This window comes from Balaenoptera acutorostrata, unplaced genomic scaffold, assembly GCF_949987535.1.
Source record: "Balaenoptera acutorostrata unplaced genomic scaffold, mBalAcu1.1 scaffold_132, whole genome shotgun sequence".
Classification (NCBI taxonomy): domain Eukaryota; kingdom Metazoa; phylum Chordata; class Mammalia; order Artiodactyla; family Balaenopteridae; genus Balaenoptera; species Balaenoptera acutorostrata.
The window spans coordinates 573,786-645,125 of NW_026646529.1; positions in this window are offsets into that span (position 1 = coordinate 573,786).

The following is a 71,340-nucleotide window of genomic DNA, read 5'->3' on the forward strand; positions in this document are numbered from 1 at the left end:
CTACAGAGTCATACCTTAAGACCCCATACTTACAGGAGAAAGGCGGCTTGCGTTCCTGCTTGTACCAAAGCACAGTTCTTCCTCTTACACTGAAGGGTTTTACAAGAGGCTAAGCCCCGATAGCGTACCTCGAGCGCTCCTTGGGGGAGGCCGTTGGCTACACGCAGAACTCCGTGCGAAACAACTTTATTCAAGGAAGGGACCCGTGTGTAGCTAGAGTGTGTATTTACCTGGTAGAAATCACAAGGAGGTAGGCTGCGTGTTCGCTGGAAACGGGGCCTGATGGCACAGGCCTTGCTTTCCCATTTTGAAAGCTCCATTCCTGCTGCCTTGAAACTCCCTAAATAACAGTTTTAGGACGGGTCTCTAGTCACTGTAGGCAGGACTCTGGGAAGGGAACGAGTGTTCTCTACATCAACAGGGTCCTTTCATAGCCTGGGTGGGCGCTCCTCCTGAGACGCTCTAGAGCTAAAAGGAAACTTGACGTGCGTCCTTTCCTCAAGGTAAAGCCTTGAATAGCCTGCCGAAGCGGAAGCTTGGAGCAGAGTCCTTGAGGCCTTCCTTTAGGTCTGCTTTCTTTTAAAGTTAGTAAGCTTTTCAGGTCACCAGGACCTCTTGTGGGCACCCTATTCCCTGCAAGAACATCGAGTACCGGCAGGCTGCCCTGGGCTGCTAAGAAACATCCAGGCCCGGAAACCTTTCCCAGTCACTCTGTGTATGCTGAGGGTAGGGCAACATGCTGCACTCTTCCTTGGGAGACCTAGGTTTCCTCAGCACTCCAACAGCTCCAGGAAAACTGTTCTCTTACATCCTACATGTTTTGCAAATCTGCCTCATTGCCCTAGGCGGAGCCTGCCGCAGCGGAAGCTTGGAGCAGAGTCCTTGAGGCCTTCCTTTAGGTCTGCTTTCTTTTAACGTTAGTAAGCTTTTCAGGTCACCAGGACCTCGCGTGGGCACCCTATTCCCTGCAAGAACACCGAGTACCGGCAGGCTGCCCTGGGCTGCTAAGAAACATCCAGGCCCGGAAACCTTTGCCAGTCACTCTGTGTATGCTGAGGGTAGGGCAACACGCTGCACTCTTCCTTGGGAGACCTAGGTTTCCTCAGCACTCCAACAGCTCCAGGAAATCTGTTCTCTTACATCCTACATGTTTTGCAAATCTGCCTCATTGCCCTAGGCTGAGCGGCACTGAGAAACCAAAGCTGCTTCCCATTCCTTCTACAGAGTCATACCTTAAGACCCCATACTTACAGGAGAAAGGCGGCTTGCGTTCCTGCTTGTACCAAAGCACAGTTCTTCCTCTTACACTGAAGGGTTTTACAAGAGGCTAAGCCCCGATAGCGTACCTCGAGCGCTCCTTGGGGGAGGCCGTTGGCTACACGCAGAACTCCGTGCGAAACAACTTTATTCAAGGAAGGGACCCGTGTGTAGCTAGAGTGTATATTTACCTGGTAGAAATCACAAGGAGGTAGGCTGCGTGTTCGCAGGAAACGGGGCCTAATGGCACAGGCCTTGCTTTCCCATTTTGAAAGCTCCATTCCTGTTGCCTTGAAACTCCCTAAATAACAGTTTTAGGACGGGTCTCTAGTCACTGTAGGCAGGGCTGTGGGAAGGGAACGAGTGTTCTCTACATCAACAGGGTCCTTTCATAGCCTGGGTGGGAGCTCCTCCTGAGACGCTCTAGAGCTAAAAGGAAACTTGACGTGCGTCCTTTCCTCAAGGTAAAGCCTTGAATAGCCTGCCGAAGCGGAAGCTTGGAGCAGAGTCCTTGAGGCCTTCCTTTAGGTCTGCTTTCTTTTAACGTTAGTAAGCTTTTCAGGTCACCAGGACCTCGCGTGGGCACCCTATTCCCTGCAAGAACACCGAGTACCGGCAGGCTGCCCTGGGCTGCTAAGAAACATCCAGGCCCGGAAACCTTTCCCAGTCACTCTGTGTATGCTGAGGGTAGGGCAACACGCTGCACTCTTCCTTGGGAGACCTAGGTTTCCTCAGCACTCCAACAGCTCCAGGAAAACTGTTCTCTTACATCCTACATGTTTTGCAAATCTGCCTCATTGCCCTAGGCGGAGCCTGCCGAAGCGGAAGCTTGGAGCAGAGTCCTTGAGGCCTTCCTTTAGGTCTGCTTTCTTTTAACGTTAGTAAGCTTTTCAGGTCACCAGGACCTCGCGTGGGCACCCTATTCCCTGCAAGAACACCGAGTACCGGCAGGCTGCCCTGGGCTGCTAAGAAACATCCAGGCCCGGAAACCTTTGCCAGTCACTCTGTGTATGCTGAGGGTAGGGCAACACGCTGCACTCTTCCTTGGGAGACCTAGGTTTCCTCAGCACTCCAACAGCTCCAGGAAATCTGTTCTCTTATATCCTACATGTTTTGCAAATCTGCCTCATTGCCCTAGGCGGAGCGGCACTGAGAAACCAAAGCTGCTTCCCATTCCTTCTACAGAGTCATACCTTAAGACCCCATACTTACAGGAGAATGGCGGCTTGCGTTCCTGCTTGTACCAAAGCACAGTTCTTCCTCTTACACTGATGGGTTTTACAAGAGGCTAAGCCCCGATAGCGTACCTCGAGCGCTCCTTGGGGTAGGCCGTTGGGCACACGCAGAACTCCGTGCCAAAAACTTTATTCAAGGAAGGGACCCGTGTGTAGCTAGAGTGTATATTTACCTGGTAGAAATCACAAGGAGGTAGGCTGCGTGTTCGCTGGAAACGGGGCCTGATGGCACAGGCCTTGCTTTCCCATTTTGAAAGCTCCATTCCTGCTGCCTTGAAACTCCCTAAATAACAGTTTTAGGACGGGTCTCTAGTCACTGTAGGCAGGGCTGTGGGAAGGGAACGAGTGTTCTCTACATCAACAGGGTGCTTTCATAGCCTTGGTGGGAGCTCCTCCTGAGACGCTCTAGAGCTAAAAGGAAACTTGACGTGAGTCCTTTCCTCAAGGTAAAGCCTTGAATAGCCTACCGAAGCGGAAACTTGGAGCAGAGTCCCTGAGGCCTACCTTTAGGTCTGCTTTCTTTTAACGTTAGTAAGCTTTTAGGTCACCAGGACCTCGCGTGGGCACCCTATTCCCTGCAAGAACACCGAGTACCGGCAGGCTGCCCTGGGCTGCTAAGAAACATCCAGGCCCGGAAACCTTTGCCAGTCACTCTGTGTATGCTGAGGGTAGGGCAACACGCTGCACTCTTCCTTGGGAGACCTAGGTTTCCTCAGCACTCCAACAGCTCCAGGAAAACTGTTCTCTTACATCCTACATGTTTTGCAAATCTGCCTCATTGCCCTAGGCGGAGCCTACCGAAGCGGAAGCTTGGAGCAGAGTCCTTGAGGCCTTCCTTTAGGTCTGCTTTCTTTTAACGTTAGTAAGCTTTTCAGGTCACCAGGACCTCGCGTGGGCACCCTATTCCCTGCAAGAACACCGAGTACCGGCAGGCTGCCCTGGGCTGCTAAGAAACATCCAGGCCCGGAAACCTTTGCCAGTCACTCTGTGTATGCTGAGGGTAGGGCAACACGCTGCACTCTTCCTTGGGAGACCTAGGTTTCCTCAGCACTCCAACAGCTCCAGGAAATCTGTTCTCTTACATCCTACATGTTTTGCAAATCTGCCTCATTGCCCTAGGCTGAGCGGCACTGAGAAACCAAAGCTGCTTCCCATTCCTTCTACAGAGTCATACCTTAAGACCCCATACTTACAGGAGAAAGGCGGCTTGCGTTCCTGCTTGTACCAAAGCACAGTTCTTCCTCTTACACTGAAGGGTTTTACAAGAGGCTAAGCCCCGATAGCGTACCTCGAGCGCTCCTTGGGGGAGGCCGTTGGCTACACGCAGAACTCCGTGCGAAACAACTTTATTCAAGGAAGGGACCCGTGTGTAGCTAGAGTGTATATTTACCTGGTAGAAATCACAAGGAGGTAGGCTGCGTGTTCGCTGGAAACGGGGCCTGATGGCACAGGCCTTGCTTTCCCATTTTGAAAGCTCCATTCCTGCTGCCTTGAAACTCCCTAAATAACAGTTTTAGGACGGGTCTCTAGTCACTGTAGGCAGGGCTGTGGGAAGGGAACGAGTGTTCTCTACATCAACAGGGTGCTTTCATAGCCTGGGTGGGAGCTCCTCCTGAGACGCTCTAGAGCTAAAAGGAAACTTGACGTGAGTCCTTTCCTCAAGGTAAAGCCTTGAATAGCCTACCGAAGCGGAAACTTGGAGCAGAGTCCCTGAGGCCTACCTTTAGGTCTGCTTTCTTTTAACGTTAGTAAGCTTTTAGGTCACCAGGACCTCGCGTGGGCACCCTATTCCCTGCAAGAACACCGAGTACCGGCAGGCTGCCCTGGGCTGCTAAGAAACATCCAGGCCCGGAAACCTTTCCCAGTCACTCTGTGTATGCTGAGGGTAGGGCAACACGCTGCACTCTTCCTTGGGAGACCTAGGTTTCCTCAGCACTCCAACAGCTCCAGGAAATCTGTTCTCTTACATCCTACATGTTTTGCAAATCTGCCTCATTGCCCTAGGCGGAGCGGCACTGAACAACCAAATTCCTTCACATTCCTTCTACAGAGTCATAGCTTAAGACCCCATACTTACAGGAGAAAGGCGGCTTGCGTTCCTGCTGGTACCAAAGCACAGTTCTTCCCCTTACACTGAAAGGTTTTACAAGAGGCTAAGCCCCGATAGCGTACCTCGAGCGCTCCTTGGGGGAGGCCGTTGGCTACACGCAGAACTCCGTGCGAAACAACTTTATTCAAGGAAGGGACCCGTGTGTAGCTAGAGTGTATATTTACCTGGTAGAAATCACAAGGAGGTAGGCTGCGTGTTCGCTGGAAACGGGGCCTGATGGCACAGGCCTTGCTTTCCCATTTTGAAAGCTCCATTCCTGCTGCCTTGAAACTCCCTAAATAACAGTTTTAGGACGGGTCTCTAGTCACTGTAGGCAGGACTCTGGGAAGGGAACGAGTGTTCTCTACATCAACAGGGTCCTTTCATAGCCTGGGTGGGCGCTCCTCCTGAGACGCTCTAGAGCTAAAAGGAAACTTGACGTGCGTCCTTTCCTCAAGGTAAAGCCTTGAATAGCCTGCCGAAGCGGAAGCTTGGAGCAGAGTCCTTGAGGCCTTCCTTTAGGTCTGCTTTCTTTTAACGTTAGTAAGCTTTTCAGGTCACCAGGACCTCTTGTGGGCACCCTATTCCCTGCAAGAACATCGAGTACCGGCAGGCTGCCCTGGGCTGCTAAGAAACATCCAGGCCCGGAAACCTTTCCCAGTCACTCTGTGTATGCTGAGGGTAGGGCAACACGCTGCACTCTTCCTTGGGAGACCTAGGTTTCCTCAGCACTCCAACAGCTCCAGGAAAACTGTTCTCTTACATCCTACATGTTTTGCAAATCTGCCTCATTGCCCTAGGCGGAGCCTGCCGCAGCGGAAGCTTGGAGCAGAGTCCTTGAGGCCTTCCTTTAGGTCTGCTTTCTTTTAACGTTAGTAAGCTTTTCAGGTCACCAGGACCTCGCGTGGGCACCCTATTCCCTGCAAGAACACCGAGTACCGGCAGGCTGCCCTGGGCTGCTAAGAAACATCCAGGCCCGGAAACCTTAGCCAGTCACTCTGTGTATGCTGAGGGTAGGGCAACACGCTGCACTCTTCCTTGGGAGACCTAGGTTTCCTCAGCACTCCAACAGCTCCAGGAAATCTGTTCTCTTACATCCTACATGTTTTGCAAATCTGCCTCATTGCCCTAGGCTGAGCGGCACTGAGAAACCAAAGCTGCTTCCCATTCCTTCTACAGAGTCATACCTTAAGACCCCATACTTACAGGAGAATGGCGGCTTGCGTTCCTGCTTGTACCAAAGCACAGTTCTTCCTCTTACACTGAAGGGTTTTACAAGAGGCTAAGCCCCGATAGCGTACCTCGAGCGCTCCTTGGGGGAGGCCGTTGGCTACACGCAGAACTCCGTGCGAAACAACTTTATTCAAGGAAGGGACCCGTGTGTAGCTAGAGTGTATATTTACCTGGTAGAAATCACAAGGAGGTAGGCTGCGTGTTCGCAGGAAACGGGGCCTAATGGCACAGGCCTTGCTTTCCCATTTTGAAAGCTCCATTCCTGCTGCCTTGAAACTCCCTAAATAACAGTTTTAGGACGGGTCTCTAGTCACTGTAGGCAGGACTCTGGGAAGGGAACGAGTGTTCTCTACATCAACAGGGTCCTTTCATAGCCTGGTTGGGCGCTCCTCCTGAGACGCTCTAGAGCTAAAAGGAAACTTGACGTGCGTCCTTTCCTCAAGGTAAAGCCTTGAATAGCCTGCCGAAGCGGAAGCTTGGAGCAGAGTCCTTGAGGCCTTCCTTTAGGTCTGCTTTCTTTTAACGTTAGTAAGCTTTTCAGGTCACCAGGACCTCTTGTGGGCACCCTATTCCCTGCAAGAACATCGAGTACCGGCAGGCTGCCCTGGGCTGCTAAGAAACATCCAGGCCCGGAAACCTTTCCCAGTCTCTCTGTGTATGCTGAGGGTAGGGCAACACGCTGCACTGTTCCTTGGGAGACCTAGGTTTCCTCAGCACTCCAACAGCTCCAGGAAATCTGTTCTCTTACATCCTACATGTTTTGCAAATCTGCCTCATTGCCCTAGGCGGAGCGGCACTGAGAAACCAAAGCTGCTTCCCATTCCTTCTACAGAGTCATACCTTAAGACCCCATACTTACAGGAGAAAGGCGGCTTGCGTTCCTGCTTGTACCAAAGCACAGTTCTTCCTCTTACACTGAAGGGTTTTACAAGAGGCTAAGCCCCGATAGCGTACCTCGAGCGCTCCTTGGGGGAGGCCGTTGGCTACACGCAGAACTCCGTGCCAACAACTTTAATCAAGGAAGGGACCCGTGTGTAGCTAGAGTGTATATTTACCTGGTAGAAATCACAAGGAGGTAGGCTGCGTGTTCGCTGGAAACGGGGCCTGATGGCACAGGCCTTGCTTTCCCATTTTGAAAGCTCCATTCCTGCTGCCTTGAAACTCCCTAAATAACAGTTTTAGGACGGGTCTCTAGTCACTGTAGGCAGGGCTGTGGGAAGGGAACGAGTGTTCTCTACATCAACAGGGTGCTTTCATAGCCTTGGTGGGAGCTCCTCCTGAGACGCTCTAGAGCTAAAAGGAAACTTGACGTGAGTCCTTTCCTCAAGGTAAAGCCTTGAATAGCCTACCGAAGCGGAAACTTGGAGCAGAGTCCCTGAGGCCTACCTTTAGGTCTGCTTTCTTTTAACGTTAGTAAGCTTTTAGGTCACCAGGACCTCGCGTGGGCACCCTATTCCCTGCAAGAACACCGAGTACCGGCAGGCTGCCCTGGGCTGCTAAGAAACATCCAGGCCCGGAAACCTTTCCCAGTCACTCTGTGTATGCTGAGGGTAGGGCAACACGCTGCACTCTTCCTTGGGAGACCTAGGTTTCCTCAGCACTCCAACAGCTCCAGGAAAACTGTTCTCTTACATCCTACATGTTTTGCAAATCTGCCTCATTGCCCTAGGCGGAGCCTGCCGAAGCGGAAGCTTGGAGCAGAGTCCTTGAGGCCTTCCTTTAGGTCTGCTTTCTTTTAACGTTAGTAAGCTTTTCAGGTCACCAGGACCTCGCGTGGGCACCCTATTCCCTGCAAGAACACCGAGTACCGGCAGGCTGCCCTGGGCTGCTAAGAAACATCCAGGCCCGGAAACCTTTGCCAGTCACTCTGTGTATGCTGAGGGTAGGGCAACACGCTGCACTCTTCCTTGGGAGACCTAGGTTTCCTCAGCACTCCAACAGCTCCAGGAAATCTGTTCTCTTATATCCTACATGTTTTGCAAATCTGCCTCATTGCCCTAGGCGGAGCGGCACTGAGAAACCAAAGCTGCTTCCCATTCCTTCTACAGAGTCATACCTTAAGACCCCATACTTACAGGAGAATGGCGGCTTGCGTTCCTGCTTGTACCAAAGCACAGTTCTTCCTCTTACACTGAAGGGTTTTACAAGAGGCTAAGCCCCGATAGCGTACCTCGAGCGCTCCTTGGGGTAGGCCGTTGGGCACACGCAGAACTCCGTGCCAAAAACTTTATTCAAGGAAGGGACCCGTGTGTAGCTAGAGTGTATATTTACCTGGTAGAAATCACAAGGAGGTAGGCTGCGTGTTCGCTGGAAACGGGGCCTGATGGCACAGGCCTTGCTTTCCCATTTTGAAAGCTCCATTCCTGCTGCCTTGAAACTCCCTAAATAACAGTTTTAGGACGGGTCTCTAGTCACTGTAGGCAGGGCTGTGGGAAGGGAACGAGTGTTCTCTACATCAACAGGGTGCTTTCATAGCCTTGGTGGGAGCTCCTCCTGAGACGCTCTAGAGCTAAAAGGAAACTTGACGTGAGTCCTTTCCTCAAGGTAAAGCCTTGAATAGCCTACCGAAGCGGAAACTTGGAGCAGAGTCCCTGAGGCCTACCTTTAGGTCTGCTTTCTTTTAACGTTAGTAAGCTTTTAGGTCACCAGGACCTCGCGTGGGCACCCTATTCCCTGCAAGAACACCGAGTACCGGCAGGCTGCCCTGGGCTGCTAAGAAACATCCAGGCCCGGAAACCTTTGCCAGTCACTCTGTGTATGCTGAGGGTAGGGCAACACGCTGCACTCTTCCTTGGGAGACCTAGGTTTCCTCAGCACTCCAACAGCTCCAGGAAAACTGTTCTCTTACATCCTACATGTTTTGCAAATCTGCCTCATTGCCCTAGGCGGAGCCTACCGAAGCGGAAGCTTGGAGCAGAGTCCTTGAGGCCTTCCTTTAGGTCTGCTTTCTTTTAACGTTAGTAAGCTTTTCAGGTCACCAGGACCTCGCGTGGGCACCCTATTCCCTGCAAGAACACCGAGTACCGGCAGGCTGCCCTGGGCTGCTAAGAAACATCCAGGCCCGGAAACCTTTGCCAGTCACTCTGTGTATGCTGAGGGTAGGGCAACACGCTGCACTCTTCCTTGGGAGACCTAGGTTTCCTCAGCACTCCAACAGCTCCAGGAAATCTGTTCTCTTACATCCTACATGTTTTGCAAATCTGCCTCATTGCCCTAGGCTGAGCGGCACTGAGAAACCAAAGCTGCTTCCCATTCCTTCTACAGAGTCATACCTTAAGACCCCATACTTACAGGAGAAAGGCGGCTTGCGTTCCTGCTTGTACCAAAGCACAGTTCTTCCTCTTACACTGAAGGGTTTTACAAGAGGCTAAGCCCCGATAGCGTACCTCGAGCGCTCCTTGGGGGAGGCCGTTGGGTACACGCAGAACTCCGTGCCAAAAACTTTATTCAAGGAAGGGACCCGTGTGTAGCTAGAGTGTATATTTACCTGGTAGAAATCACAAGGAGGTAGGCTGCGTGTTCGCAGGAAACGGGGCCTAATGGCACAGGCCTTGCTTTCCCATTTGAAAGCTCCATTCCTGTTGCCTTGAAACTCCCTAAATAACAGTTTTAGGACGGGTCTCTAGTCACTGTAGGCAGGGCTGTGGGAAGGGAACGAGTGTTCTCTACATCAACAGGGTGCTTTCATAGCCTGGGTGGGAGCTCCTCCTGAGACGCTCTAGAGCTAAAAGGAAACTTGACGTGAGTCCTTTCCTCAAGGTAAAGCCTTGAATAGCCTACCGAAGCGGAAACTTGGAGCAGAGTCCCTGAGGCCTACCTTTAGGTCTGCTTTCTTTTAACGTTAGTAAGCTTTTAGGTCACCAGGACCTCGCGTGGGCACCCTATTCCCTGCAAGAACACCGAGTACCGGCAGGCTGCCCTGGGCTGCTAAGAAACATCCAGGCCCGGAAACCTTTGCCAGTCACTCTGTGTATGCTGAGGGTAGGGCAACACGCTGCACTCTTCCTTGGGAGACCTAGGTTTCCTCAGCACTCCAACAGCTCCAGGAAATCTGTTCTCTTACATCCTACATGTTTTGCAAATCTGCCTCATTGCCCTAGGCGGAGCGGCACTGAACAACCAAATTCCTTCACATTCCTTCTACAGAGTCATAGCTTAAGACCCCATACTTACAGGAGAAAGGCGGCTTGCGTTCCTGCTGGTACCAAAGCACAGTTCTTCCCCTTACACTGAAGGGTTTTACAAGAGGCTAAGCCCCGATAGCGTACCTCGAGCGCTCCTTGGGGGAGGCCGTTGGCTACACGCAGAACTCCGTGCCAAACAACTTTATTCAAGGAAGGGACCCGTGTGTAGCTAGAGTGTATATTTACCTGGTAGAAATCACAAGGAGGTAGGCTGCGTGTTCGCAGGAAACGGGGCCTAATGGCAGAGGCCTTGCTTTCCCATTTTGAAAGCTCCATTCCTGCTGCCTTGAAACTCCCTAAATAGTTTTAGGACGGGTCTCTAGTCACTGTAGGCAGGGCTGTGGGAAGGGAACGAGTGTTCTCTACATAAACAGGGTGCTTTCATAGCCTTGGTGGGAGCTCCTCCTGAGACGCTCTAGAGCTAAAAGGAAACTTGACGTGAGTCCTTTCCTCAAGGTAAAGCCTTGAATAGCCTACCGAAGCGGAAACTTGGAGCAGAGTCCCTGAGGCCTACCTTTAGGTCTGCTTTCTTTTAACGTTAGTAAGCTTTTAGGTCACCAGGACCTCGCGTGGGCACCCTATTCCCTGCAAGAACACCGAGTACCGGCAGGCTGCCCTGGGCTGCTAAGAAACATCCAGGCCCGGAAACCTTTGCCAGTCACTCTGTGTATGCTGAGGGTAGGGCAACACGCTGCACTCTTCCTTGGGAGACCTAGGTTTCCTCAGCACTCCAACAGCTCCAGGAAATCTGTTCTCTTACATCCTACATGTTTTGCAAATCTGCCTCATTGCCCTAGGCGGAGCGGCACTGAGAAACCAAAACTGCTTCGCATTCCTTCTACAGAGTCATACCTTAAGACCCCATACTTACAGGAGAAAGGCGGCTTGCGTTCCTGCTTGTACCAAAGCACAGTTCTTCCTCTTACACTGAAGGGTTTTACAAGAGGCTAAGCCCCGATAGCGTACCTCGAGCGCTCCTTGGGGGAGGCCGTTGGCTACACGCAGAACTCCGTGCGAAACAACTTTATTCAAGGAAGGGACCCGTGTGTAGCTAGAGTGTATATTTACCTGGTAGAAATCACAAGGAGGTAGGCTGCGTGTTCGCTGGAAACGGGGCCTGATGGCACAGGCCTTGCTTTCCCATTTTGAAAGCTCCATTCCTGCTGCCTTGAAACTCCCTAAATAACAGTTTTAGGACGGGTCTCTAGTCACTGTAGGCAGGACTCTGGGAAGGGAACGAGTGTTCTCTACATCAACAGGGTCCTTTCATAGCCTGGGTGGGCGCTCCTCCTGAGACGCTCTAGAGCTAAAAGGAAACTTGACGTGCGTCCTTTCCTCAAGGTAAAGCCTTGAATAGCCTGCCGAAGCGGAAGCTTGGAGCAGAGTCCTTGAGGCCTTCCTTTAGGTCTGCTTTCTTTTAACGTTAGTAAGCTTTTCAGGTCACCAGGACCTCTTGTGGGCACCCTATTCCCTGCAAGAACATCGAGTACCGGCAGGCTGCCCTGGGCTGCTAAGAAACATCCAGGCCCGGAAACCTTTCCCAGTCACTCTGTGTATGCTGAGGGTAGGGCAACACGCTGCACTGTTCCTTGGGAGACCTAGGTTTCCTCAGCACTCCAACAGCTCCAGGAAAACTGTTCTCTTACATCCTACATGTTTTGCAAATCTGCCTCATTGCCCTAGGCGGAGCCTGCCGCAGCAGAAGCTTGGAGCAGAGTCCTTGAGGCCTTCCTTTAGGTCTGCTTTCTTTTAACGTTAGTAAGCTTTTCAGGTCACCAGGACCTCGCGTGGGCACCCTATTCCCTGCAAGAACACCGAGTACCGGCAGGCTGCCCTGGGCTGCTAAGAAACATCCAGGCCCGGAAACCTTTGCCAGTCACTCTGTGTATGCTGAGGGTAGGGCAACACGCTGCACTCTTCCTTGGGAGACCTAGGTTTCCTCAGCACTCCAACAGCTCCAGGAAATCTGTTCTCTTACATCCTACATGTTTTGCAAATCTGCCTCATTGCCCTAGGCTGAGCGGCACTGAGAAACCAAAGCTGCTTCCCATTCCTTCTACAGAGTCATACCTTAAGACCCCATACTTACAGGAGAATGGCGGCTTGCGTTCCTGCTTGTACCAAAGCACAGTTCTTCCTCTTACACTGAAGGGTTTTACAAGAGGCTAAGCCCCGATAGCGTACCTCGAGCGCTCCTTGGGGGAGGCCGTTGGCTACACGCAGAACTCCGTGCGAAACAACTTTATTCAAGGAAGGGACCCGTGTGTAGCTAGAGTGTATATTTACCTGGTAGAAATCACAAGGAGGTAGGCTGCGTGTTCGCAGGAAACGGGGCCTAATGGCACAGGCCTTGCTTTCCCATTTTGAAAGCTCCATTCCTGCTGCCTTGAAACTCCCTAAATAACAGTTTTAGGACGGGTCTCTAGTCACTGTAGGCAGGACTCTGGGAAGGGAACGAGTGTTCTCTACATCAACAGGGTCCTTTCATAGCCTGGTTGGGCGCTCCTCCTGAGACGCTCTAGAGCTAAAAGGAAACTTGACGTGCGTCCTTTCCTCAAGGTAAAGCCTTGAATAGCCTGCCGAAGCGGAAGCTTGGAGCAGAGTCCTTGAGGCCTTCCTTTAGGTCTGCTTTCTTTTAACGTTAGTAAGCTTTTCAGGTCACCAGGACCTCTTGTGGGCACCCTATTCCCTGCAAGAACATCGAGTACCGGCAGGCTGCCCTGGGCTGCTAAGAAACATCCAGGCCCGGAAACCTTTGCCAGTCTCTCTGTGTATGCTGAGGGTAGGGCAACACGCTGCACTGTTCCTTGGGAGACCTAGGTTTCCTCAGCACTCCAACAGCTCCAGGAAATCTGTTCTCTTACATCCTACATGTTTTGCAAATCTGCCTCATTGCCCTAGGCGGAGCGGCACTGAGAAACCAAAGCTGCTTCCCATTCCTTCTACAGAGTCATACCTTAAGACCCCATACTTACAGGAGAAAGGCGGCTTGCGTTCCTGCTTGTACCAAAGCACAGTTCTTCCTCTTACACTGAAGGGTTTTACAAGAGGCTAAGCCCCGATAGCGTACCTCGAGCGCTCCTTGGGGGAGGCCGTTGGCTACACGCAGAACTCCGTGCCAACAACTTTAATCAAGGAAGGGACCCGTGTGTAGCTAGAGTGTATATTTACCTGGTAGAAATCACAAGGAGGTAGGCTGCGTGTTCGCTGGAAACGGGGCCTGATGGCACAGGCCTTGCTTTCCCATTTTGAAAGCTCCATTCCTGCTGCCTTGAAACTCCCTAAATAACAGTTTTAGGACGGGTCTCTAGTCACTGTAGGCAGGGCTGTGGGAAGGGAACGAGTGTTCTCTACATCAACAGGGTGCTTTCATAGCCTGGGTGGGAGCTCCTCCTGAGACGCTCTAGAGCTAAAAGGAAACTTGACGTGAGTCCTTTCCTCAAGGTAACGCTTTGAATAGCCTACCGAAGCGGAAACTTGGAGCAGAGTCCCTGAGGCCTACCTTTAGGTCTGCTTTCTTTTAACGTTAGTAAGCTTTTAGGTCACCAGGACCTCGCGTGGGCACCCTATTCCCTGCAAGAACACCGAGTACCGGCAGGCTGCCCTGGGCTGCTAAGAAACATCCAGTCCCGGAAACCTTTCCCAGTCACTCTGTGTATGCTGAGGGTAGGGCAACACGCTGCACTCTTCCTTGGGAGACCTAGGTTTCCTCAGCACTCCAACAGCTCCAGGAAATCTGTTCTCTTACATCCTACATGTTTTGCAAATCTGCCTCATTGCCCTAGGCTGAGCGGCACTGAGAAACCAAAGCTGCTTCCCATTCCTTCTACAGAGTCATACCTTAAGACCCCATACTTACAGGAGAAAGGCGGCTTGCGTTCCTGCTTGTACCAAAGCACAGTTCTTCCTCTTACACTGAAGGGTTTTACAAGAGGCTAAGCCCCGATAGCGTACCTCGAGCGCTCTTTGGGGGAGGCCGTTGGCTACACGCAGAACTCCGTGCGAAACAACTTTATTCAAGGAAGGGACCCGTGTGTAGCTAGAGTGTATATTTACCTGGTAGAAATCACAAGGAGGTAGGCTGCGTGTTCGCAGGAAACGGGGCCTAATGGCACAGGCCTTGCTTTCCCATTTTGAAAGCTCCATTCCTGTTGCCTTGAAACTCCCTAAATAACAGTTTTAGGACGGGTCTCTAGTCACTGTAGGCAGGGCTGTGGGAAGGGAACGAGTGTTCTCTACATCAACAGGGTCCTTTCATAGCCTGGGTGGGAGCTCCTCCTGAGACGCTCTAGAGCTAAAAGGAAACTTGACGTGCGTCCTTTCCTCAAGGTAAAGCCTTGAATAGCCTGCCGAAGCGGAAGCTTGGAGCAGAGTCCTTGAGGCCTTCCTTTAGGTCTGCTTTCTTTTAACGTTAGTAAGCTTTTCAGGTCACCAGGACCTCTTGTGGGCACCCTATTCCCTGCAAGAACACCGAGTACCGGCAGGCTGCCCTGGGCTGCTAAGAAACATCCAGGCCCGGAAACCTTTCCCAGTCACTCTGTGTATGCTGAGGGTAGGGCAACACGCTGCACTCTTCCTTGGGAGACCTAGGTTTCCTCAGCACTCCAACAGCTCCAGGAAAACTGTTCTCTTACATCCTACATGTTTTGCAAATCTGCCTCATTGCCCTAGGCGGAGCCTGCCGCAGCAGAAGCTTGGAGCAGAGTCCTTGAGGCCTTCCTTTAGGTCTGCTTTCTTTTAACGTTAGTAAGCTTTTCAGGTCACCAGGACCTCGCGTGGGCACCCTATTCCCTGCAAGAACACCGAGTACCGGCAGGCTGCCCTGGGCTGCTAAGAAACATCCAGGCCCGGAAACCTTTGCCAGTCACTCTGTGTATGCTGAGGGTAGGGCAACACGCTGCACTCTTCCTTGGGAGACCTAGGTTTCCTCAGCACTCCAACAGCTCCAGGAAATCTGTTCTCTTACATCCTACATGTTTTGCAAATCTGCCTCATTGCCCTAGGCTGAGCGGCACTGAGAAACCAAAGCTGCTTCCCATTCCTTCTACAGAGTCATACCTTAAGACCCCATACTTACAGGAGAATGGCGGCTTGCGTTCCTGCTTGTACCAAAGCACAGTTCTTCCTCTTACACTGAAGGGTTTTACAAGAGGCTAAGCCCCGATAGCGTACCTCGAGCGCTCCTTGGGGGAGGCCGTTGGCTACACGCAGAACTCCGTGCGAAACAACTTTATTCAAGGAAGGGACCCGTGTGTAGCTAGAGTGTATATTTACCTGGTAGAAATCACAAGGAGGTAGGCTGCGTGTTCGCAGGAAACGGGGCCTAATGGCACAGGCCTTGCTTTCCCATTTTGAAAGCTCCATTCCTGCTGCCTTGAAACTCCCTAAATAACAGTTTTAGGACGGGTCTCTAGTCACTGTAGGCAGGACTCTGGGAAGGGAACGAGTGTTCTCTACATCAACAGGGTCCTTTCATAGCCTGGTTGGGCGCTCCTCCTGAGACGCTCTAGAGCTAAAAGGAAACTTGACGTGCGTCCTTTCCTCAAGGTAAAGCCTTGAATAGCCTGCCGAAGCGGAAGCTTGGAGCAGAGTCCTTGAGGCCTTCCTTTAGGTCTGCTTTCTTTTAACGTTAGTAAGCTTTTCAGGTCACCAGGACCTCGCGTGGGCACCCTATTCCCTGCAAGAACACCGAGTACCGGCAGGCTGCCCTGGGCTGCTAAGAAACATCCAGGCCCGGAAACCTTTGCCAGTCACTCTGTGTATGCTGAGGGTAGGGCAACACGCTGCACTCTTCCTTGGGAGACCTAGGTTTCCTCAGCACTCCAACAGCTCCAGGAAATCTGTTCTCTTATATCCTACATGTTTTGCAAATCTGCCTCATTGCCCTAGGCGGAGCGGCACTGAGAAACCAAAGCTGCTTCCCATTCCTTCTACAGAGTCATACCTTAAGACCCCATACTTACAGGAGAATGGCGGCTTGCGTTCCTGCTTGTACCAAAGCACAGTTCTTCCTCTTACACTGAAGGGTTTTACAAGAGGCTAAGCCCCGATAGCGTACCTCGAGCGCTCCTTGGGGTAGGCCGTTGGGCACACGCAGAACTCCGTGCCAAAAACTTTATTCAAGGAAGGGACCCGTGTGTAGCTAGAGTGTATATTTACCTGGTAGAAATCACAAGGAGGTAGGCTGCGTGTTCGCTGGAAACGGGGCCTGATGGCACAGGCCTTGCTTTCCCATTTTGAAAGCTCCATTCCTGCTGCCTTGAAACTCCCTAAATAACAGTTTTAGGACGGGTCTCTAGTCACTGTAGGCAGGGCTGTGGGAAGGGAACGAGTGTTCTCTACATCAACAGGGTGCTTTCATAGCCTTGGTGGGAGCTCCTCCTGAGACGCTCTAGAGCTAAAAGGAAACTTGACGTGAGTCCTTTCCTCAAGGTAAAGCCTTGAATAGCCTACCGAAGCGGAAACTTGGAGCAGAGTCCCTGAGGCCTACCTTTAGGTCTGCTTTCTTTTAACGTTAGTAAGCTTTTAGGTCACCAGGACCTCGCGTGGGCACCCTATTCCCTGCAAGAACACCGAGTACCGGCAGGCTTCCCTGGGCTGCTAAGAAACATCCAGGCCCGGAAACCTCTGCCAGTCACTCTGTGTATGCTGAGGGTAGGGCAACACGCTGCACTCTTCCTTGGGAGACCTAGGTTTCCTCAGCACTCCAACAGCTCCAGGAAAACTGTTCTCTTACATCCTACATGTTTTGCAAATCTGCCTCATTGCCCTAGGCGGAGCCTACCGAAGCGGAAGCTTGGAGCAGAGTCCTTGAGGCCTTCCTTTAGGTCTGCTTTCTTTTAACGTTAGTAAGCTTTTCAGGTCACCAGGACCTCGCGTGGGCACCCTATTCCCTGCAAGAACACCGAGTACCGGCAGGCTGCCCTGGGCTGCTAAGAAACATCCAGGCCCGGAAACCTTTGCCAGTCACTCTGTGTATGCTGAGGGTAGGGCAACACGCTGCACTCTTCCTTGGGAGACCTAGGTTTCCTCAGCACTCCAACAGCTCCAGGAAATCTGTTCTCTTACATCCTACATGTTTTGCAAATCTGCCTCATTGCCCTAGGCTGAGCGGCACTGAGAAACCAAAGCTGCTTCGCATTCCTTCTACAGAGTCATACCTTAAGACCCCATACTTACAGGAGAAAGGCGGCTTGCGTTCCTGCTTGTACCAAAGCACAGTTCTTCCTCTTACACTGAAGGGTTTTACAAGAGGCTAAGCCCCGATAGCGTACCTCGAGCGCTCCTTGGGGGAGGCCGTTGGGTACACGCAGAACTCCGTGCCAAAAACTTTATTCAAGGAAGGGACCCGTGTGTAGCTAGAGTGTATATTTACCTGGTAGAAATCACAAGGAGGTAGGCTGCGTGTTCGCTGGAAACGGGGCCTGATGGCACAGGCCTTGCTTTCCCATTTTGAAAGCTCCATTCCTGCTGCCTTGAAACTCCCTAAATAACAGTTTTAGGACGGGTCTCTAGTCACTGTAGGCAGGGCTGTGGGAAGGGAACGAGTGTTCTCTACATCAACAGGGTGCTTTCATAGCCTGGGTGGGAGCTCCTCCTGAGACGCTCTAGAGCTAAAAGGAAACTTGACGTGAGTCCTTTCCTCAAGGTAAAGCCTTGAATAGCCTACCGAAGCGGAAACTTGGAGCAGAGTCCCTGAGGCCTACCTTTAGGTCTGCTTTCTTTTAACGTTAGTAAGCTTTTAGGTCACCAGGACCTCGCGTGGGCACCCTATTCCCTGCAAGAACACCGAGTACCGGCAGGCTGCCCTGGGCTGCTAAGAAACATCCAGTCCCGGAAACCTTTGCCAGTCACTCTGTGTATGCTGAGGGTAGGGCAACACGCTGCACTCTTCCTTGGGAGACCTAGGTTTCCTCAGCACTCCAACAGCTCCAGGAAATCTGTTCTCTTACATCCTACATGTTTTGCAAATCTGCCTCATTGCCCTAGGCGGAGCGGCACTGAACAACCAAATTCCTTCACATTCCTTCTACAGAGTCATAGCTTAAGACCCCATACTTACAGGAGAAAGGCGGCTTGCGTTCCTGCTGGTACCAAAGCACAGTTCTTCCCCTTACACTGAATGGTTTTACAAGAGGCTAAGCCCCGATAGCGTACCTCGAGCGCTCCTTGGGGGAGGCCGTTGGCTACACGCAGAACTCCGTGCCAAACAACTTTATTCAAGGAAGGGACCCGTGTGTAGCTAGAGTGTATATTTACCTGGTAGAAATCACAAGGAGGTAGGCTGCGTGTTCGCAGGAAACGGGGCCTAATGGCAGAGGCCTTGCTTTCCCATTTTGAAAGCTCCATTCCTGCTGCCTTGAAACTCCCTAAATAGTTTTAGGACGGGTCTCTAGTCACTGTAGGCAGGGCTGTGGGAAGGGAACGAGTGTTCTCTACATCAACAGGGTGCTTTCATAGCCTGGGTGGGAGCTCCTCCTGAGACGCTCTAGAGCTAAAAGGAAACTTGACGTGAGTCCTTTCCTCAAGGCAACGCCTTGAATAGCCTGCCGAAGCGGAAACTTGGAGCAGAGTCCCTGAGGCCTACCTTTAGGTCTGCTTTCTTTTAACGTTAGTAAGCTTTTAGGTCACCAGGACCTCGCGTGGGCACCCTATTCCCTGCAAGAACACCGAGTACCGGCAGGCTGCCCTGGGCTGCTAAGAAACATCCAGGCCCGGAAACCTTTGCCAGTCACTCTGTGTATGCTGAGGGTAGGGCAACACGCTGCACTCTTCCTTGGGAGACCTAGGTTTCCTCAGCACTCCAACAGCTCCAGGAAATCTGTTCTCTTACATCCTACATGTTTTGCAAATCTGCCTCATTGCCCTAGGCGGAGCGGCACTGAGAAACCAAAGCTGCTTCCCATTCCTTCTACAGAGTCATAGCTTAAGACCCCATACTTACAGTAGAAAGGCGGCTTGCGTTCCTGCTGGTACCAAAGCACTGTTCTTCCTCTTACACTGCAGGGTTTTAGAAGCGGCTAAGCCCCGATAGCGTACCTCGAGCGCTCCTTAGGGGAGGCCGTTGTCTACACGCAGAACTCCGTGGCAAACAACTTTATTCAAGGAATAGCAGAATTGCCTTTCCGATGTCATGTGTGTTACTAGCAAATTAAGTTGGAGGTTGCAATTCTTTGGTACGTGCTCGTCCTTCAGTAATCTTCAGTGAATTGGCTAACCCGTTTGACCACTAGCATCAAGCTAACATTGTTTTGTATCATGCCACAGGTTGGCATGCAGCAGAATCCATGTAGCTTTGTTCAAGTTGGTTCCTGAGCTCCAGAAACCATTCGAGGACTCTTAATACCTGCGGGTCTGCATTGGGATGAGAAACATACAAGAAGGACTGCCTGTGTGTTTTGGATGTTATGAGCAGTTCAGTGTTGGGAAAAGGTAGTTGCCGAGTCATGGGAGGTGAAGGGCTTCTTTTGTTAAACCTGTAGAATGTGGTAACTTGAAACAACTCAGGTATCTCCCTTCTAAAGCACCTTGGTGGTACGAAATAGAGAAAGAAACAGCAGGGTCAATGCTCTGTGATCCGTTTTGTAAATAAGGCTTGAAGGGAAACTTTATTTTCTTCATGGTTTTTAGAGAGATGCGGGCTCAATTTCCCTGACATACCCTGTAGTTGCACATGTTCTCTTCATACCACAATTGCCTTTGTGATGACAAGTGAATTTATATACAAGGAAATTGGAAGGTGCCATTCTTTGTTAGGTGCTCGTCCTTCAGTGAATTGGTGAACGCATTTGACGACTAGCCTCAAGCTAACGTTGTTTTGTATCATGCCTCAGGTTGGCATGCAGCAGAATCCATGTAGCGTTACTCAGTGTGGTTCTTGAGCTCTAGGAAGCATTCCAGGTCTCTTAGAAGTGCCGGGTCTGCACTAGGATGAGAAAATTAGAAGAAAGATGGCCTGGGTGTTTGGGCCTTTGTGAGCAATGCAGAGTTGGGAACAGCTAGATGCTGAGTCAGGGGTAGTGAAGGGCTTCTTTGGGTAAACCTCTAGATTGTGGCAAGTTGAAACAACTGAAGTATCTCCTTTCTAAAGCACCCCTGAGTTACAAACTATAGAAAGAAATAGCAGGGTCCAGTCTCTGTGGACCCTTTTGAAAATAAGGCTTGAAGGGAAACTTTATTTTCCTCCTTGGGATTTAGAGTGTTGCATGCTCAATTCTCCCTGAGAAACACTGTAGCTGCACACGTTCTCTTCACGGCACAATTGCCTTTGTGATGACAAGTGAGTTTCTAGGAAAGAAACTTGGAGGTTGAAAATCTTTGGTAGGTGCTCATCCTTCAGTAAACTTCATTCAATTGGCGACCCCATTTAACTCTAGCCTCAAGCTAACGTGCCTCTTGTATCATGCCACCAGTTGGCATGCAGCAGAATCCATGTAGCCTTATTCAGTGTGGTTCTTGAGCTCTAGGAAGCATTCCAGGTCTCTTAGTACTGGCGGATATGCACTAGGATGAGAAATGTACAAGGAGGACGGCCTGTGTGTTTGGGGAGTTGTGAACAGTGCAGCTTTGGGAACAGCTAGATAGTGAGTCATGGGAGATGAAGGGCTTCTTTTTTTAAACCTCTAGAATGTGGTAAGTTGAAACAACTCAAGGATCTCCCTTCTAAAGCACTTTGGAAATACTAAATAGAGAAAGAAACAGCAGGGTCAGTCCTCTGCAGGCACTGTTGAAAATAAGGCTTGAAGGGAAACTTTGTTTTCCTCTTTGGGATTTAGGGAGATGCGGGCTCAATTCCTCCTGAGAAACACTGTAGTTGCACATGTTCTCTTCATAGCACAATTGCCTTTCCGATGTCATCTGTGTTACTAGCAAGGAAAGTTGGAAGTTGCAATTCTTTGGTACGTGCTCGTCCTTCAGTAATCTTCAGTGAATTGGCTAACCCGTTTGACCCCTAGCATCAAGCTAACATTGTTTTGTATCATGCCACAGGTTGGCATGCAGCAGAATCCATGTAGCTTTGTTCAAGTTGGTTTCTGAGCTCCAGAAACCATTCCAGGACTCTTAATACTGGCGGGTCTGCATTGGGATGAGACACATACAAGAAGGACTGCCTGTGTGTTTTGGATGTTATGAGCAGTTCAGTGTTGGGAAAAGGTAGTTGCCGAGTCATGGGAGGTGAAGGGCTTCTTTTGTTAAACCTCTAGAATGTGGTAACTTGAAACAACTCAGGGATCTCCCTTCTAAAGCACCTTGGTGGTACGAAATAAAGAAAGAAACAGCAGGGTTAATTCTCTGTGTGCGCTTTTGTAAATAACGCTTGAAGGGAAACTTTATTTTCTTCATGGTTTTTCAGAGTTGCGGACTCAATTTCCCTGACATACCCTGTAGTTGCACATGTTCTCTTCATACCACAATTGCCTTTGTGATGACAAGTGAGTTTCTAGGAAAAAAAGTTGGAAGTTGCCATTCTTTGGTAGGTGCTCGTCCTTCAGTAACCTTCAGTGAATTGGTAAACGCATTTGACATCTAGTCTCAAGATAATGTTGTTTTGTATCATGCCACATGTTGGCATGCAGCAGAATCCATGTAGCGTTATTCAGTGTGGTTCCTGAGCTCTAGGAAGCATTCCAGGTCTCTTAGAAGTGCCGGGTCTGCACTAGGATGAGAAAATTAGAAGAAAGACGGCCTTGGTGTTTGGGCCTTTGTGAGCAATGCAGAGTTGGGAACAGCTAGATGCCGAATCAGGGGTAGGGAAGGGCTTCTTTGGGTAAACCTCTAGATTGTGGCAAGTTGAAACAACTGAAGTATCTCCCTTCTAAAGCACCCTTGACTTACAAAGTATAGAAAGAAGTAGCAGGGTCCAGTCCCTGTGGACCCTTTTGAAAATAAAGCTTGAAGGGAAACTTTATTTTCCTCATTGGGATTTAGAGAGTTGCATGCTCAGTTCTCCCTGAGAAACACTGTAGCTGCACACGTTCTCTTCACGGCACAATTGCCTTTGTGATGACAAGTGAGTTTCTAGGAAAGAAACTTGGAGGTTGCCATTGTTTGCTGTTGCTCATCCTTCGGTAATCTTCAGTGAATAGGCGAACCCATTTGACCACTAGCCTCAAGCTAAAGTTCCTCTTGTATCATTCCACAGGTTGGCATGCAGCAGAATCCATGTAGGCTTATTCAGTGTGGTTATAAACTCTAGGAATCATTCCAGGTCTCTTAGTACTGGCGGATCTGCACTATGATGAGCAAAGTACAAGAAGGACGGCCTGTGTGTTTTGGATGTTATGAGCAGTTCAGTGTTGGGAAAAGGTAGTTGCCCAGTCATGGGAGGTGAAGGGGTTCTTTTCTTAAACCTCTAGAATGTGGTAACTTGAAACAACTTAGGTATCTCCCTTCTAAAGCACCTTGGTTGTACGAAGTAGAGAAAGAAACAGCAGGGTTAATTCTCTGTGGGCTCTTTTGTAAATAACGCTTGAAGGGAAACTTTATTTTCTTCATGGTTTTTACAGAGTTGCGGACTCAATTTCCCTGACATACCCTGTAGTTGCACATGTTCTCTTCATACCACAATTGCCTTTGTGATGACAAGTGAGTTTCTAAGCAAGGAAATTGGAAGGTGCCATTCTTTGGTAGGTGCTCGTCCTTCAGTAATTTTCAGTGAATTTTTTAACGCCTTTGAGGACTAGCCTCAAGCTAACGTTGTTTTGTATCATGCCATAGGTTGGCATGCAGCAGAATCCATGTAGCCTCATTCAGTGTGCTTTCAGAGCTCTAGGAAGCATTCCAGGTCTGTTAGTACTGGCGGATCTGCAGTAGGATGACAAACGTACAAGGAGGATGGCCTGTGTGTTTGAGGAGTTGTTAACAGTGCAGCTTTGGGATCAGCTGGATACTGAGTCATGGGAGATGAAGGGCTTCTTTTGTTAAACCTCTACAATGTGGTAAGTTGAAACAACTCAAGGATCTCCCTCCTATAGCACCTTTGAAATACAAAATAGGGAAAGAAACAGCAGGGTCAGTGCTCTGCAGGCACTGTTGAAAATAAGGCTTGAAGGGAAACTTTGTTTTCCTCATTGGGATTTAGAGAGTTGAGGGCTCAATTCTCCCTGAGAAACACTGTAGTTGCACATGTTCTCTTCATAGCACAATTGCCTTTCCAATGTCATGTGTGTTTCTAAGAAAAAAGTTGGAGGTTACAAATCTTTGGTACATGCTCGTCCTTCAGTAATCTTCAGTGAATTGGCTAACCCGTTTGACCCCTAGCATCAAGCTAACGTTGTTTTGTATCATGCCACAGGTTGGCATGCAGCAAAATGCATGTAGCGTTATTCAGTGTGGTTCCTGAGCTCTAGGAAGCATTCCAGGTCTCTTAGTACTGGCGGATCTGCACTATGATGAGAAAAGTACAAGAAGGACGGCCTGTGTGTCTGGGGAGTTGTGAGCAATGTAGCTTTGGGAACAGCTAGATGCCGAGTCATGGGAGGTAAAGGGCTATTTGTTTTAAACCTGTAGAATGTGGTAACTTGAAACAACTCAAGTATCTCCCTTCTAAAGCACTTTGTTGGCACAAAATAGAGAAAAAAACTGCAGGGTCAATGCTCTGTGGTCCCTTTTGTAAATAAGGCCTGAAGGGAAACTTTATTTTCTTCATTGGTTTTTAGAGAGTTGCGGGCTCAATTTTCCCTGACATACCCTGTAGTTGCACATATTCTCTTCATATAACAATTGCCTTTGTGATGACAAGTGAGTTTCTATGCAAGGAAATTGGAAGGTGCCATTCTTTGCTAGGTGCTCGTCCTTCAGTTAATTGGTGAACACAAATGACGACTAGCCTCAAGCTAACGTTGTTTTGTATCATGCCACAGGTTGGCATGCAGCAGAATCCGTGTAGCGTTATTCAGTGTGGTTCTTGAGCTCTAGGAAGCATTCCAGGTCTCTTAGAAGTGCCGGGTCTGCACTAGGATGAGAAAATTAGAAGAAAGATGGCCTGGGTGTTTGGGCCATTGTGAGCAATGCAGAGATGGGAACAGCTTGATGCCGAGTCAGGGGTAGGGAAGGGCTTCTTTGGGTAAACCTCTAGATTGTGGCAAGTTGAAACAACTGAAGTATCTCCTTTCTAAAGCATCCTTGAGTTACAAAGTACAGAAAGAAATAGCAGGGTCCACTCTCTGTGGACCCTTTTGAAAATAAGGCTTGAAGGGAAACTTTATTTTCCTCCTTGGGATTTAGAGAGTTGCATGCTCAATTCTCCCTGAGAAACACTGTAGCTGCACACGTTCTCTTCACGGCACAATTGCCTTTGTGATGACAAGTGAGTTTCTAGGAAAGAAACTTGGAGGTTGCCATTCTTTGCTGGTGCTCATCCTTCGGTAATCTTCAGTGAATAGGCGAACCCGTTTGACCACTAGCCTCAAGCTAAAGTTCCTCTTGTATCATTCCACAGGTTGGCATGCAGCAGAATCCATGTAGGCTTATTCAGTGTGGTTATAAACTCTAGGAATCATTCCAGGTCTCTTAGTACTGGCAGATCTGTAGTATGATGAGAAAAGTAAAATAAGGACGGCCTGTGTGTCTGGGGAGTTGAGAGCAGTGTAGCGTTGGGAACAGCTAGATGCCGAGTCATGAGAGGTGAAGGGCTATTTCTATTAAACCTGTAGAATGTGGTAACTTGAAACAACTCAAGTTTCTCCCTTCTAAAGCACCTTGGTGGTACAAAATAGAGAATGAAACAGCAGGGTCATTGCTCTGTGGGACCTTTTGTAAATAAGGCTTGAAGGGAAACTTTATTTTCTTCATTGGTCTTTATAGAGTTGCGGGCTGAATCCTCCCTGAGAAACACTTTAGCGGCACATGTTCTGTTCTTAGCACAATTGCCTTTGTGATGACAAATGAGTTTCTAGGAAAGAAACTTGGAGGTTGAAAATCTTTGGTAGGTGCTCATCCTTCAGTAATCTTCAGTGAATTGGCGACCTCATTTAACAGTAGCCTCAAGCTAACGTGCCTCTTGTATCATGCCACCGGTTGGCATACAGCAGAATCCATGTAGCCTCATTCAGTGTGCTTCCAGAGCTCTAGGAAGCATTCCAGGTCTGTTAGTACTGGCGGATCTGCAGCAGGATGAGAAACGTACAAGGAGGATGGCCTGTGTGTTTGAGGAGTTGTGAACAGTGCAGCTTTGGGATTAGCTGGATACTGAGTCACGGGAGATGAAGGGTTTCTTTTGTTAAACCTCTACAATGTGGTAAGTTGAAACAACTCAAGGATCTCCCTCCTAAAGCACGTTGGAAATACAAAATAGAGAAAGAAACAGCAGGGTCAGTGCTCTGCAGGCACTGTTGAAAATAAGGCTTGAAGGGAAACTTTGTTTTCCTCATTGGGATTTAGAGAGTTGAGGGCTCAATTCTCCCTGAGAAACACTGTAGTTGCACATGTTCTCTTCATAGCACACTTGCCTTTCCAATGTCATGTGTGTTTCTCGGAAAGAAAGTTGGAGGTTACAATTCTTTGGTACGTGCTCGTCCTTCAGTAATCTTCAGTGAATTGGCTAACCCGTTTGACCCCTAGCATCAAGCTAATGTTGTTTTGTATCATGCCACAGGTTGGCAGGCAGCAAAATGCATGTAGCATTATTCAGTGTGGTTCCTGAGCTGTAGGAATCATTCCAGGTCTCTTACTCCTGGCGGATCTGTACTATGATGAGAAAAGTAAAATAAGGACGGCCTGTGTGTCTGGGGAGTTGAGAGCAGTGTAGCGTTGGGAACAGCTAGATGCCGAGTCATGAGAGGTGAAGGGCTATTTTTATTAAACCTGTACAATGTGGTAACTTGAAACAACTCAAGTATCTCCCTTCTAAAGCACCTTGGTGGTACAAAATAGAGAATGAAACAGCAGGGTCATTGCTCTGAGGGCCCTTTTGTAAATAAGGCTTGAAGGGAACCTTTATTTTCTTCATTGGTCTTTAGAGAGTTGCGGGCTGAATCCTCCCTGAGAAACACTTTAGCGGCACATGTTCTGTTCTTAGCACAATTGCCTTTGTGATGACAAGTGAGTTTCTAGGAAAGAAACTTGGAGGTTGAAAATCTGTGGTAGGTGCTCATCCTTCAGTAAACTTCAGTGAATTGGCGACCCCATTTAACTCTAGCCTCAAGCTGATGTCGCTCTTGTATCTTGCCACCAGTTGGCATGCAGCAGAATCCATGTAGCCTTATTCAGTGTGGTTCTTGAGCTCTAGGAAGCATTCCAGGTCTGTTAGTACTGGCGGATCTGCAGTAGGATGAGAAATGTACAAGGAGCACGGCCTGTGTGTTTGGGAAGTTGTGAACAGTGCAGCTTTGGCACAGCTAGATAGTGAGTCATGGGAGATGAAGGGCTTCTTTTGTTAAACCTCTAGAAAGTGATAAGTTGAAACAACTCAAGGATCTCCCTCCTAAATCACCTTGGAAATAGAAAATAGAGAAAGAAACAGCAGGGTCAGTGCTCTGGAGGCACTGTTGAAAATAAGGCTTGAAGGGAAACTTTGTTTTCCTCATTGGGATTTAGAGAGATGCGGGCTCAATTCTCCCTGAGAAACACTGTAGTTGCACATGTTCTCTTCATAGCACAATTGCCTTTCCGATGTCATGTGTGTTACTAGCAAAGAAAGTTGGAGGTTGCAATTCTTTGGTATGTGCTCGTCCTTCAGTAATCTTCAGTGAATTGGCTAACCCGTTTGACCCCTAGCATCAAGCTAACATTGTTTTGTATCATGCCACAGGTTGGCATGCAGCAGAATCCATGTAGATTTGTTCAAGTTGGTTCCTGAGCTCCAGAAACCATTCCAGGACTCTTAATACTGGCGTGTCTGCATTGGGATGAGACACATACAAGAAGGACTGCCTGTGTGTTTTGGATGTTATGAGCAGTTCAGTGTTGGGAAAAGGTAGTTGCCGAGTCATTGGAGGTGAAGGGCTTCTTTTGTTAAACCTCTAGAAAGTGGTAACTTGAAACAACTCAGGTATCACCCTTCTAAAGCACCTTGGTGGTACGAAATAGAGAAAGAAACAGCAGGGTTAATTCTCTGTGGGCTCTTTTGTAAATAAGGCTTGAAGGGAAACTATTTTCTTCATGGTTTTTAGAGAGATGCGGCCTCAATTTCCCTGACATACCCTGTAGTTGCACATGTTCTCTTCATACCACAATTGCCTTTGTGATGACAAGTGAGTTTCTATGCAAGGAAATTGGAAGGTGCCATTCTTTGCTAGGTGCTCGTCCTTCAGTTAATTGGTGAACACAAATGACGACTAGCCTCAAGCTAACGTTGTTTTGTATCATGCCACAGGTTGGCATGCAGCAGAATCCATGTAGCGTTATTCAGTGTGGTTCTTGAGCTCTAGGAAGCATTCCAGGTCTCTTAGAAGTGCCGGGTCTGCACTAGGATGAGAAAATTAGAAGAAAGATGGCCTGGGTGTTTGGGCCATTGTGAGCAATGCAGAGCTGGGAACAGCTTGATGCCGAGTCAGGGGTAGGGAAGGGCTTCTTTGGGTAAACCTCTAGATTGTGGCAAGTTGAAACAACTGAAGTATCTCCTTTCTAAAGCATCCTTGAGTTACAAAGTACAGAAAGAAATAGCAGGGTCCACTCTCTGTGGACCCTTTTGAAAATAAGGCTTGAAGGGAAACTTTATTTTCCTCATTGGGATTTAGAGAGTTGCATGCTCAATTCTCCCTGAGAAACACTGTAGCTGCACACGTTCTCTTCACGGCACAATTGCCTTTGTGATGACAAGTGAGTTTCTAGGAAAGAAACTTGGAGGTTGCCATTCTTTGCTGGTGCTCATCCTTCGGTAATCTTCAGTGAATAGGCGAACCCGTTTGACCACTAGCCTCAAGCTAAAGTTCCTCTTGTATCATTCCACAGGTTGGCATGCAGCAGAATCCATGTAGGCTTATTCAGTGTGGTTATAAACTCTAGGAATCATTCCAGGTCTCTTAGTACTGGCAGATTTGCACTATGATGAGAAAAGTAAAATAAGGACGGCCTGTGTGTCTGGGGAGTTGAGAGCAGTGTAGCGTTGGGAACAGCTAGATGCCGAGTCATGAGAGGTGAAGGGCTATTTCTATTAAACCTGTAGAATGTGGTAACTTGAAACAACTCAAATATCTCCCTTCTAAAGCACCTTGGTGGTACAGAATAGAGAATGAAACAGCAGGGTCATTGCTCTGCGGGACCTTTTGTAAATAAGGCTTGAAGGGAAACTTTATTTTCTTCATTGGTCTTTAGAGAGTTGCGGGCTGAATCCTCCCTGAGAAACACTTTAGCGGCACATGTTCTGTTCTTAGCACAATTGCCTTTGTGATGACAAATGAGTTTCTAGGAAAGAAACTTGGAGGTTGAAAATCTTTGGTAGGTGCTCATCCTTCAGTAATCTTCAGTGAATTGGCGACCTCATTTAACAGTAGCCTCAAGCTAACGTGCCTCTTGTATCATGCCACCGGTTGGCCTGCAGCAGAATCCATGTAGCCTCATTCAGTGTGCTTCCAGAGCTCTAGGAAGCATTCCAGGTCTGTTAGTACTGGCGGATCTGCAGTAGGATGAGAAACGTACAAGGAGGATGGCCTGTGTGTTTGAGGAGTTGTGAACAGTGCAGCTTTGGGATTAGCTGGATACTGAGTCACGGGAGATGAAGGGTTTCTTTTGTTAAACCTCTACAATGTGGTAAGTTGAAACAACTCAAGGATCTCCCTCCTAAAGCACGTTGGAAATACAAAATAGAGAAAGAAACAGCAGGGTCAGTGCTCTGCAGGCACTGTTGAAAATAAGGCTTGAAGGGAAACTTTGTTTTCCTCATTGGGATTTAGAGAGTTGAGGGCTCAATTCTCCCTGAGAAACACTGTAGTTGCACATGTTCTCTTCATAGCACACTTGCCTTTCCAATGTCATGTGTGTTTCTCGGAAAGAAAGTTGGAGGTTACAATTCTTTGGTACGTGCTCGTCCTTCAGTAATCTTCAGTGAATTGGCTAACCCGTTTGACCCCTAGCATCAAGCTAATGTTGTTTTGTATCATGCCACAGGTTGGCAGGCAGCAAAATGCATGTAGCATTATTCAGTGTGGTTCCTGAGCTGTAGGAATCATTCCAGGTCTCTTACTCCTGGCGGATCTGTACTATGATGAGAAAAGTAAAATAAGGACGGCCTGTGTGTCTGGGGAGTTGAGAGCAGTGTAGCGTTGGGAACAGCTAGATGCCGAGTCATGAGAGGTGAAGGGCTATTTTTATTTTATTTTATTTTTTTTATTTTTTATTTTTTTAAAGATTTATTTTTTTATTGATTAATTGATTGATTGCTATGTTGGGTCTTCGTTTCTGTGCTAGGGCCTTCTCTAGTTGTGGCAAGCGGGGGCCACTCCTCATCACGGTGCGCGGCCCTCTCACCATCGCGGCCCCTCCTGTTGCGGAGCACAGCTCCAGACGCGCAGGCTCAGTAATTGTGGCTCACGGGCCCAGCCGCTCCGCGGCATGTGGGATCTTCCCAGACCAGGGCTCGAACCCGCGTCCCCTGCATTAGCAGGCAGACTCCCAACCACTGCGCCACCAGGGAAGCCCGAAGGGCTATTTTTATTAAACCTGTACAATGTGGTAACTTGAAACAACTCAAGTATCTCCCTTCTAAAGCACCTTGGTGGTACAAAAGAGAGAATGAAACAGCAGGGTCATTGCTCTGAGGGCCCTTTTGTAAATAAGGCTTGAAGGGAACCTTTATTTTCTTCATTGGTCTTTAGAGAGTTGCGGGCTGAATCCTCCCTGAGAAACACTTTAGCGGCACATGTTCTGTTCTTAGCACAATTGCCTTTGTGATGACAAGTGAGTTTCTAGGAAAGAAACTTGGAGGTTGAAAATCTGTGGTAGGTGCTCATCCTTCAGTAAACTTCAGTGAATTGGCGACCCCATTTAACTCTAGCCTCAAGCTGATGTCGCTCTTGTATCTTGCCACCAGTTGGCATGCAACAGAATCCATGTAGCCTTATTCAGTGTGGTTCTTGAGCTCTAGGAAGCATTCCAGGTCTGTTAGTACTGGCGGATCTGCAGTAGGATGAGAAATGTACAAGGAGCACGGCCTGTGTGTTTGGGAAGTTGTGAACAGTGCAGCTTTGGCACAGCTAGATAGTGAGTCATGGGAGATGAAGGGCTTCTTTTGTTAAACCTCTAGAAAGTGATAAGTTGAAACAACTCAAGGATCTCCCTCCTAAATCACCTTGGAAATAGAAAATAGAGAAAGAAACAGCAGGGTCAGTGCTCTGGAGGCACTGTTGAAAATAAGGCTTGAAGGGAAACTTTGTTTTCCTCATTGGGATTTAGAGAGATGCGGGCTCAATTCTCCCTGAGAAACACTGTAGTTGCACATGTTCTCTTCATAGCACAATTGCCTTTCCGATGTCATGTGTGTTACTAGCAAAGAAAGTTGGAGGTTGCAATTCTTTGGTATGTGCTCGTCCTTCAGTAATCTTCAGTGAATTGGCTAACCCGTTTGACCCCTAGCATCAAGCTAACATTGTTTTGTATCATGCCACAGGTTGGCATGCAGCAGAATCCATGTAGATTTGTTCAAGTTGGTTCCTGAGCTCCAGAAACCATTCCAGGACTCTTAATACTGGCGTGTCTGCATTGGGATGAGACACATACAAGAAGGACTGCCTGTGTGTTTTGGATGTTATGAGCAGTTCAGTGTTGGGAAAAGGTAGTTGCCGAGTCATTGGAGGTGAAGGGCTTCTTTTGTTAAACCTCTAGAAAGTGGTAACTTGAAACAACTCAGGTATCACCCTTCTAAAGCACCTTGGTGGTACGAAATAGAGAAAGAAACAGCAGGGTTAATTCTCTGTGGGCTCTTTTGTAAATAAGGCTTGAAGGGAAACTTTATTTTCTTCAAGGTTTATAGCGAGATGCGGGCTCAATTTCAATGACATACCCTGTAGTTGCACATGTTCTCTTCATACCACAATTGCCTTTGTGATGACAAGTGAGTTTCTATGCAAGGAAATTGGAAGGTGCCATTCTTTGCTAGGTGCTCGTCCTTCAGTTAATTGGTGAACGCAAATGACGACTAGCCTCAAGCTAACGTTGTTTTGTATCATGCCACAGGTTGGCATGCAGCAGAATCCATGTAGCGTTATTCAGTGTGGTTCTTGAGCTGTAGGAAGCATTCCAGGTCTCTTAGAAGTGCCGGGTCTGCACTAGGATGAGAAAATTAGAAGAAAGATGGCCTGGGTGTTTGGGCCTTTGTGAGCAATGCAGAGTTGGGAACAGCTAGATGTCGAGTCAGGGGTAGTGAAGGGCTTCTTTGGGTAAACCTCTAGATTGTGGCAAGTTGAAACAACTGAAGTATCTCCTTTCTAAATCACCCTTGAGTTACAAAGTACAGAAAGATATAGCAGGGTCCACTCTCTGTGGACCCTTTTTGAAAATAAGGCTTGAACGGAAACTTTATTTTCCTCATTGGGATTTAGAGAGTTGCATGCTCAATTCTCCCTGAGAAACACTGTAGCTGCACACGTTCTCTTCACGGCACAATTGCCTTTGTGATGACAAGTGAGTTTCTAGGGAAGAAACTTGGAGGTTGCCATTCTTTGCTGGTGCTCATCCTTCGGTAATCTTCAGTGAATAGGCGAACCCGTTTGACCACTAGCCTCAAGCTAAAGTTCCTCTTGTATCATTCCACAGGTCGGCATGCAGCAGAATCCATGTAGGCTTATTCAGTGTGGTTATAAACTCTAGGAATCATTCCAGGTCTCTTAGTACTGGCAGATCTGTACTATGATGAGAAAAGTAAAATAAGGACGGCCTGTGTGTCTGGGGAGTTGAGAGCAGTGTAGCGTTGGGAACAGCTAGATGCCGAGTCATGAGAGGTGAAGGGCTATTTCTATTAAACCTGTAGAATGTGGTAACTTGAAACAACTCAAGTTTCTCCCTTCTAAAGCACCTTGGTGGTACAAAATAGAGAATGAAACAGCAGGGTCATTGCTCTGCGGGACCTTTTGTAAATAAGGCTTGAAGGGAAACTTTATTTTCTTCATTGGTCTTTAGAGAGTTGCGGGCTGAATCCTCCCTGAGAAACACTTTAGCGGCACATGTTCTGTTCTTAGCACAATTGCCTTTGTGATGACAAATGAGTTTCTAGGAAAGAAACTTGGAGGTTGAAAATCTTTGGTAGGTGCTCATCCTTCAGTAATCTTCAGTGAATTGGCGACCTCATTTAACAGTAGCCTCAAGCTAACGTGCCTCTTGTATCATGCCACCGGTTGGCATGTAGCAGAATCCATGTAGCCTCATTCAGTGTGCTTCCAGAGCTCTAGGAAGCATTCCAGGTCTGTTAGTACTGGCGGATCTGCAGTAGGATGAGAAACGTACAAGGAGGATGGCCTGTGTGTTTGGGGAGTTGTGAACAGTGCAGCTTTGGGATTAGCTGGATACTGAGTCACGGGAGATGAAGGGTTTCTTTTGTTAAACCTCTACAATGTGGTAAGTTGAAACAACTCAAGGATCTCCCTCCTAAAGCACCTTGGAAATACAAAATAGAGAAAGAAACAGCAGGGTCTGTGCTCTGCAGGCACTGTTGAAAATAAGGCTTGAAGGGAAACTTTGTTTTCCTCATTGGGATTTAGAGAGTTGAGGGCTCAATTCTCCTTGAGAAACACTGTAGTTGCACATGTTCTCTTCATAGCACACTTGCCTTTCCAATGTCATGTGTGTTTCTCGGAAAGAAAGTTGGAGGTTACAATTCTTTGGTACGTGCTCGTCCTTCAGTAATCTTCAGTGAATTGGCTAACCCGTTTGACCCCTAGCATCAAGCTAATGTTGTTTTGTATCATGCCACAGGTTGGCAGGCAGCAAAATGCATGTAGCATTATTCAGTGTGGTTCCTGAGCTCTAGAAAGCATTCCAGGTCTCTTAGTACTGGCGTATCTGCACTATGATGAGAAAAGTACAAGAAGGACGGCCTGTGTGTTTGGGGAGTTGTGAACAGTGCAGCTTTGGGAACAGCTAGATAGTGAGTCATGGGAGATGAAGGGCTTCTTTTGTTAAACCTCTAGAATGTGGTAAGTTGAAACAACTCAAGGATCTCCCTTCTAAAGCACCTTGTTGGTACAAAATAGAGAAAGAAACAGCAGGGTCAATGCTCTGTGGTCCCTTTTGTAAATAAGTCTTGAAGGGAAACGTTATTTTCTTCATGGTTTTAGAGAGTTGCGGGCTCAATTTCCCTGACATACCCTGTAGTTGCACATGTTCTCTTCGTACCACAATTGCCTTTGTGATGACAAGTGAGTTTCTATGCAAGGAAATTGGAAGGTGCCATTCTTTGCTAGGTGCTCGTCCTTCAGTGAATTGGTAAACGCAAATGACGACTAGCCTCAAGCTAACGTTGTTTTGTATCATGCCACAGGTTGGCATGCAGCAGAATCCATGTAGCGTTATTCAGTGTGGTTCTTGAGCTCTAGGAAGCATTCCAGGTCTCTTAGAAGTGCCGGGTCTGCACTAGGATGAGAAAATTAGAAGAAAGACGGCTTGGGTGTTTGGGCATTTGTGAGCAGTGCAGAGTTGGGAACAGCTAGATGCCGAGTCAGGGGTAGTGAAGCGCTTCTTTGGGTAAACCTCCAGATTGTGGCAAGTTGAAACAACTGAAGTACCTCCCTTCTAAAGCACCCTTGAGTTACAAAGTACAGAAAGAAATAGCAGGGTCCAGTCTCTGCGGACCCTTTTGAAAATAAGGCTTGAAGGGAAACTTTATTTTCCTCATTGGGATTTAGAGAGTTGCATGCTCAATTCTCACTGAGAAACACTGTAGCTGCACACGTTCTCTTCACGGCACAATTGCCTTTGTGATGACAAGTGAGTTTGTAGGAAAGAAACTTGGAGGTTGCCATTCTTTGCTGGTGCTCATCCTTCGGTAATCTTCAGTGAATAGGCGAACCCGTTTGACACCTAGCCTCAAGCTAAAGCTCCTCTTGTATCATTCCACAGGTCGGCATGCAGCAGAATCCATGTAGGCTTATTCAGTGTGTTTATAAACTCTAGGAATCATTCCAGGTCTCTTAGTACTGGCGGATCTGCACTATGATGAGCAAAGTACAAGAAGGACGGCCTGTGTGTCTGGGGAGTTGAGAGCAGTGTAGCGTTGGGAACAGCTAGATGCCGAGTCATGAGAGGTGAAGGGCTATTTTTATTAAACCTGTAGAATGTGGTAACTTGAAACAACTCAAGTATCTCCCTTCTAAAGCACCTTGGTGGTACAAAATAGAGAATGAAACAGCAGGGTCAATGCTCTGCGGGCCCTTTTGTAAATAATGCTTGAAGGGTAACTTTATTTTCTTCATTGGTCTTTAGAGAGTTGCGGGCTGAATCCTCCCTGAGAAACACTTTAGCGGCACATGTTCTGTTCTTAGCACAATTGCCTTTGTGATGACAAGTGAGTTTCTAGGAAAGAAACTTGGAGGTTGAAAATCTTTGGTACGTGCTCATCCTTCAGTAAACTTCAGTGAATTGGTGACCCCATTTAACTCTAGCCGCAAGCTGACGTCGCTCTTGTCTCATGCCACCAGTTGGCATGCAGCAGAATCCATGCAGCCTTATTCAGTGTGGTTCTTGAGCTCTAGGAAGCATTCCAAGTCTCTTAGTACTGGCGGATCTGTATTAGGATGAGAAATGTACAAGGAGCACGGCCTGTGTGTTTGGGAAGTTGTGAATAGTGCAGCTTTGGGAACAGCTAGATAGTGAGTCATGGGAGATGAAGGGCTTCTTTTGTTAAACCTCTAGAATGTGGTAACTTGAAACAACTCAAGGATCTCCCTTCTATATCACCTTGGAAATACAAAATAGTGAAAGAAACAGCAGGGACAGTGCTCTGCAGGCACTGCTGAAAATAAGGCTTGAAGGGAAACTTTGTTTTCCTCATTGGGATTTAGAGAGTTGAGGGCTCAATTCTCCCTGAGAAACACTGTACTTGCACATGTTCTCTTCATAGCACAATTGCCTTTCCGATGTCATGTGTGTTAGTAGCATAGAAAGTTGGAGGTGGCAATTCTTTGGTACGTGCTCGTCCTTCAGTAATCTTCAGTGAATTGGCTAACCCATTTGACCCCTAGCATCAAGCTAACATTGTTTTGTATCATGCCACAGGTTGGCATGCAGCAGAATCCATGTAGCTTTATTCAAGTTGGTTCCTGAGCTCCAGAAACCATTCCAGGACTCTTAATACTGGCGGGTCTGCATTGGGATGAGTCACATACAAGAAGGACTGCCTGTGTGTTTTGGATGTTATGAGCAGTTCAGTGTTGGGAACAGGTAGTTGCCGAGTCATGGGAGGTGAAGAGCTTCTTTTGATAAACCTCTAGAATGTGGTAACTTGAAACAACTCAGGTATCTCCCTTCTAAAGCACCTTGGTGGTACGAAATAGAGAAAGAAACAGCAGGGTTAATTCTCTGTGGGCTCTTTTGTAAATAAGGCTTGAAGGGAAACTTTATTTTCCTCATTGGGATATTGAGAGTTGCGGATGAATCCTCCCTGAGAAACACTTTAGTGGCACATGTTCTGTTCTTAGCACAATTGCCTTTGTGATGACAAGTGAGTTTCTAGGAAAGAACCTTGGAGCTTGAAAATCTGTGGTAGGTGCTCATCCTTCAGTAAACTTCAGTGAATTGGTGACCCCATTTAACTCCAGCCTCAAGCTAACGTGCCTCTTGTATCATGGCACCAGTTGGCATGCAGCAGAATCCATGTAGCGTTATTCAGTGTGGTTCTTGAGATCTAGGAAGCATTCCAGGTCTCTTAGAAGTGCCGGGTCTGCACTAGGATGAGAAAATTAGAAGAAAGATGGCCTGGGTGTTTCGGCCTTTGTGAGCAATGCAGAGTTGGGAAGAGCTAGATGTCGAGTCAGGGGTAGTGAAGGGCTTCTTTGGGTAAACCTCTAGATTGTGGCAAGTTGAAACAACTGACGTATCTCCTTTCTAAATCAACCTTGAGTTACAAAGTACAGAAAGAAATAGCAGGGTCCACTCTCTGTGGACCCTTTTGAAAATAAGGCTTGAAGGGAAACTTTATTTTCCTCCTTGGGATTTAGAGAGTTGCATGCTCAATTCTCCCTGAGAAACACTGTAGCTGCACACGTTCTCTTCACGGCACAATTGCCTTTGTGATGACAAGTGAGTTTCTAGGAAAGAAATTTGGCGGTTGCCATTCTTTGCTGGTGCTCATCCTTCGGTAATCTTCAGTGAATAGGCGAACCCGTTTGACACCTAGCCTCAAGCTAAAGCTCCTCTTGTATCATTCCACAGGTTGGCATGCAGGAGAATCCATGTAGGCTTATTCAGTGTGGTTATAAACTCTAGGAATCATTCCAGGTCTCTTAGTACTGGCAGATCTGTACTATGATGAGAAAAGTAAAATAAGGACGGCCTGTGTGTCTGGGGAGTTTGAGCAGTGTAGCGTTGGGAACTGCTAGATGCCGAGTCATGAGAGGTGAAGGGCTATTTTTATTAAACCTGTAGAATGTGGTAGCTTGAAACAACTCAAGTATCTCCCTTCTAAAGCACCTTGGTGGTACAAAATAGAGAATGAAACAGCAGGGTCATTGCTCTGCGGCCCCTTTTGTAATTAAGTCTTGAAGGGAAACTTTATTTTCTTCATTGGTCTTTAGAGAGTTGCGGGCTGAATCCTCCCTGAGAAACACTTTAGCGGCACATGTTCTGTTCTTAGCACAATTGCCTTTGTGATGACAAATGAGTTTCTAGGAAAGAAACTTGGAGATTGAAAATCTTTGGTAGGTGCTCTTCCTTCAGTAAATTTCAGTGAATTGGCGACCCCATTTAACTCTAGCCTCAAGCTAACGTGCCTCTTGTATCATGCCACCAGTTGGCATGCAGCAGAATCCATGTAGCCTTATTCAGTGTGGTTCTTGTGCTCTAGGAAGCCTTCCAGGTCTCTTAGTAGTGGCGGATCAGCACTAGGATGAGAAATGTACAAGGAGCACGGCCTGTGTGTTTGGGAAGTTGTGAACAGTGCAGCTTTGGGAACAGCTACATAGTGAATCATGGGAGATGAAGGGCTTCTTTTGTTAAACCTCTGGAATGTGGTAAGTTGCAACAACTCAAGGATCTCCCTTCTAAATCACCTTGGAAATACAAAATAGTGAAAGAAACAGCAGGGACAGTGCTCTGCAGGTACTGTTGAAAATAAGGCTTGAAGGGAACTTTGTTTTCCTCATTGGGATTTAGAGAGATGCGGGCTCAATTCTCCCTGAGAAACACTGTAGTTGCACATGTTCTCTTCATAGCACACTTGCCTTTCCGATGTCATGTGTGTTACTAGCAAAGAAAGTTGGAGGTTGCAATTCTTTGGTATGTGCTCGTCCTTCAGTAATCTTCAGTGAATTGGCTAACCCGTTTGACCACTAGCATCAAGCTAACATTGTTTTTTATCATGCCACAGGTTGGCATGCAGCAGAATCCATGTAGATTTGTTCAAGTTGGTTCCTGATCTCCAGAAACCATTCCAGGACTCTTTTTTTTTTTTTTCTCACACACACACAGTGTATTTTATTTTTACAAGAGATAATAGAGTGACACCGAGCATTGTACATGGATGACCACAACAAAAGCAATGATTGCAATTACCAAACATGAAACCCGCTCCTGCTATGTCATATTATTGACATTCAGTCCAGTAATCCTCCACTGTAACAGCTCCTTTACTTTGCACTGAAAATTGATTTGTATATTCTTTGCCTCTGAGTCCTTGTGGGATTTTTCTTTTTTTAATTCAGACAGAAAGTCACAAAAATTATACTCATCCTCATCAGTTCACTCAGTCCTATGTAATTAATTTTTTTTCATCTTGATCTTTTGTTAGCACTTTTATGAGTTCATCAGTTTTTCATTAGAGTTCTGAAAATGCTTATTCATTCAGTTCAGCAGTACAGTCAGTTACCAGAAACCTGTACTTGTCAGAGTCTTTTCCATGAATTTCTTGAAGATGAAACCCTTTTATAGGAACATATTTGCAAAATCATCAGAGTACACCCTGAACTGTCTGTAAATGACAAAAGACTTAAAAATGACCATGGTTAAAGATTTGATGAAAGTTCATAATAATGCAGTTGACAAGAAAATTAGTTATTTCTGAGATATACATTTTAAAGTAATAACTAGGATTATTACTTATAACATTATACCAGAACATATAAGATTTTTAGACGTTTCCTGTAATGTCTGAAACATTTATATTAACATATTTCCATACATATTTCCATACAAATACAAATATAAGATTTTTAGAAATTTCCTGTAATGTCTGAAACATTTATATTAACATATTTCCATACATATTTCCATACAAATACAAATATAAGATTTTTAGAAATTTCATGTAATGTCTGAAACATTTATATTAACATATTTCCATACAAATAACCCAATGAAAGTTTAGTATTAGTTGTTTTGTTTGTTTTTTTATACTGCAGGTTCTTATTAGGCATCAGTTTTATACACATCAGTGTATACATGTCAATCCCAATCGCCCAATTCAGCACACCACCATCCCCACCTCATCGCAGTTTTCCCCCCTTGGTGTCCATATGCCCATACTCTACATCTGTGTCTCAACTTCTGCCCTGCAAACTGGCTCATCTGTACCATTTTTCTAGGTTCCACATACATGCATTAATATACGATATTTGTTTTTCTCTTTCTGACTTACTTCACTCTGTATGACAGTCTCTAGATCCATCCACTTCTCAACAAATGACTCAATTTCGTTCCTTTTTATGGCTGAGTAATATTCCATTGTATATATGTACCACAACTTCTTTATCCATTCGTCTGTTGATGGGCATTTAGGTTGCTTCCATGACCTGGCTATTGTAAATAGTGCTGCAATGAACATTCGGGTGCATGTGCCTTTTTGAATTACGATTTTCTCTGGGTATATGCCCAGTAGTGGGATTGCTGGGTCATATGGTAATTCTATTTTTAGTTTTTTAAGGAACCTCCATATTGTTCTCCATAGTGGCTGTATCAATTTACATTCCCACCAACAGTGCAAGAGGGTTCCCTTTTCTCCACACCCTCTCCAGCATTTGTTGTTTGTAGATTTTCTGATGATGCCCATTCTAACAGGAGTGAGGTGATACCTCATTGTAGTTTTGATTTGCATTTCTCTAATAATTAGTGATGTTGAGCATCTTTTCATGTGCTTCGTGGCCGTCTGTATGTCTTCTTTGGAGAAATGTCTATTTAGGTCTTCTGCCCATTTTTGGATTGGGGTGTTTGTTTCTTTAATATTTAGCTGAATGAGCTGTTTATATATTTTGGAGATTAATCCTTTGTCCGTTAATTCATTTGCAAATATTTTCTCCCATTCTGAGGGTTGTCTTTTCGTCTTGTTTATGGTTTCCTTTGCTGTGCAAAAGCTTTGAAGTTTCATTAGGTCCCACTTGTTTATTTTTGTTTTTATTTCCATTACTCTAGGAGGTGGATTGAAAAAGATCTTGCTGTGATTTATGTCAAAGAGTGTTCTTCCTATGTTTTCCTCTAAGAGTTTTATAGTGGCCAGTCTTATATTTAGGTCTCTAATCCATTTTGAGTTTATTTTTGTGTATGGTGTTAGGGAGTATTCTAATTTCATTCTTTTACATGTAGCTGTCCAGTTTTCCCAGCACCACTTATTGAAGAGACTGTCTTTTCTCCATTGTATATCTTTGCCTCCTTTGTCATAGATTAGTTGACCATAGGTGCGTGGGTTAATCTCTGGGCTTTCTATCTTGTTCCATTGATCTATGTTTCTGTTTTTGTGCCAGTACCATATTGTCTTGATTACTGTAGCTTTGTAGTATAGTCTGAAGTCAGGGAGTCTGATTCCTCCAGCTCCATTTTTTTGCCTCAAGACTGCTTTGGCTATTCGGGGTCTTTTGTGTCTCCATACAAATTTTAAGATGATTTGTTCTAGCTCCGTAAAAAATGCCATTGGTAATTTGATAGGGATTGCATTGAATCTGTAGATTGCTTTGGGTAGTATACTCATTTTCACAATGTTGATTCTTCCAATCCAAGAACATGGTATATCTCTCCATCTGTTGGTATCATCTTTAATTTCTTTCATCAGTGTCTTATAGTTTTCTGCATACAGGTCTTTTGTCTCCCTAGGTAGGTTTATTCCTAGGTATTTTATTCTTTTTGTTGCAATGGTAAATGGGAGTGTTTCCATAATTTCTCTTTCAGATTTTTCATCATTAGTGTATAGGAATGCAAGAGATTTCTGTGCATTAATTTTGTAACCTGCAACTTTACCATATTCATTAATTAGCTCTAGCAGTTTTCTGGTGGCAGTTTTAGGATTCTCTATGTATAGTATCATGTCATCCGCAAACAGTGACAGTTTTACTTCTTCTTTTCCAATTTGTATTCCTTTTATTTCTTTTTCTTCTCTGATTGCCGTGGCTAGGACTTCCAGAACTATGTTGAATAATAGTGGTGAGAGTGGACATCCTTGTCTCGTTCCTGATCTTAGAGGAAATGCTTTCAGTTTTTCACCATTGAGAATGATGTTTGCTGTGGGTTTGTCATATATGGCCTTTATTATGTTGAGGTAGGTTCCCTCTATGCCCACTTTCTGGAGAGTTTTTATCATAAATGGGTGTTGAATTTTGTCAAAAGCTTTTTCTGCATCTATTGAGATGATCATATGGTTTTTCTTCTTCAATTTGTTAATATGGTGTATCACATTGATTGATTTGCGTATATTGAAGAATCCTTGCATCCCTGGGATAAATCCCACTTGATCGTGGTGTATGATCCTTTTAATGTGTTGTTGGATTCTGTTTGCTAGTATTTTGTTGAGGATTTTTGCATCTATATTCATCACTGATATTGGTCTGTGATTTTCTTTTTTTGTAGTGTCTTTGTCTGGTTTTGGTATCAGGGTGATGGTGGCCTCATAGAATGAATTTGGGAGAGTTCCTTCCTCTGCAATTTTTTGGAAGAGTTTGAGAAGGATGGGTGTTAGCACTTCTCTAAATGTTTGATAGAATTCACCTGTGAAGCCATCTGGTCCTGGACTTCTGTTTGTTGGAAGATTTTTAATCACAGTTTCAATTTCATTACTTGTGATTGGTCTGTTGATATTTTCTGTTTCTTCCTGATTCAGTCTTGGAAGGTTATACCTTTCTAAGAATTTGTCCATTTCTTCCAGGTTGTCCATTTTATTGGCATAAAGTTGCTTGTAGTAGTCTCTTAGGATGTTTTGTATTTCTGCGGTGTCTGTTGTAACTTCTCCTTTTTCATTTCTGATTTTATTGATTTGAGTCCTCTCCCTCTTTTTCTTGATGAGTCTGGCTAATGGCTTCTCAATTTTGTTTATCTTCTCAAAGAACCAACTTTTAGTTTTATTGATCTTTGTTATTGTTTTCTTTGTTTCTATTTCATTTATTTCTGCTCTGATCTTTATGATTTCTTTCCTTCTGCTAACTTTGGGTTTTGTTTGTTCTTCTTTCTCTAGTTTCTTTAGGTGTAATGTTAGATTGTTTACTTGAGATTTTTCTTGTTTATTTAGGTAGGCTTGTATAGCTATAAACTTCCCTCTTAGAACCGCTTTTGCTGCATCCCATAGGTTTTGGGTCGTCGTGTTTTCATTGTCATTTGTCTCTAGGTATTTTTTTATTTCCTGTTTGATTTCTTCAGTGATCTCTTGGTTATTTAGTAACGTATTGTTTAGCCTCCATGTGTTTGTCTTTTTTACGTTTTTTTCCCTGTAATTCATTTCTAATCTCATAGCGTTGTGGTCAGAAAAGATGCTTGATATGATTTCAATTTTCTTAAATTTACTGAGGCTTGATTTGTGACCCAAGATGTGATCTATCCTGGAGAATGTTCCGTGTGCACTTGAGAAGAACGTGTAATCTGCCGTTTTTGGATGGAATGTCCTATATATATCAATTAAATCTATCTGGTCTATTGTGTCATTTAAAGCTTCTGTTTCCCTATTTATTTTCATTTTGGATGATCTGTCCATTGGTGTAAGTGAGGTGTTAAAGTCCCCCACTATTATTGTGTTACTGTCGATTTCCTCTTTTAGAGCTGTTAGCAGTTGCCTTATGTATTGAGGTGCTCCTATGTTGGGTGCATATATATTTATAATTGTTATATCTTCTTCTTGGATTGATCCCTGGATCATTATGTAGTGTCCTTCCTTGTCTCTTGTAACATTCTTTATTTTAAAGTCTATTTTATCTGATATGAGTATAGCTACTCCAGCTTTCTTTTGATTTCCATTTGCATGGAATATCTTTTTCCATCCCCTCACTTTCAGTCTGTATGTGTCCCTAGGTCTGAAGTGGGTCTCTTGTAGACAGCATATATATGGGTCTTGTTTTTGTATCCATTCAGCCAGTCTATGTCTTTTGGTTGGGGCATTTAATCCATTCACGTTTAAGGTAATTATCGATATGTATGTTCCTATGACCATTTTCTTAATTGTTTTGGGTTTGTTTTTGTAGGTCCTTTTCTTCTCTTGTGTTTCCCACTTAGAGAAGTTCCTTTAGCATTTGTTGTAGAGCTGGTTTGGTGGTGCTGAATTCTCTTAGCTTTTGCTTGTCTGTAAAGCTTTTGATTTCTCCATCAAATCTAAATGAGATCCTTGCCGGGTAGAGTAATCTTGGTTGTAGGTTCTTCCCTTTCATCACTTTAAGTATATCATGCCACTCCCTTCTGGCTTGCAGAGTTTCTGCTGAGAAATCAGCTGTTAACCTTATGGGAGTTCCCTTGTATGTTATTTGTCGTTTTTCCCTTGCTGCTTTCAGTAATTTTTCTTTGTCTTTAATTTTTGCCAATTTGATTACTATGTGTCTCGGCGTGTTTCTCCTTGGGTTTATCCTGTATGGGACTCTCTGTGCTTCCTGGACTTGGGTGGGTATTTCCTTTCCCATGTTAGGGAAGTTTTCGACTATAATCTCTTCAAATATTTTCTCTGGTCCTTTCTCTCTCTCTTCTCCTTCTGGGACCCCTATAATGCGAATGTTGTTGCGTTTAATGTTGTCCCAGAGGTCTCTTAGGCTATCTTCATTTCTTTTTATTCTTTTTTCTTTAGTCTGTTCCGCAGCCGTGAATTCCACCATTCTGTCTTCCAGGTCACTTATCCGTTCTTCTGCCTCAGTTATTCTGCTATTGATTCCTTCTAGTGTAGTTTTCATTTCAGTTATTGTATTGGTCATCTCTGTTTGTTTGTTCTTTAATTCTTCTAGGTCTTTGTTAATCATTTCTTGCATCTTCTCAATCTTTGCCTCCATTCTTATTCCGAGGTCCTGGATCATCTTCACTATCATTATTCTGAATTCTTTTTCTGGAAGGTTGCCTATCTCCACTTCATTTAGTTGTTTTTCTGGGGTTTTTTCTTGTTCCTTCATCTGGTACATAGCCCTCTGCCTTTTCATCTTCTCTGTCTTTATGTAACTGTGGTTTTTGGTCCACAGGCTGCAGGATTGTAGTTTTTCTTGCTTCTGTTGTCTGCCCTCTGGTGGTTGACGCTATCTAAGAGGCTTGATGGGAGGCTCTGGTGGTGGGTAGAGCTGACTGTTGCTGTGGCGGTCAGAGCTCAGTAAAACCTTAATCCACTTGACTGTTGATGGGTGGGCCTGGGTTCCCTCCCTGTTGCTGTGGTGGTCAGAGCTCAGTAAAACCTTAATCCACTTGACTGTTGATGGGTGGGGCTATGTTCCCTCCCTGTTGGTTGTTTTGCCTGAGGCAACCCAACACTGGAGCCTACCCGTGCTCTTTGGTGGGGTTAATGGCAGACACTGGGAGGGCTCACGCCAAGGAGAACTTCCCAGGACCTCTGCTGCCAGTGTCCTTATCCCCACGGTGAAACAGAGCCACCACTCGCCTCTGCAGGAGACCCCCCAACACCAGCAGGTACGTCTGGTTCAGTCTCCCCCAGGGTCACTGCTCCTTCCCCTGGGTCCCGATGCACACATTACTTTGTGTGTGCCCTCCAAGAGTGGGGTCTCTGTTTCCCCCAGTCCTGTCACAGTCCTGCAATCAATTCCCACTAGACTTCAAAGTCTGATTCTCTAGGAATTCCTCCTCGCGTTGCCGGACCCCCAGGTTGGGAAGCCTGACGTGGGGCTCAGAACCTTCACTCCAGTGGGTGGACTTCTGTGGTATAAGTGTTCGCCAGTCTGTGAGTCACCCACCCAGCAGTTATGGGATTTGATTTTACTCTGATTGCGCCCCTCCTACCGTCTCACTGTGGCTTCTCTTCTGTCCTTGGACGTGGGGTATTCTCCTTGGTGAAGTCCAGGGTCTTCCTGTCAATGATTGTCCAGGAGCCGGTTGTGATTCTGGTGCTCTCGCAAGAGGGAGTGAGAGCACGTCCTTCTACTCCGCCATCTTGGTTAATCTCCCCCATTCCAGGACTCTTAATACTGGCGGGTCCGCATTGGAATGAGACACATACAAGGACTGCCTGTGTGTATTGGATGTTATGAGCAGTTCAGTGTTGGGAAAAGGTAGTTGCCGAGTCATGGGAGGTGAAGGGCTTCTTTTGTTAAACCTCTAGAATGTGGTAACTTTAAACAACTCAGGTATTTCCCTTCTAAGGCACCTTGGTGGTACGAAATAGAGAAAGAAACAACAGGGTTAATTCTCTGTGAGCTCTTTTGTAAATAAGGCTTGAAGGGAAACTTTATTTTCTTCATGGTTTTTAGAGAGATGCGGGCTCAATTTCCCTGACATACCCTGTAGTTGCACATGTTCTATTCATACCACAATTGCCTTTGTGATGACAAGTGAGTTTGTAGGCAAGGAAATTGGAAGGTGCCATTCTTTGCTAGGTGCTCGTCCTTCAGTGAATTGGTGAACGCAAATGAGGACTAGCCTCAAGCTAACATTGTTTTGTATCATGCCACAGGTTGGCATGCAGCAGAATCCATGTAGCGTTATTCAGTGTGGTTCTTGAGCTCTAGGAAGCATTCCAGGTCTCTTAGAAGTGCCGGGTCTGCACTAGGATGAGAAAATTAGAAGAAAGACGGCTTGGGTGTTTGGGCCTTTGTGAGCAATGCAGAGTTGGGAACAGCTAGATGCCGAGTCAGGGGTAGTGAAGGGCTTCTTTGGGTAAACCTCTAGATTGTGGCAAGTTGAAACAACTGAAGTATCTCCCTTCTAAAGCACCCTTGACTTACAAAGTACAGAAAGAAATAGCAGGGTGCAGTCTCTGCGGACCATTTTGAAAATAAGGCTTGAAGGGAGACTTTATTTTCCTCATTGGGATTTAGAGAGTTGCATGCTCAATTCTCCCTGAGAAACACTGTAGCTGCACACGTTCTCTTCACGGCACAATTGCCTTTGTGATGACAAGTGAGTTCCTAGGAAAGAAACTTGGAGGTTGCCATTCTTTGCTGGCGCTCATCCTTCGGTAATCTTCAGTGAATAGGCGAAACCGTTTGGCCACTAGCCTCAAGCTAATGTTCCTCTTGTATCATTCCACAGTTTGGCATGCAGCAGAATCCATGTAGGCTTATTCAGTGTGGTTATAAACACTAGGAATCATTCCAGGTCTCTTAGTACTGGCAGATCTGTACTATGATGAGAAAAGTAAAATAAGGACGGCCTGTGTGTCTGGGGAGTTGAGAGCAGTGTAGCGTTGGGAACAGGTAGATGCCGAGTCATGAGAGGTGAAGGGCTATTTTTATTAAACCTGTAGAATGTGGTAACTTGAAACAACTCAAGTATCTCCCTTCTAAAGCACCTTGGTGGTACAAAATAGAGAATGAAACAGCAGGGTCATTGCTCTGCGGGACCTTTTGTAAATAAGGCTTGAAGGGAAACTTTATTTTCTTCATTGGTCTTTAGAGAGTTGCGGGCTGAATCCTCCCTGAGAAACACTTTAGCGGCACATGTTCTGTTCTTAGCACAATTGCCTTTGTGATGACAAATGAGATTCTAGGAAAGAAACTTGGAGGTTGAAAATCTTTGATAGGTGCTCATCCTTCAGTAATCTTCAGTGATTTGGCGACCCCATTTAACACTAGCTTCAAGCTAACGTGCCTCTTGTATCATGCCACCGGTTGGCATGCAGCAGAATCCATGTAGCCTTATTCAGTGTGCTTCCTGAGCTCTAGAAAGCATTCCAGGGCTGTTAGTACTGGCCGATCTGCACTAGGATGAGAAACGTACAAGGAGGATGGCCTGTGTGTTTGGGGAGTTGTGAACAGTGCAGCTTTGGGATTAGCTGGATACTGAGTCACGGGAGATGAAGGGTTTCTTTTGTTAAACCTCTACAATGTGGTAAGTTGAAACAACTCAAGGATCTCCCTCCTAAAGCACCTTGGAAATACAAAATAGAGAAAGAAACAGCAGGGTCAGTGCTCTGCAGGCACTGTTGAAAATAAGGCTTGAAGGGAAACTTTGTTTTGCTCATTGGGATTTAGAGAGTTGAGGGCTCAATTCTCCCTGAGAAACACTGTAGTTGCACATGTTCTCTTCATAGCACACTTGCCTTTCCAATGTCATGTGTGTTTCTAGGAAAGAAAGATGGAGGTTACAATTCTTTGGTACGTGCTCGTCCTTCAGTAATCTTCAGTGAATTGGCTAACCCGTTTGACCCCTAGCATCAAGCTAATGTTGTTTTGTATCATGCCACAGGTTGGTAGGCAGCAAAATGCATGTAGCATTATTCAGTGTGGTTCCTGAGCTCTAGGAAGCATTCCAGGTCTCTTAGTACTGGCGGATCTGCAGTATGATGAGAAAAGTAGAAGAAGGACGGCCTGTGTGTTTGGGGAGTTGTGAGCAATATAGCGTTGGGAACAGCTAGATGCCGAGTCATGGGAGCTGAAGGGCTATTTGTTTTAAACCTGTAGAATGTGGTAACTTGAAACAACTCAAGTATCTCCCTTCTAAAGCACCTTGGTGGTACAAAAGAGAGAATGAAACAGCATGATCAATGCTCTGCAGGCCCTTTTGTAAATAAAGCTTGAAGGGAAACTTTATTTTCTTCATTGGTCTTTAGAGAGTTGCGGGCTGAATCCTCCCTGAGAAACACTTTAGCGGCACATGTTCTGTTCTTAGCACAATTACCTTTGTGATGACATGTGAGTTTTTAGGAAAGAAACTTGGAGGTTGAAAATCTTTGGTAGGTGCTCATCCTTCAGTAAACTTCAGTGAATTGGTGACCCCATTTAACTCTAGCCGCAAGCTGACGTCGCTCTTGTATCATGCCACAAGTTGGCATGCAGCAGAATCCATGCAGCCTTATTCAGTGTGGTTCTTGAGCTCTAGGAAGCATTCCAAGTCTCTTAGTACTGGCGGATCTGCACTAGGATGAGAAATGTACAAGGAGCACGGCCTGTGTGTTTGGGAAGTTGTGAACAGTGCAGCTTTGGGAACAGCTAGATAGTGAGTCATGGGAGATGAAGGGCTTCTTTTGTTAAACCTCAAGAATGTGGTAAGTTGAAACAACTCAAGGATCTCCCTTCTAAATCACCTTGGAAATACAAAATAGAGAAAGAAACAGCCGGGACTGTGCTCTGTAGGCACTGTTGAAAATAAGGCTTGAAGGGAAACTTTGTTTTCCTCATTGGGATTTAGAGAGATGTGGGCTTAATTCTCCCTGAGAAACACTGTAGTTGCACATGTTCTCTTCATAGCACAATTGCCTTTCCGATGTCATGTGTGTTACTAGCAAACAAAGTTCGAGGTTGCAATTCTTTGGTATGTGCTCGTCCTTCAGTAATCTTCAGTGAATTGGCTAACCCGTTTGACCCCTAGCATCAAGCTAACATTGTTTTGTATCATGCCACATGTTGGCATGCAGCAGAATCCATGTAGCTTTATTCAAGTTGGTTCCTGAGCTCCAGAAACCATTCCAGGACTCTTAATACTGGCGGGTCTGCATTGGGATGAGAGACATACAAGAAGGATGGCCTGTGTGTTTTGGATGTTATGAGCAGTTCAGTGTTGACAACAGGTAGTTGCCGAGTCATGGGAGGTGAAGGGCTTCCTTTGTTAAACCTGTAGAATGTGGTAACTTTAAACAACTCAGGTATCTCCCTTCTAAAGCACCTTGGTGGTACGAAATAGAGAAAGAAACAGCAGGGTTAATTCTCTGTGGCCTCTTTTGTAAATAAGGCTTGAAGGGAAACTTTATTTTCTTCATGGTTTTTAGAGAGATGCGGGCTCAATTTTCCTGACATACCCTGTAGTTGCACATGTTCTCCTCATACCACAATTGCCTTTGTGATGACAAGTGAGTTTCTAGTAAAGAAACTTGGAGGTTGCCATTCGTTGGTGATGCTCATCCTTTGGTAATCTTCAGTGAATTGGTGAACCCGTTTGACCACTAGCGTCAAGCGAACATTCCTCTTGTATCATGACACAGAATGGCATGCAGATGAATCCCTGTAGCCTTATCCAGAGTGGTCCTTGAGCTCTAGGAAGCATTCCAGGTGTCTTAGTAGTGGCAGATCTGCACTAGGATGAGAACCGTACAAGAGGACAGCCTGCGTGTTTTGGGAGTTGTGAGCAGTGCAGCGTTGGGTACAGGTAGATGCTGAGTCATGGGGGTGACGTTGTTCTTTTCAAAAAGGTGAAGAATGTGGTAAGTTGAAGCAACTCAAGTATCTCCCTTCTAAAGCACCTTAGAGGTACAAACTTGAGAAAGAAACAGCAGGGTCAATGCTCTGTGGGCCCTTTTGAAAATAAGGCTTCAAGTGAAACTTTATTTTCTTTACTGGGATTTAGAGAGTTACAGGCTAAATTCTCCCAGACAACAGTGTAGTTGCACATGTTCTGTTCATAACACAATTGACTATGTGATGACTAGTGACTTTCGAGGAAAGAAACTTGGAGGTTGCCATTCTTTGGTAGGTGCTCATCCTTCGGTAATCTTCAGTGAATTAGCGACCCCGTTTGACAATAGGCGTCAAGCTGACATTCCTCTTGTATCATGACACAGATTGGCATGCAGCTGAATCCCTGTAGCCTTATCCAGTGTGGTTCTTGAGCTCTAGGAAGCATTCCAGGTCTCATAGTAGTTTCAGATCTGCACTAGTGTGAAAAACGTACAAGAAGGACGGCCTGTGTGTTTGGGGAGTTATGAGCAGTGTATCGTTGGGAACAGCTAGATGCCGACTCATGGGGGTGAAGGTCTTCTTTTGTTAAACCTCTAGAATGTGGTAAGTTGAAGCAACTCAAGTATCTCCCTTCTAAAGCGCCTTGGTGGTACAAAATAGAGAAAGAAATAGCAGGGTCATTGCTCTGCGGGCCCTTTTGAAAATAAGGCTTGAAGGGAAACTATATTTTCTTCTTGGGATTTAGAGAGTTGCAGGCTCAATTCTCCCTGACAAACACTGTAGTTGCACATGTTCTCTTCAAAGCACAATTGCCTTTGTGATGACAAGTGAGTTCCTAGGAAAGAAACTTGGAGGTTACCATTCTTTGGTAGGTGCTAGTCCTTCAGTAATCTTCAGTGAATTGGCGACCCCATTTGACCACTGGCCTCAAGCTAACGTTCCTCTTGTATCATGCCACAGGTCAGCATGCCGCAGAATCCATATAGCCTTATTCAGTTTGCTTCCTGAGCTCTAGGAAGCATTCCAGGTCTCTTAGTGCTGACGGGTCTGCACTAGAATGTGAAACGTACACGAAATACGGCCTGTGGGTTCGGGGATTTGTGAGCAATGCACCAATGGGAAAAGCTAGATGCCGAGTCATGGGGGTGAAGGGCTTCTTTTCTTAAACCTCTAGTATGTGGTATGTTGAAGCAACTCATGTATCTCCCTTCTAAAGCACCTTGGAGGTACAAAATAGAGAAAGAAAGAGCAGGTCAAGGCTCTGTGGGCCCTTCTGAAAAAAGGCTTGAAGGGAAACTTTATTCTCCTCATTGGAATTTAGAGAGCTGCGGGCTCAAGTCTCCCTGAGAAACACTGTAGTTGCACAAGTTCCCTTCAAAGCAAAAGTGCCTTTGTGATGACAAGTGGGTGTCTAGTCAAGAAACTTGGAGATTTCCATTCTTTGGTGGTGCTCATATTTCGGTAATCTTCAGTGGATTGGCGACCCCGTTTGACCACTAGCATCAGGCTAAAGTTCCTCTTGTATCATGCCACAGGTTGGCATGCAGCTGAATCCCTGTAGCCTTATCCAGTGTGGTTGGTTCTTGAGGTCTAGGAAGCATTCCAGGTGTCTTAGTAGTTGCAGATCTGCACTAGGATGAGACACGTAAAAGAAGGAAGGCATGTGTGTTTGGGGAGTTCTGAGCAGTGCAGCGTTGGGAACAGCTAGATGCCGAGTCATGGGGTGCAGGTATTCTTTTCTTAAACCTCTAGAATGTGGTAAGTTGAAGCAACTCAAGTATCTCCCTTCTAAATCACCTTCGTGGTACACAATTGAGAATGAAACAGCAGGGTCAATGTTCTGTGGGCCCTTTTGAAAATAAGGCTTGAGGGGAAACTTTATTTTCATTGGGATTTAGAGAGTTGCAGGCTCAATTTTCCCTGAGAAACACTGTAGTTGCACATGTTTTCTTCAAAGCACAATTACCTTTGTGGTGACAAGTTAGTTCCTAGAAAGAAACTTGGAGGTTGCCATTCTTTGGTAGGTGCTCATCCTTCGGTAATCTTCAGTGAATTGGCGAACCCGTTTGTCCACTAGCGTCAAGCTAACGTTCCTCTTGTATCATGACACCGATTGGCATGCAGCTGTATCCCTGTAGCCTTATCCAGTGTGGTTCCTGAGATCTAGGAAGCATTCCAGGCCTCTTAGTAGTGGCAGATCTGCACTAGGATGAGAAACGTACAAGAGGTCGTCCTGTGTGTTTAGGGAGTTGTGAGCAGTTCAGCGTTGGGAATAGCTAGATGCCGAGTCTCCCGGATGGAGGGCTTCTATTGTTAAACCTCTTGAATGTGGTAAGTTGAAGCAACTCAGGTATCTCCCTTCTAAAACCCCTTGGAGGTACAAAATAGAGAAAGAAATTGCAGGGTTAAGGCTCTGCGGGCCCTTTTGAAAATAAGGCTTGAAGGGAAACTTTGTTTTCTTCATTGGGAGTAAGAGAGTTACGGACTCAATTCTCCCAGAGAAACAGTGTAGTTGCACATGTTTTCTTCATAGCACAATTGTCTTTGTAAAGACAAGTGAGTGTCTAGGAAAGAAACTTGGAGGTTGCCATTCTTTGGTAGGTGCTCGTCCTTCGGTAATCTTCAGGGAATTGGCGATCCCGTTTGACCACTAGCGTCAAACTAACGTTCCTCTTATATCATGACACAGATTGGCATGCAGCTGAATCCCTGTAGACTTATCCAGTGTGGTTCTTGAGCTCTAGGAAGTATTGCAGGTCTCTTAGTAGTGGCAGATCTGCACTAGAATGAGAAACATACAAGAAGTCTGGCCTGTGTGTTTGGGGAGTTGTGAGCAGTGCAGCCTTGGGAACAGCTAGATGCCGAGTCATGGGGGTGAAGGTCTGCTTTTGTTGAACTTCTAGAATGTGGTAAGTTGAAGCAACTCAAGTATCTCCCTTCTGAAGCACCTTGGAGGTACAAAATAAAAAATAAACAGCAGGGTCAATGCTCTGCAGTCCCTTTTGAAAATAAGGTTTGAAGGGAAATTTTATATTCTTCTTTGGGATTTAGAGAGTTGCAGGCTCAATTCTCCCTGACAAACACTGTACTTGTATATGTTCTCTTCATAGCAAAATTGCCTTTGTGATGACAAGTGAGGTCCTAGGAAAGAAACTTGGAGGTTGCCATTCTTTGGTAGGTGCTCGTCCTTCAGTAATCTTCTGTCAATTGGCGACCCCATTTGACCACTAGCCTCAAGCTAACGTTCCTCTTGTATCATGCCACAGGTTAGCATGCAGCAGAAATCATATAGCCTTATTCAGATTGGTTCCTGAGCTCTAGGAAGAATTACAGGTCTCTTAATACGGGCGGGTCTGCACTAGGATGGGAAACGTACAAGAACTACGGCCTGTGAGTTCGGGGAGTTGTGAGCAATGCACCAATGGGAACAGTTAGATGCCAAGTCATGGGCAGTGAACGGCTTCTTTTTTTAAACTGCTAGATTATGGTATGTGGAAAGAACTCAAGTATCTCCCATCTAAAACACCTTGGAGATGCAAAATAGAGAAGGAAACAGCAGGGTCAGTGCCCTGTGGGCCCTTTTCAAAATAAGTCTGGATGGAATACTTCATTTTCCTCATTGGGATTTAGAGAGTTGCAGGATCAATTCTCACTATGAAGCACTGTACTTCCACACGTTCCCTTCACGGCTCAATTGCATTTGAGATGACAAGCGAATTTCTAGGAAAGAAACTTGGAGATTGCCATTCTTTGGTAGGTGCTCGTCCTTCGGTAATCTTCAGTGAATTGGCGAACCCGTTGGACCACTAGCATCAAGCTAACGTTCCTCTTGTATCATGACGCAGATTGGCATGCAGCTAAATCCCTGTAGCTTTATCAAGTGTGGTTCTTGAACTCTAGGAAGCATTCCAGGTCTCTTAGTAGTGGCAGATCTGCACTAGGATGAGAAACGTAGAAGAGGACGGCCTGAGTGTTTGCGGAGTTGTGAGCAGTGCAGCATTGGGAACAGCTAGATGCCGAGTCATGGGGTTGAAGGTCTTCTTTTGTTAAAGCTGAAGAATGTGGTAAGTTGAAGCAACTCAAGTATCTCCCTTCTAAAGCACCTTGGAGGTACAACATAGAGAAAGAAACAGCAGGTTCAATGCTCTGCAGGCCGTTTTGAAAATAAGGCTTGAAGGGAAACTTTATTTTCTTAATTCGGATTTAGAGAGTTACGGGCTTAATTCTCCCAGACAAACACTGTAGTTGCACATATTCTCTTCATAGCACAACTGACTTTGTGATGACTAGTGACTTTCGAGGAAAGAAACTTGGAGGTTGCTATTCTTTGCTAGGTGCTCATCCTTCGGTAATCTTCAGTGAATTGGCGAATCCGTTTGACCACTAGCGTCAAACTAACCTTCCTCTTGTATCATGACACAGATTGGCATGCAGCGTAATCCCTGTGGCCTTATCCAGTGTGGTTCTTGAACTCTAGGAAGCATTCCAGGTCACTTAGTATTGGCAGATCTGCACTACTTTGAGAAACGTACAACAGGACGGCCTGTGTGTTTGGGGAGTTGTGAGCAGTGCCCCGTTGGGAACAGAAAGATACCGAGTCATGGTGGTGAAGGTCTTCTTTTGTTAAACGTCTAGAATGCGGTAAGTTGAAAGAACTCAAGTATCTCCCTTCTAAAGCACTTTGGTGGTACAAAATAGAGAAAGAAACAGCAGGGTCAATACTCTGCGCACCCCTTTGAAAATAAGGCTTGAAGGGAAACTTTATTTTCCTCATTGGAATTTAGAGAGTTGTGGGCTCAATTCTCCCTGAGAAACACTGTAGTTGCACAAGTTCCCTTCACAGGACAATTGCCTTTGGGCTGACAAGTGCGTTTCTAGTAAAGGAACTTGGAGGTTGCCATTCTTTAGTGGTGCTCATACTTCGGTTATCTTCAGTGAATTGGCGAACCCTTTTGACCAATAGTGTCCAGCTAACGTTCCCCTTGTATCATGACACAGATTGGCATGCAGCTGAATCCCTGTAGCCTTATCCAGTGTGGTTCTTGAGCTCTAGGAAGCATTGCACCTCTCTTAGTAGTGGCAGATCTGCCGTAGGATGAGAAACATACAAGAAGGATGGCCTGTGTGTTTTGGGAGTTGTGAGCAGTGCAGCTTTGGGAACAGCTAGATGCCGAGTCATGGGATGTGAAGGGATTTTATTGTTAAACCTCTAGGATGTGGTAAGTTGAAAGAATTAAAGTATCTCCCTTCTAAAGCACCTTGGAGGTACAAAATAGAGAAAGAAACAGCAGGGTCAATGCTCTGCGGGCCCTTTTGAAAATAAGGCTGGAAGGGAAATTTTATTTTCCTCTTGGGGACTTAGAGAGTTGCTGGCTCAATTCTCCCTGAGAAACACTGTAGTTGCACATGTTCTCCTCATACCACAATTGCCTTTGTGATGACAAGTGAGTTTCTAGTAAAGAAACTTGGAGGTTGCCATTCGTTGGTGGTGCTCATCCTTTGGTAATCTTCAGTGAATTGGTGAACCCGTTTGACCACTAGCGTCAAGCGAACATTCCTCTTGTATCATGACACAGAATGGCATGCAGATGAATCCCTGTAGCCTTATCCAGAGTGGTCCTTGAGCTCTAGGAAGCATTCCAGGTGTCTTAGTAGTGGCAGATCTGCACTAGGATGAGAACCGTACAAGAGGACAGCCTGCGTGTTTTGGGAGTTGTGAGCAGTGCAGCGTTGGGTACAGGTAGATGCTGAGTCATGGGGGTGACGTTGTTCTTTTCATAAAGGTGAAGAATGTGGTAAGTTGAAGCAACTCAAGTATCTCCCTTCTAAAGCACCTTAGAGGTACAAACTTGAGAAAGAAACAGCAGGGTCAATGCTCTGTGGGCCCTTTTGAAAATAAGGCTTGAAGGGAAACTTTATTTTCTTTACTGGGATTTAGAGAGTTGCAGGCTCAATTCTCCCTGACAAACACTGTAGTTGCACATGTTCTCTTCAAAGCACAATTGCCTTTGTGATGACAAGTGAGTTCCTAGGAAAGAAACTTGGAGGTTGCCATTCTTTGGTAGGTGCTAGTCCTTCAGTAATCTTCAGTGAATTGGCGACCCCATTTGACCACTAGCCTCAAGCTAACGTTCCTCTTGTATCATGCCACAGGTCAGCATGCCGCAGAATCCATATAGCCTTATTCAGTGTGCTTCCTGAGCTCTAGGAAGCATTCCAGGTCTCTTAGTGCTGACGGGTCTGCACTAGAATGTGAAACGTACACGAAATACGGCCTGTGGGTTCGGGGATTTGTGAGCAATGCACCAATGGGAAAAGCTAGATGCCGAGTCATGGGGGTGAAGGGCTTCTTTTCTTAAACCTCTAGAATGTGGTATGTTGAAGCAACTCATGGATCTCCCTTCTAAAGCACCTTGGAGGTACAAAATAGAGAAAGAAAGAGCAGGTCAAGGCTCTGTGGGCCCTTCTGAAAAAAGGCTTGCAGGGAAACTTTATTTTCCTCATTGGAATTTAGAGAGCTGCGGGCTCAAGTCTCCCTGAGAAACACTGTAGTTGCACAAGTTCCCTTCAAAGCAAAAGTGCCTTTGTGATGACAAGTGAGTGTCTAGTCAAGAAACTTGGAGATTTCCATTGTTTGGTGGTGCTCATATTTCGGTAATCTTCAGTGGATTGGCGACCCCGTTTGACCACTAGCATCAGGCTAAAGTTCCTCTTGTATCATGCCACAGGTTGGCATGCAGCTGAATCCCTGTAGCCTTATCCAGTGTGGTTGGTTCTTGAGGTCTAGGAAGCATTCCAGGTGTCTTAGTAGTTGCAGATCTGCACTAGGATGAGACACGTAAAAGAAGGAAGGCATGTGTGTTTGGGGAGTTCTGAGCAGTGCAGCATTGGGAACAGCTAGATGCCGAGTCATGGGGTGCAGGTTTTCTTTTCTTAAACCTCTAGAATGTGGTAAGTTGAAGCAACTCAAGTATCTCCCTTCTAAATCACCTTCGTGGTACACAATTGAGAATGAAACAGCAGGGTCAATGTTCTGTGGGCCCTTTTGAAAATAAGGCTTGAGGGGAAACTTTATTTTCATTGGGATTTAGAGAGTTGCAGGCTCAATTCTCCCTGAGAAACACTGTAGTTGCACATGTTGTCTTCAAAGCACAATTACCTTTGTGATGACAAGTTAGTTCCTAGAAAGAAACTTGGAGGTTGCCATTCTTTGGTAGGTGCTCATCCTTCGGTAATCTTCAGTGAATTGGCGAACCCGTTTGTCCACTAGCGTCAAGCTAACGTTCCTCTTGTATCATGACACCGATTGGCATGCAGCTGTATCCCTGTAGCCTTATCCAGTGTGGTTCCTGAGATCTAGGAAGCATTCCAGGCCTCTTAGTAGTGGCAGATCTGCACTAGGATGAGAAACGTACAAGAGGTCGTCCTGTGTGTTTGGGGAGTTGTGAGCAGTTCAGCGTTGGGAATAGCTAGATGCCGAGTCTCCCGGATGAAGGGCTTCTATTGTTAAACCTCTTGAATGTGGTAAGTTGAAGCAACTCAGGTATCTCCCTTCTAAAACCCCTTGGAGGTACAAAATAGAGAAAGAAATTGCAGGGTCAAGGCTCTGCGGGCCCTTTTGAAAATAAGGCTTGAAGGGAAACTTTGTTTTCTTCATTGGGATTAAGAGAGTTACGGACTCAATTCTCCCAGAGAAACAGTGTAGTTGCACATGTTTTCTTCATAGCACAATTGTCTTTGGAAAGACAAGTGAGTGTCTAGGAAAGAAACTTGGAGGTTGCCATTCTTTGGTAGGTGCTCGTCCTTCGGTAATCTTCAGGGAATTGGCGATCCCGTTTGACCACTAGCGTCAAACTAACGTTCCTCTTATATCATGACACAGATTGGCATGCAGCTGAATCCCTGTAGACTTATCCAGTGTGGTTCTTGAGCTCTAGGAAGTATTGCAGGTCTCTTAGTAGTGGCAGATCTGCACTAGAATGAGAAACATACAAGAAGTCTGGCCTGTGTGTTTGGGGAGTTGTGAGCAGTGCAGCCTTGGGAACAGCTAGATGCCGAGTCATGGGGGTGAAGGTCTGCTTTTGTTGAACTTCTAGAATGTGGTAAGTTGAAGCAACTCAAGTATCTCCCTTCTGAAGCACCTTGGAGGTACAAAATAAAAAATAAACAGCAGGGTCAATGCTCTGCAGTCCCTTTTGAAAATAAGGTTTGAAGGGAAATTTTATATTCTTCTTTGGGATTTAGAGAGTTGCAGGCTCAATTCTCCCTGACAAACACTGTACTTGTATATGTTCTCTTCATAGCAAAATTGCCTTTGTGATGACAAGTGAGGTCCTAGGAAAGAAACTTGGAGGTTGCCATTCTTTGGTAGGTGCTCGTCCTTCAGTAATCTTCTGTCAATTGGCGACCCCATTTGACCACTAGCCTCAAGCTAACGTTCCTCTTGTATCATGCCACAGGTTAGCATGCAGCAGAAATCATATAGCCTTATTCAGATTGGTTCCTGAGCTCTAGGAAGAATTACAGGTCTCTTAATACGGGCGGGTCTGCACTAGGATGGGAAACGTACAAGAACTACGGCCTGTGAGTTCGGGGAGTTGTGAGCAATGCACCAATGGGAACAGTTAGATGCCAAGTCATGGGCAGTGAACGGCTTCTTTTTTTAAACTGCTAGATTATGGTATGTGGAAAGAACTCAAGTATCTCCCATCGAAAACACCTTGGAGATGCAAAATAGAGAAGGAAACAGCAGGGTCAGTGCCCTGTGGGCCCTTTTGAAAATAAGTCTGGATGGAATACTTCATTTTCCTCATTGGGATTTAGAGAGTTGCAGGATCAATTCTCACTATGAAGCACTGAACTTCCACACGTTCCCTTCACGGCTCAATTGCATTTGAGATGACAAGCGAATTTCTAGGAAAGAAACTTGGAGATTGCCATTCTTTGGTAGGTGCTCGTCCTTCGGTAATCTTCAGTGAATTGGCGAACCCGTTGGACCACTAGCATCAAGCTAACGTTCCTCTTGTATCATGACGCAGATTGGCATGCAGCTAAATCCCTGTAGCTTTATCAAGTGTGGTTCTTGAACTCTAGGAAGCATTCCAGGTCTCTTAGTAGTGGCAGATCTGCACTAGGATGAGAAACGTAGAAGAGGACGGCCTGAGTGTTTGCGGAGTTGTGAGCAGTGCAGCATTGGGAACAGCTAGATGCCGAGTCATGGGGTTGAAGGTCTTCTTTTGTTAAAGCTGAAGAATGTGGTAAGTTGAAGCAACTCAAGTATCTCCCTTCTAAAGCACCTTGGAGGTACAACATAGAGAAAGAAACAGCAGGTTCAATGCTCTGCAGGCCGTTTTGAAAATAAGGCTTGAAGGGAAACTTTATTTTCTTAATTCGGATTTAGAGAGTTACGGGCTTAATTCTCCCAGACAAACACTGTAGTTGCACATATTCTCTTCATAGCACAACTGACTTTGTGATGACTAGTGACTTTCGAGGAAAGAAACTTGGAGGTTGCTATTCTTTGCTAGGTGCTCATCCTTCGGTAATCTTCAGTGAATTGGCGAATCCGTTTGACCACTAGCGTCAAACTAACCTCCCTCTTGTATCATGACACAGATTGGCATGCAGCGTAATCCCTGTGGCCTTATCCAGTGTGGTTCTTGAACTCTAGGAAGCATTCCAGGTCACTTAGTATTGGCAGATCTGCACTACTTTGAGAAACGTACAACAGGACGGCCTGTGTGTTTGGGGAGTTGTGAGCAGTGCCCCGTTGGGAACAGAAAGATACCGAGTCATGGTGGTGAAGGTCTTCTTTTGTTAAACGTCTAGAATGCGGTAAGTTGAAAGAACTCAAGTATCTCCCTTCTAAAGCACTTTGGTGGTACAAAATAGAGAAAGAAACAGCAGGGTCAATACTCTGCGCACCCCTTTGAAAATAAGGCTTGAAGGGAAACTTTATTTTCCTCATTGGAATTTAGAGAGTTGTGGGCTCAATTCTCCCTGAGAAACACTGTAGTTGCACAAGTTCCCTTCACAGGACAATTGCCTTTGGGCTGACAAGTGCGTTTCTAGTAAAGGAACTTGGAGGTTGCCATTCTTTAGTGGTGCTCATACTTCGGTTATCTTCAGTGAATTGGCGAACCCTTTTGACCAATAGTGTCCAGCTAACGTTCCCCTTGTATCATGACACAGATTGGCATGCAGCTGAATCCCTGTAGCCTTATCCAGTGTGGTTCTTGAGCTCTAGGAAGCATTGCACCTCTCTTAGTAGTGGCAGATCTGCCGTAGGATGAGAAACATACAAGAAGGATGGCCTGTGTGTTTTGGGAGTTGTGAGCAGTGCAGCTTTGGGAACAGCTAGATGCCGAGTCATGGGATGTGAAGGGATTTTATTGTTAAACCTCTAGGATGTGGTAAGTTGAAAGAATTAAAGTATCTCCCTTCTAAAGCACCTTGGAGGTACAAAATAGAGAAAGAAACAGCAGGGTCAATGCTCTGCGGGCCCTTTTGAAAATAAGGCTGGAAGGGAAATTTTATTTTCCTCTTGGGGACTTAGAGAGTTGCTGGCTCAATTCTCCCTGAGAAACACTGTAGTTGCACATGTTCTCCTCATACCACAATTGCCTTTGTGATGACAAGTGAGTTTCTAGTAAAGAAACTTGGAGGTTGCCATTCGTTGGTGGTGCTCATCCTTTGGTAATCTTCAGTGAATTGGTGAACCCGTTTGACCACTAGCGTCAAGCGAACATTCCTCTTGTATCATGACACAGAATGGCATGCAGATGAATCCCTGTAGCCTTATCCAGAGTGGTCCTTGAGCTCTAGGAAGCATTCCAGGTGTCTTAGTAGTGGCAGATCTGCACTAGGATGAGAACCGTACAAGAGGACAGCCTGCGTGTTTTGGGAGTTGTGAGCAGTGCAGCGTTGGGTACAGGTAGATGCTGAGTCATGGGGGTGACGTTGTTCTTTTCATAAAGGTGAAGAATGTGGTAAGTTGAAGCAACTCAAGTATCTCCCTTCTAAAGCACCTTAGAGGTACAAACTTGAGAAAGAAACAGCAGGGTCAATGCTCTGTGGGCCCTTTTGAAAATAAGGCTTGAAGGGAAACTTTATTTTCTTTACTGGGATTTAGAGAGTTGCAGGCTCAATTCTCCCTGACAAACACTGTAGTTGCACATGTTCTCTTCAAAGCACAATTGCCTTTGTGATGACAAGTGAGTTCCTAGGAAAGAAACTTGGAGGTTGCCATTCTTTGGTAGGTGCTAGTCCTTCAGTAATCTTCAGTGAATTGGCGACCCCATTTGACCACTAGCCTCAAGCTAACGTTCCTCTTGTATCATGCCACAGGTCAGCATGCCGCAGAATCCATATAGCCTTATTCAGTGTGCTTCCTGAGCTCTAGGAAGCATTCCAGGTCTCTTAGTGCTGACGGGTCTGCACTAGAATGTGAAACGTACACGAAATACGGCCTGTGGGTTCGGGGATTTGTGAGCAATGCACCAATGGGAAAAGCTAGATGCCGAGTCATGGGGGTGAAGGGCTTCTTTTCTTAAACCTCTAGAATGTGGTATGTTGAAGCAACTCATGGATCTCCCTTCTAAAGCACCTTGGAGGTACAAAATAGAGAAAGAAAGAGCAGGTCAAGGCTCTGTGGGCCCTTCTGAAAAAAGGCTTGCAGGGAAACTTTATTTTCCTCATTGGAATTTAGAGAGCTGCGGGCTCAAGTCTCCCTGAGAAACACTGTAGTTGCACAAGTTCCCTTCAAAGCAAAAGTGCCTTTGTGATGACAAGTGAGTGTCTAGTCAAGAAACTTGGAGATTTCCATTGTTTGGTGGTGCTCATATTTCGGTAATCTTCAGTGGATTGGCGACCCCGTTTGACCACTAGCATCAGGCTAAAGTTCCTCTTGTATCATGCCACAGGTTGGCATGCAGCTGAATCCCTGTAGCCTTATCCAGTGTGGTTGGTTCTTGAGGTCTAGGAAGCATTCCAGGTGTCTTAGTAGTTGCAGATCTGCACTAGGATGAGACACGTAAAAGAAGGAAGGCATGTGTGTTTGGGGAGTTCTGAGCAGTGCAGCATTGGGAACAGCTAGATGCCGAGTCATGGGGTGCAGGTTTTCTTTTCTTAAACCTCTAGAATGTGGTAAGTTGAAGCAACTCAAGTATCTCCCTTCTAAATCACCTTCGTGGTACACAATTGAGAATGAAACAGCAGGGTCAATGTTCTGTGGGCCCTTTTGAAAATAAGGCTTGAGGGGAAACTTTATTTTCATTGGGATTTAGAGAGTTGCAGGCTCAATTCTCCCTGAGAAACACTGTAGTTGCACATGTTGTCTTCAAAGCACAATTACCTTTGTGATGACAAGTTAGTTCCTAGAAAGAAACTTGGAGGTTGCCATTCTTTGGTAGGTGCTCATCCTTCGGTAATCTTCAGTGAATTGGCGAACCCGTTTGTCCACTAGCGTCAAGCTAACGTTCCTCTTGTATCATGACACCGATTGGCATGCAGCTGTATCCCTGTAGCCTTATCCAGTGTGGTTCCTGAGATCTAGGAAGCATTCCAGGCCTCTTAGTAGTGGCAGATCTGCACTAGGATGAGAAACGTACAAGAGGTCGTCCTGTGTGTTTGGGGAGTTGTGAGCAGTTCAGCGTTGGGAATAGCTAGATGCCGAGTCTCCCGGATGAAGGGCTTCTATTGTTAAACCTCTTGAATGTGGTAAGTTGAAGCAACTCAGGTATCTCCCTTCTAAAACCCCTTGGAGGTACAAAATAGAGAAAGAAATTGCAGGGTCAAGGCTCTGCGGGCCCTTTTGAAAATAAGGCTTGAAGGGAAACTTTGTTTTCTTCATTGGGATTAAGAGAGTTACGGACTCAATTCTCCCAGAGAAACAGTGTAGTTGCACATGTTTTCTTCATAGCACAATTGTCTTTGGAAAGACAAGTGAGTGTCTAGGAAAGAAACTTGGAGGTTGCCATTCTTTGGTAGGTGCTCGTCCTTCGGTAATCTTCAGGGAATTGGCGATCCCGTTTGACCACTAGCGTCAAACTAACGTTCCTCTTATATCATGACACAGATTGGCATGCAGCTGAATCCCTGTAGACTTATCCAGTGTGGTTCTTGAGCTCTAGGAAGTATTGCAGGTCTCTTAGTAGTGGCAGATCTGCACTAGAATGAGAAACATACAAGAAGTCTGGCCTGTGTGTTTGGGGAGTTGTGAGCAGTGCAGCCTTGGGAACAGCTAGATGCCGAGTCATGGGAGTGAAGGTCTGCTTTTGTTGAACTTCTAGAATGTGGTAAGTTGAAGCAACTCAAGTATCTCCCTTCTGAAGCACCTTGGAGGTACAAAATAAAAAATAAACAGCAGGGTCAATGCTCTGCAGTCCCTTTTGAAAATAAGGTTTGAAGGGAAATTTTATATTCTTCTTTGGGATTTAGAGAGTTGCAGGCTCAATTCTCCCTGACAAACACTGTACTTGTATATGTTCTCTTCATAGCAAAATTGCCTTTGTGATGACAAGTGAGGTCCTAGGAAAGAAACTTGGAGGTTGCCATTCTTTGGTAGGTGCTCGTCCTTCAGTAATCTTCTGTCAATTGGCGACCCCATTTGACCACTAGCCTCAAGCTAACGTTCCTCTTGTATCATGCCACAGGTTAGCATGCAGCAGAAATCATATAGCCTTATTCAGATTGGTTCCTGAGCTCTAGGAAGAATTACAGGTCTCTTAATACGGGCGGGTCTGCACTAGGATGGGAAACGTACAAGAACTACGGCCTGTGAGTTCGGGGAGTTGTGAGCAATGCACCAATGGGAACAGTTAGATGCCAAGTCATGGGCAGTGAACGGCTTCTTTTTTTAAACTGCTAGATTATGGTATGTGGAAAGAACTCAAGTATCTCCCATCGAAAACACCTTGGAGATGCAAAATAGAGAAGGAAACAGCAGGGTCAGTGCCCTGTGGGCCCTTTTGAAAATAAGTCTGGATGGAATACTTCATTTTCCTCATTGGGATTTAGAGAGTTGCAGGATCAATTCTCACTATGAAGCACTGTACTTCCACACGTTCCCTTCACGGCTCAATTGCATTTGAGATGACAAGCGAATTTCTAGGAAAGAAACTTGGAGATTGCCATTCTTTGGTAGGTGCTCGTCCTTCGGTAATCTTCAGTGAATTGGCGAACCCGTTGGACCACTAGCATCAAGCTAACGTTCCTCTTGTATCATGACGCAGATTGGCATGCAGCTAAATCCCTGTAGCTTTATCAAGTGTGGTTCTTGAACTCTAGGAAGCATTCCAGGTCTCTTAGTAGTGGCAGATCTGCACTAGGATGAGAAACGTAGAAGAGGACGGCCTGAGTGTTTGCGGAGTTGTGAGCAGTGCAGCATTGGGAACAGCTAGATGCCGAGTCATGGGGTTGAAGGTCTTCTTTTGTTAAAGCTGAAGAATGTGGTAAGTTGAAGCAACTCAAGTATCTCCCTTCTAAAGCACCTTGGAGGTACAACATAGAGAAAGAAACAGCAGGTTCAATGCTCTGCAGGCCGTTTTGAAAATAAGGCTTGAAGGGAAACTTTATTTTCTTAATTCGGATTTAGAGAGTTACGGGCTTAATTCTCCCAGACAAACACTGTAGTTGCACATATTCTCTTCATAGCACAACTGACTTTGTGATGACTAGTGACTTTCGAGGAAAGAAACTTGGAGGTTGCTATTCTTTGCTAGGTGCTCATCCTTCGGTAATCTTCAGTGAATTGGCGAATCCGTTTGACCACTAGCGTCAAACTAACCTCCCTCTTGTATCATGACACAGATTGGCATGCAGCGTAATCCCTGTGGCCTTATCCAGTGTGGTTCTTGAACTCTAGGAAGCATTCCAGGTCACTTAGTATTGGCAGATCTGCACTACTTTGAGAAACGTACAACAGGACGGCCTGTGTGTTTGGGGAGTTGTGAGCAGTGCCCCGTTGGGAACAGAAAGATACCGAGTCATGGTGGTGAAGGTCTTCTTTTGTTAAACGTCTAGAATGCGGTAAGTTGAAAGAACTCAAGTATCTCCCTTCTAAAGCACTTTGGTGGTACAAAATAGAGAAAGAAACAGCAGGGTCAATACTCTGCGCACCCCTTTGAAAATAAGGCTTGAAGGGAAACTTTATTTTCCTCATTGGAATTTAGAGAGTTGTGGGCTCAATTCTCCCTGAGAAACACTGTAGTTGCACAAGTTCCCTTCACAGGACAATTGCCTTTGGGCTGACAAGTGCGTTTCTAGTAAAGGAACTTGGAGGTTGCCATTCTTTAGTGGTGCTCATACTTCGGTTATCTTCAGTGAATTGGCGAACCCTTTTGACCAATAGTGTCCAGCTAACGTTCCCCTTGTATCATGACACAGATTGGCATGCAGCTGAATCCCTGTAGCCTTATCCAGTGTGGTTCTTGAGCTCTAGGAAGCATTGCACCTCTCTTAGTAGTGGCAGATCTGCTGTAGGATGAGAAACATACAAGAAGGATGGCCTGTGTGTTTTGGGAGTTGTGAGCAGTGCAGCTTTGGGAACAGCTAGATGCCGAGTCATGGGATGTGAAGGGATTTTATTGTTAAACCTCTAGGATGTGGTAAGTTGAAAGAATTAAAGTATCTCCCTTCTAAAGCACCTTGGAGGTACAAAATAGAGAAAGAAACAGCAGGGTCAATGCTCTGCGGGCCCTTTTGAAAATAAGGCTGGAAGGGAAATTTTATTTTCCTCTTGGGGACTTAGAGAGTTGCTGGCTCAATTCTCCCTGAGAAACACTGTAGTTGCACATGTTCTCCTCATACCACAATTGCCTTTGTGATGACAAGTGAGTTTCTAGTAAAGAAACTTGGAGGTTGCCATTCGTTGGTGGTGCTCATCCTTTGGTAATCTTCAGTGAATTGGTGAACCCGTTTGACCACTAGCGTCAAGCGAACATTCCTCTTGTATCATGACACAGAATGGCATGCAGATGAATCCCTGTAGCCTTATCCAGAGTGGTCCTTGAGCTCTAGGAAGCATTCCAGGTGTCTTAGTAGTGGCAGATCTGCACTAGGATGAGAACCGTACAAGAGGACAGCCTGCGTGTTTTGGGAGTTGTGAGCAGTGCAGCGTTGGGTACAGGTAGATGCTGAGTCATGGGGGTGACGTTGTTCTTTTCATAAAGGTGAAGAATGTGGTAAGTTGAAGCAACTCAAGTATCTCCCTTCTAAAGCACCTTAGAGGTACAAACTTGAGAAAGAAACAGCAGGGTCAATGCTCTGTGGGCCCTTTTGAAAATAAGGCTTGAAGGGAAACTTTATTTTCTTTACTGGGATTTAGAGAGTTGCAGGCTCAATTCTCCCTGACAAACACTGTAGTTGCACATGTTCTCTTCAAAGCACAATTGCCTTTGTGATGACAAGTGAGTTCCTAGGAAAGAAACTTGGAGGTTGCCATTCTTTGGTAGGTGCTAGTCCTTCAGTAATCTTCAGTGAATTGGCGACCCCATTTGACCACTAGCCTCAAGCTAACGTTCCTCTTGTATCATGCCACAGGTCAGCATGCCGCAGAATCCATATAGCCTTATTCAGTGTGCTTCCTGAGCTCTAGGAAGCATTCCAGGTCTCTTAGTGCTGACGGGTCTGCACTAGAATGTGAAACGTACACGAAATACGGCCTGTGGGTTCGGGGATTTGTGAGCAATGCACCAATGGGAAAAGCTAGATGCCGAGTCATGGGGGTGAAGGGCTTCTTTTCTTAAACCTCTAGAATGTGGTATGTTGAAGCAACTCATGGATCTCCCTTCTAAAGCACCTTGGAGGTACAAAATAGAGAAAGAAAGAGCAGGTCAAGGCTCTGTGGGCCCTTCTGAAAAAAGGCTTGCAGGGAAACTTTATTTTCCTCATTGGAATTTAGAGAGCTGCGGGCTCAAGTCTCCCTGAGAAACACTGTAGTTGCACAAGTTCCCTTCAAAGCAAAAGTGCCTTTGTGATGACAAGTGAGTGTCTAGTCAAGAAACTTGGAGATTTCCATTGTTTGGTGGTGCTCATATTTCGGTAATCTTCAGTGGATTGGCGACCCCGTTTGACCACTAGCATCAGGCTAAAGTTCCTCTTGTATCATGCCACAGGTTGGCATGCAGCTGAATCCCTGTAGCCTTATCCAGTGTGGTTGGTTCTTGAGGTCTAGGAAGCATTCCAGGTGTCTTAGTAGTTGCAGATCTGCACTAGGATGAGACACGTAAAAGAAGGAAGGCATGTGTGTTTGGGGAGTTCTGAGCAGTGCAGCATTGGGAACAGCTAGATGCCGAGTCATGGGGTGCAGGTTTTCTTTTCTTAAACCTCTAGAATGTGGTAAGTTGAAGCAACTCAAGTATCTCCCTTCTAAATCACCTTCGTGGTACACAATTGAGAATGAAACAGCAGGGTCAATGTTCTGTGGGCCCTTTTGAAAATAAGGCTTGAGGGGAAACTTTATTTTCATTGGGATTTAGAGAGTTGCAGGCTCAATTCTCCCTGAGAAACACTGTAGTTGCACATGTTGTCTTCAAAGCACAATTACCTTTGTGATGACAAGTTAGTTCCTAGAAAGAAACTTGGAGGTTGCCATTCTTTGGTAGGTGCTCATCCTTCGGTAATCTTCAGTGAATTGGCGAACCCGTTTGTCCACTAGCGTCAAGCTAACGTTCCTCTTGTATCATGACACCGATTGGCATGCAGCTGTATCCCTGTAGCCTTATCCAGTGTGGTTCCTGAGATCTAGGAAGCATTCCAGGCCTCTTAGTAGTGGCAGATCTGCACTAGGATGAGAAACGTACAAGAGGTCGTCCTGTGTGTTTGGGGAGTTGTGAGCAGTTCAGCGTTGGGAATAGCTAGATGCCGAGTCTCCCGGATGAAGGGCTTCTATTGTTAAACCTCTTGAATGTGGTAAGTTGAAGCAACTCAGGTATCTCCCTTCTAAAACCCCTTGGAGGTACAAAATAGAGAAAGAAATTGCAGGGTCAAGGCTCTGCGGGCCCTTTTGAAAATAAGGCTTGAAGGGAAACTTTGTTTTCTTCATTGGGATTAAGAGAGTTACGGACTCAATTCTCCCAGAGAAACAGTGTAGTTGCACATGTTTTCTTCATAGCACAATTGTCTTTGTAAAGACAAGTGAGTGTCTAGGAAAGAAACTTGGAGGTTGCCATTCTTTGGTAGGTGCTCGTCCTTCGGTAATCTTCAGGGAATTGGCGATCCCGTTTGACCACTAGCGTCAAACTAACGTTCCTCTTATATCATGACACAGATTGGCATGCAGCTGAATCCCTGTAGACTTATCCAGTGTGGTTCTTGAGCTCTAGGAAGTATTGCAGGTCTCTTAGTAGTGGCAGATCTGCACTAGAATGAGAAACATACAAGAAGTCTGGCCTGTGTGTTTGGGGAGTTGTGAGCAGTGCAGCCTTGGGAACAGCTAGATGCCGAGTCATGGGAGTGAAGGTCTGCTTTTGTTGAACTTCTAGAATGTGGTAAGTTGAAGCAACTCAAGTATCTCCCTTCTGAAGCACCTTGGAGGTACAAAATAAAAAATAAACAGCAGGGTCAATGCTCTGCAGTCCCTTTTGAAAATAAGGTTTGAAGGGAAATTTTATATTCTTCTTTGGGATTTAGAGAGTTGCAGGCTCAATTCTCCCTGACAAACACTGTACTTGTATATGTTCTCTTCATAGCAAAATTGCCTTTGTGATGACAAGTGAGGTCCTAGGAAAGAAACTTGGAGGTTGCCATTCTTTGGTAGGTGCTCGTCCTTCAGTAATCTTCTGTCAATTGGCGACCCCATTTGACCACTAGCCTCAAGCTAACGTTCCTCTTGTATCATGCCACAGGTTAGCATGCAGCAGAAATCATATAGCCTTATTCAGATTGGTTCCTGAGCTCTAGGAAGAATTACAGGTCTCTTAATACGGGCGGGTCTGCACTAGGATGGGAAACGTACAAGAACTACGGCCTGTGAGTTCGGGGAGTTGTGAGCAATGCACCAATGGGAACAGTTAGATGCCAAGTCATGGGCAGTGAACGGCTTCTTTTTTTAAACTGCTAGATTATGGTATGTGGAAAGAACTCAAGTATCTCCCATCTAAAACACCTTGGAGATGCAAAATAGAGAAGGAAACAGCAGGGTCAGTGCCCTGTGGGCCCTTTTCAAAATAAGTCTGGATGGAATACTTCATTTTCCTCATTGGGATTTAGAGAGTTGCAGGATCAATTCTCACTATGAAGCACTGAACTTCCACACGTTCCCTTCACGGCTCAATTGCATTTGAGATGACAAGCGAATTTCTAGGAAAGAAACTTGGAGATTGCCATTCTTTGGTAGGTGCTCGTCCTTCGGTAATCTTCAGTGAATTGGCGAACCCGTTGGACCACTAGCATCAAGCTAACGTTCCTCTTGTATCATGACGCAGATTGGCATGCAGCTAAATCCCTGTAGCTTTATCAAGTGTGGTTCTTGAACTCTAGGAAGCATTCCAGGTCTCTTAGTAGTGGCAGATCTGCACTAGGATGAGAAACGTAGAAGAGGACGGCCTGAGTGTTTGCGGAGTTGTGAGCAGTGCAGCATTGGGAACAGCTAGATGCCGAGTCATGGGGTTGAAGGTCTTCTTTTGTTAAAGCTGAAGAATGTGGTAAGTTGAAGCAACTCAAGTATCTCCCTTCTAAAGCACCTTGGAGGTACAACATAGAGAAAGAAACAGCAGGTTCAATGCTCTGCAGGCCGTTTTGAAAATAAGGCTTGAAGGGAAACTTTATTTTCTTAATTCGGATTTAGAGAGTTACGGGCTTAATTCTCCCAGACAAACACTGTAGTTGCACATATTCTCTTCATAGCACAACTGACTTTGTGATGACTAGTGACTTTCGAGGAAAGAAACTTGGAGGTTGCTATTCTTTGCTAGGTGCTCATCCTTCGGTAATCTTCAGTGAATTGGCGAATCCGTTTGACCACTAGCGTCAAACTAACCTCCCTCTTGTATCATGACACAGATTGGCATGCAGCGTAATCCCTGTGGCCTTATCCAGTGTGGTTCTTGAACTCTAGGAAGCATTCCAGGTCACTTAGTATTGGCAGATCTGCACTACTTTGAGAAACGTACAACAGGACGGCCTGTGTGTTTGGGGAGTTGTGAGCAGTGCCCCGTTGGGAACAGAAAGATACCGAGTCATGGTGGTGAAGGTCTTCTTTTGTTAAACGTCTAGAATGCGGTAAGTTGAAAGAACTCAAGTATCTCCCTTCTAAAGCACTTTGGTGGTACAAAATAGAGAAAGAAACAGCAGGGTCAATACTCTGCGCACCCCTTTGAAAATAAGGCTTGAAGGGAAACTTTATTTTCCTCATTGGAATTTAGAGAGTTGTGGGCTCAATTCTCCCTGAGAAACACTGTAGTTGCACAAGTTCCCTTCACAGGACAATTGCCTTTGGGCTGACAAGTGCGTTTCTAGTAAAGGAACTTGGAGGTTGCCATTCTTTAGTGGTGCTCATACTTCGGTTATCTTCAGTGAATTGGCGAACCCTTTTGACCAATAGTGTCCAGCTAACGTTCCCCTTGTATCATGACACAGATTGGCATGCAGCTGAATCCCTGTAGCCTTATCCAGTGTGGTTCTTGAGCTCTAGGAAGCATTGCACCTCTCTTAGTAGTGGCAGATCTGCCGTAGGATGAGAAACATACAAGAAGGATGGCCTGTGTGTTTTGGGAGTTGTGAGCAGTGCAGCTTTGGGAACAGCTAGATGCCGAGTCATGGGATGTGAAGGGATTTTATTGTTAAACCTCTAGGATGTGGTAAGTTGAAAGAATTAAAGTATCTCCCTTCTAAAGCACCTTGGAGGTACAAAATAGAGAAAGAAACAGCAGGGTCAATGCTCTGCGGGCCCTTTTGAAAATAAGGCTGGAAGGGAAATTTTATTTTCCTCTTGGGGACTTAGAGAGTTGCTGGCTCAATTCTCCCTGAGAAACACTGTAGTTGCACATGTTCTCCTCATACCACAATTGCCTTTGTGATGACAAGTGAGTTTCTAGTAAAGAAACTTGGAGGTTGCCATTCGTTGGTGGTGCTCATCCTTTGGTAATCTTCAGTGAATTGGTGAACCCGTTTGACCACTAGCGTCAAGCGAACATTCCTCTTGTATCATGACACAGAATGGCATGCAGATGAATCCCTGTAGCCTTATCCAGAGTGGTCCTTGAGCTCTAGGAAGCATTCCAGGTGTCTTAGTAGTGGCAGATCTGCACTAGGATGAGAACCGTACAAGAGGACAGCCTGCGTGTTTTGGGAGTTGTGAGCAGTGCAGCGTTGGGTACAGGTAGATGCTGAGTCATGGGGGTGACGTTGTTCTTTTCATAAAGGTGAAGAATGTGGTAAGTTGAAGCAACTCAAGTATCTCCCTTCTAAAGCACCTTAGAGGTACAAACTTGAGAAAGAAACAGCAGGGTCAATGCTCTGTGGGCCCTTTTGAAAATAAGGCTTGAAGGGAAACTTTATTTTCTTTACTGGGATTTAGAGAGTTGCAGGCTCAATTCTCCCTGACAAACACTGTAGTTGCACATGTTCTCTTCAAAGCACAATTGCCTTTGTGATGACAAGTGAGTTCCTAGGAAAGAAACTTGGAGGTTGCCATTCTTTGGTAGGTGCTAGTCCTTCAGTAATCTTCAGTGAATTGGCGACCCCATTTGACCACTAGCCTCAAGCTAACGTTCCTCTTGTATCATGCCACAGGTCAGCATGCCGCAGAATCCATATAGCCTTATTCAGTGTGCTTCCTGAGCTCTAGGAAGCATTCCAGGTCTCTTAGTGCTGACGGGTCTGCACTAGAATGTGAAACGTACACGAAATACGGCCTGTGGGTTCGGGGATTTGTGAGCAATGCACCAATGGGAAAAGCTAGATGCCGAGTCATGGGGGTGAAGGGCTTCTTTTCTTAAACCTCTAGAATGTGGTATGTTGAAGCAACTCATGGATCTCCCTTCTAAAGCACCTTGGAGGTACAAAATAGAGAAAGAAAGAGCAGGTCAAGGCTCTGTGGGCCCTTCTGAAAAAAGGCTTGCAGGGAAACTTTATTTTCCTCATTGGAATTTAGAGAGCTGCGGGCTCAAGTCTCCCTGAGAAACACTGTAGTTGCACAAGTTCCCTTCAAAGCAAAAGTGCCTTTGTGATGACAAGTGAGTGTCTAGTCAAGAAACTTGGAGATTTCCATTGTTTGGTGGTGCTCATATTTCGGTAATCTTCAGTGGATTGGCGACCCCGTTTGACCACTAGCATCAGGCTAAAGTTCCTCTTGTATCATGCCACAGGTTGGCATGCAGCTGAATCCCTGTAGCCTTATCCAGTGTGGTTGGTTCTTGAGGTCTAGGAAGCATTCCAGGTGTCTTAGTAGTTGCAGATCTGCACTAGGATGAGACACGTAAAAGAAGGAAGGCATGTGTGTTTGGGGAGTTCTGAGCAGTGCAGCATTGGGAACAGCTAGATGCCGAGTCATGGGGTGCAGGTTTTCTTTTCTTAAACCTCTAGAATGTGGTAAGTTGAAGCAACTCAAGTATCTCCCTTCTAAATCACCTTCGTGGTACACAATTGAGAATGAAACAGCAGGGTCAATGTTCTGTGGGCCCTTTTGAAAATAAGGCTTGAGGGGAAACTTTATTTTCATTGGGATTTAGAGAGTTGCAGGCTCAATTCTCCCTGAGAAACACTGTAGTTGCACATGTTGTCTTCAAAGCACAATTACCTTTGTGATGACAAGTTAGTTCCTAGAA